Source organism: Zingiber officinale, chromosome 4B, assembly GCF_018446385.1.
Source record: "Zingiber officinale cultivar Zhangliang chromosome 4B, Zo_v1.1, whole genome shotgun sequence".
In the NCBI taxonomy this organism is placed as follows: domain Eukaryota; kingdom Viridiplantae; phylum Streptophyta; class Magnoliopsida; order Zingiberales; family Zingiberaceae; genus Zingiber; species Zingiber officinale.
The window spans coordinates 86,277,126-86,349,214 of NC_055993.1; the positions used below are offsets into that span (position 1 = coordinate 86,277,126).

The window sequence follows — 72,089 nt, forward strand, 5'->3', positions numbered from 1 at the left end:
AAAATAAAAATATTAAAATTGAATTGGTGTTGTACTAATTCGGATTGGTTTGCTACGAGAAAATGTTTCCAAAGAGGTAATGGTACCAATTTGTATTATGTCGAAAAACTTAAAACCAAAAAATGAGAAAACAGAAATTTTCACCCTCTTTGCCTGATTCGTGGTTGCACCAAATCATAGCGGTAACTGCTCTGATACCACTTGTTGGATCATGAAAAACACTAGGGGTGAATAGTGATCATCGAAAATCAAGAATTAAATTGAGTACGCAACGGAAAGATAACAATGCTAACAAACCAAGTTTTACTTGGTTCAGAGTTTTCGTCGACTCTTACTCCAAGGTTCGCACGTGAGAGTACTTTCGGTGGACAATTCACTAATAATTCATAAATCTTTTACAAGAGAAATACAATGAATGTATAATTTAAGTGTAGAAATAAACAAGTATACCAACAACTTCTTAGAAATCTGGAAGGCTGTGCTTTCAGTTGTTGGAGTCGCGTCACTCTGTCATCAGAGTTGTGTTGCTCGGTCATCGGAGCAGCGTCACTCGGCCGTCGGAGTCACGTCGTCGAGTCACAGGAACTTCTTTGGAGCAGCGCGCAAGAAGGCAATCACAGAATAACGTTATGTTCTGTGCTCTTGGTGGAAGGCTACTTATATAGGTAGTTCCGGGCGCCTGGATTCCTTTCTGGTGCCTAAACCGTGACGTCAGCCAACCAATCTGTTGGTTGCTACTCAGAATACCGTCCTAGTTCCCCTGTACAAAAATTTTGTACAAGCATAGAACTATCCTAGCTACCCATATGCTCTACTGAAGTTAAATTTGGATTGCCAACAATGCTTAACATTATTAATCCAAATTGTCCTTCAGAAGTTAAACTTGGATTGGAAACGATACTTAATATTTTTACTCCAAGTTTAACCAATGTGATCTTCCTAAGTTAAACCATATTACAGAAGTTATCAAATATCTATTTCAAAGATCGACTTCCAGGTTAAACATGGCGAGGCACTAGGCCTTCTTGGGTATGAGATCATCCATCACTTCCTAGACAAAGCCTCTCAAAGAAATCGGATATTTAACTTCTTACAGTAAATTAGGTTTAACTACAAAGACCTCAATAGAAACACATTATCGAAACATGAAATCGAAAAATAAAATCGATAACAAAAACGATAACTTAAAATCGATAACCTCTTGTGTTTGGTTTTTCAATATCTATACAAAAGATAAACTAGTTATGATGTGGAAACTAATAACTAGTTATACCTTTTGTAGCTTATAGACCTCTTGATCTTCTGTTGTATTCCTCTCCTTCTCTTGGATGTCGTGTGGGCAACGATCTTCCAAGATGAAATCCACCCAAGCTTCTTCCTTTGCTTCCAAGATCTGGCCACCAACTAACCTCCAAGGGATGCTAGACAAGAGAGCTTCCTTCTCTTCTTATTCTCCATAAAGCAACCGGCCACCAAGAGATCACCACACTAGATGCCGCCGGCCTCCAAGAAAGAAAACAAAAGGAGAAGAGAAAAGGAAGAGGGTCGGCCACCAAAGGATTGGAAGAGAGGAATAGAAGATGTGTTATCTCATGAAGCACCCCTCCATCTCTTTTATAATCCTTGGTCTTGGCAATAAAGGAAAGTTTTAAACATAATTAAAACTTCCTTATATTCCTTACCAATGACTAAAAATGAAAATTTTAAAATAAAAAATTAAAACTTCCTTTAGTGCTTGTCATGGTCGACCCTATACTTGTGCTCCAAATAAGGAAAGTTTTAAATACAAAATTAAAACTTCCTTATTTGTTTCCGGTAAGAAATTTTAATAAAAACATTTCTCTTTTAAATCCCTTATTAGTTATAAAAGGAAAATTTTATAAATTAAAATCTCTCTTTTAAAACATGTGGATGGTTACAAAAAAGGAAAGTTTTATCAAAAATTAAAATCTTCCTTTTAATTACAAATAAGGAAAGCTATCAAACTTTTCTCTTAATCCTTTGTATAAAGCTATAAAAGAAAAGATTCTAAAATTTAAAAACTCTCTTTTAAAACCATAGCTTCCACAAAAGGAAAGATTTTAAAATTTAAAATATCCTTTTATTTTAATGTGGTCGTCCACCTAGCTTGGGCTCCAAGCTTGGCCAGCCATAAACTTGGCTCCAATCTTTGGCTTGGTCGGCCTTAGCTTGGGCTCCAAGCTTGGCTAAACGGCCACATCAAGATGAGTAAGAAGTTTGGCTTTAAGTGAATATAAGACTTTATAAATAAGAGGTTACAACAGGGACCGAGAGGAGGAATTGGTTTTGGTCTCCCGATGAGCTTAAACTTCCCGTGTTCGCCCCGAACACCCAACTCAAGTTCATCAATAATAACTCATACCACTAAAGAGTTATTATTGCACTACCGCACCAATCCCATATTACAATATGTGCTCCTTCTTATCATGAGTGTGTTAGTCTCCCTATGTTTAAGATATCGAATGCCCACTAATTAAATGAGTTACTGACAACTCACTTAATTAATATCTAGCTCCAAGAGTAGTATCACTCAACCTTATTGTCATGTCGGACTAAGTCCACCTGCAGGGTTTACATGACAATCCTTACGAGCTCCTCAAAGGGACATCATCAACCTAGATTACTAGGACACAGTTTCATTCTATAATCAACAACACACCATATAAATAATATCACTTTCGAACTTATCGGGCCTATTGATTTAACGAACTAAATATCACCCTTTGATAAATTAAAGAAATAAATATTAAGTATACGTGCTTGTTATTCTATCATGATTAAGAGTACACACTTCTATAATAACAAAAGTTTTGTTCTTTTATGTAGTCAGTATAAAAAGAAACTACATCAAATGGTCCTGCTCAATACACTCATGGTATACTAGTATAATTTTATAGTCAAGATAAACTAATATCAAATTACACTACAATCACTCCAATGGCTTGTCCCATTCCATCTTGGTTGTGAGCTACTATTTATAATTTATAAGGAACTGATAACATGATCTTCTGTGTGTCATCTCATACCATGTTATCTACAATATAAATTAAATAGACAATAACACTTAGCATAAATGTAAACATTTGACCAATGTAATTCTTATTTCAAAATAAATGTTTATATAAAAAGCTAGACTTTTAGTATACATTCTAACACAATCAGCGTCCTCTGAGCTGATGAGCAAATAAGCCTTAGGCATTCCGGGCACCCGGACCAGTTCCAGGTGCATAGACCACTCCGGGTGCCCGAATCCGTTCCGAGCGCCGAACCACTTTTTCCAGCAAATCATTTTCTTGTAAGAAAAAGTTAGTTCGAGACAAATAAAAATTATATTACCTTGCAAAACAAAGTTAGCACAATATATAACAAGTAGAGTAGTAATTAGATTCTGTCTCCTCGAGACCAGAATCTAGTCAAGATCTTAACTTAGATTTTTAAAATGGATCTAAGTTGGATCGACGCCTACTGTTCTCTCAAACGGGGAATGTGTCCTCACCATGTCACTCCCCTCTAGTGACTTACCTTAATTTACTGCTTTGTCAGACATTCGGTCAGCCCGTCGGCCTGTCTGGACTTCGTGTCAGCTATCCGATCGGCCCGTTGACCTAGCTGGACTTCGTGCCAGATATTCGATCAGCCCGTCGACCTAACTGGACTTCGTACCAGCTATCCTGTCAGTCCGTCGACCTAGCTAGATTTCTTGTCAAATATCCTGTCAACCCATCAACCTATCTGGACTTCTCTTGTACACTTAGTTACATCGTTAAATCATAACAAATCTAACTTAATTTACTTTGTGATTCATCAAAACTTGAGTTAGACTGTTAGTGCAACCTGCACCAACAGAATAAACCACCAGATAGTTGTCTTCTATGTTGACAAAGTCATCAAATACTAAGTGAGAGTCGGGCCATCAGGAGCGCTTGCGAAAAGAGAGAGAGAAAGAGAGAAAGAGAGAGAGAGAGTAGAAGTTAGGGAGGGTCGGAGGGGGCCCTGACTCAACCACTCTGACACCCAAGTTAGGTCTCCGGTAAGGAAGATGGAGAAGAAGAACATTAAACAAGAAATGTAGGTGGGGATTTGTGGGCGTATGTACACATACTTTTGCCCATAGGAGCAGACTTCTTTTATATCACTATTGCAGAATGAAGACACGGTACCTCTCTGCTCCAGTTATTGATTAATGGGATGTCATACTCTTGTAGAAAAAAATATCACATCATCGTATCTACAGTCATGCCACTCATGTTATGTATTGTAGAGGACCATCCCGTGTTATGTTATCACACATCATATGCACCATGTTGTTCCACGTGTTAGCCTGGGTGGTGTCTCGCGTGTTATTGAGCAAGCTAGGTTGGTTGGGCTAGAGGATTTGACCTGTTGAGTTGAGGGGCGTCAGGTCTGCGAAGCCGAGACAGTTGAGTAGGAGGTATCAGATTGATGGAGCTGAGTCAGTTGAGCCCGGGGCGTCCAATCCGCAGGATCGAGCCGAGTGCACTAGAGGTGTTAGATTGGCGGGGTCAAGTCGAGTGAGCTGGTGGTGTCTAGTTGGCAGGATCAAACCGGGTTCACAAGAGGTGTTGGATTAGTGGCGTCAAGCCGGGTGAGTCAAGGGCATCTAGTCGGCGGAATCGAGACGGTTGAGTAGGAGCCATCAGATCAGCGTAGCCGAGCCTAGTGCGCACGAGGTGTTGGCTCGGTAGGGCCGAGACAGTTAAGTTGAGCGATTGAGTTGAAGGAACCGACATTCGTCGAGAAAACTTCTCGGTGGAGTTGGCTTTCGTCGGGAAGACTTCTCGTTAGAGGTCAACGACTCGACTGGCCAGAGATGGCTTAATAGTTGATACACTCGGTGGAATTTATGTTGACCAAGTTAAGAATGTGCTATATGAACACTAAGTTAACTCCACATCCGTGGTGATTGAACGGAACAATTTAGAGATTCCTCCATTGATTACTTTGTTTCTTATGAAATCCTCCTCTGTTATCTTCTTCACCCGCGGATCAAGTTGGTTGGTGTTCCACATTATCAAATAGTAGGACAGGATCGACACTGAATCCTTGCTTGCCAAGATGTGGGAGGAGTTTTGCTCGTACGTACTAGAATCAATTCCAAAGGCCTTGATCGTCCTTGACGGTTCGGGTCTTATCCCCATGCCGACAATGGTGGTGGCTAGGAGGAGATCGTCCTTATCTTAGGCATGGCCACTGATAGATCACGTAATGAAACGAGTGGAGTGTCCATTCCTTGACCATAGACAAAGACTATCATATTTTAGTAAAAGATGATTAATTGACTTGGGGTGGGAGGGTTCTCCGAGGGTATCCATCTGTCAGGAATGGATCTATTGTGTTATTTTAATAAGTCCGTTATGCTCTAATCAACTCGGCATCATGTGGTGACGACAAAGACTACCATAGGCTCGTATTAGAGGTTATCATGTGTTCTAGGAATATCAAATTTGGCTTAGATCGAGAGAGACTGTCCAAAAAAATTCCACTTGAATAATTTTTAGAACCACTTTACCCTTCAAGTCAATTCAATTTTCAGAGATTTAGGACGATTTAGCTAATTAGTTAAGACCACTAATCAGCAAGAAGAACGAGATTCTAACGATATAAAATTTCTTCTACAGGTTCGATATGTCATCACTTGTTATGCAGTGGATCCGGGCAGCTCTGGATCCTCCGCTTGCTGTCGGCCAGGCCCGCCACGGCGGAGGCGCCGCGGGTCGATGCCGGTCACTGCCTGATGGGGGGATACTGGTCAGCATTCCAACGGCGGGAGGATCATGCCTTGTTGCCTCATTGTCGATACCAAATAAGGTATATAAAGTTAAAAAACAAAGAGTTGTTGATTATGACTAAAAGACTTGTGAGTTCTATTAAGGATGACAGAAGACCACTAATATAAGGGAGGTCTCAAAGAGTAGAACATTAGGAATCACGAAAGAGCCGTTTTTATATCGATCATAAAAGGGATACAATCATAATACTCAACGCTAGCACACACTACAACACATTCAACTTGAGTATGTAGGTTAACATGACATTTGCTCAACCAAATTTAAGAAGTTTTACATTCAAGGCATATCGGCCATATTGCTACTCTCCGACGTCCATATTAAGCTGGATGAATGAATTGCGCATCAGTCTCCTTCCTTGGCGGCATATGTCTCGGTCGATATCGGTTTTGATAAGGAAAATCCAGGAAAGAGTCGCTGTTTTCAATTATGAGCAAACAATGAATCAACATATTTATACTAAGAATGAAAGGGGGAAAAAAGTAGAATAAATGTGTACATTTAGTCTCCTTTTCTCATTGGCTTTTCGTCGATGATTTGGCCAATTGGTTGGTTTAGAGCCTGTGAGAGATATCCAATCCTCAGTGATCTCTTTCTTGGTGAGTGACACTCTCAATTCTATCTTCTTTTTCTTCTCCTCTTCTCCATGTTCATCTTTTTGTTTGCTCCTTGATCGAAGAACTCTCTCACCGGACGAGATATCCGCCTTGAATTCCCTTGTTCTTTTCTTCCCTCCCTTCTCTTGTTTCACAACACTCTCCTCCTTAAGAGCGAAGTTGTTCGCGACGAGATGTGGATGACCATCCATGTCTAGCAGCGTCGCGTTCTAGAAATGAATGGGAAGAATTGTTACTCGACAAAGAGGGAAGAATATGAAAATCAAGTAGACTTTTCAGATGGTGAAATTGAACTTGAATAAATGAAAAATAGAGGATGCTACTTGAGGTCAAGAGATACAATGAATTACTTACTATTTGACTAATATTAATAAATATAAATTATAAAATTGTTTCCTTAAAATATTGAATAGAATGCAATAATTCCTAGCTGCCAAACTTGTTCCCTTCTAATTAGAATCCTTCCGTTACCTTCTTACTTAACAAAGTAATAATTATAAAAATATCACCTAATTAATTTTAAAAATAAAATTTAGGTTCAAATATGTCAAATTGATTACTATGCCTTTATTTTAAAAATATATACATTTATTTGTATTATTTTCAATTTCTATACTCAATTCAATTGTGTGCTTTACTTAATGAAATCATAACTAATTGTAAAACAACTATTGAAAAAAACTATCATCTTACTTTTTTTTTTTAAGAAAAACTTTTTTTATATGAATGATATTAATTTATTGAAAGTGCATACCTTTTCCTTCTATTGCTTATCTATAAACAAAAGTTAAACTTAATCTTGATGTGTCATATATTCTTCAATACCATAAACAAACAATTAATCATTTTTTTAAAATAAACATTTCTAGCGCCGTCTATTACTTATACCGATCTAAGAAGTCGGTATTATTAGTAAATATTAGAGAACAAATCGATTCAATAATGATGAATTTGTTATTAATTTAGATAACAACTAATAGCTTATCGCCTTATAACCGTTACTATCACTTTGAATAAGGAAACTATGGGGGAGAGTTGTTTTCATTCATGAACAAATCAAGAATCAAATTCTAAGACACTATATATATATATATATATATATATATATATATATATATATATGAACTTTTTTTTTAAAAGATTTCTAGTTATGTCTATTGATAAAGTCAGTAAATTTGTATAGAATATTGTATTTGATTGTATTGTTGAATCTGAATAATTAATTTACATGCACAATTGATTGTTGGTTGATGCTTGACAAATCCATTTTATGATGTAAAATCGAAGAGCTAGCACAGAGCTTGTTTCAGTGGCTGGCGTCAGATGCAGTGGATTGACTCACCCACTTGCCGGCGACAGTATCAGGCGAGCACTTCACAATGTTCTGCATCAGACTAGCATCGTCTTGGACCAGAGCAGCATCCTCTGCTTGCAGCTTACCTGAAGTCACTTTTTCGATCGCGATCAGTTCATCGAGGACTTCCTTGATGCTCGGCCTCAGGTCGCCGTCCGCCTGCAAACACCTGAATGCCAATTCGGCCACCATGGTGATCCTCATTCGAGTCACCTCGTCGTTCGGGTGCCAGAGCTCCGGGTCGACCAAATCGACCAACTCATGGTTTTGAATCTTAGCGATTGCCATGTTTGCTAAATTTATGTCACTCCTTTCTCTCCGGAGGTCGATAGGCGGCTTCGAAGATATGAGCTCAATTAGCACCACGCCGAAGCTATAGACGTCGCTCTTCCCTGAGAGTTGGTAGCACCGGTGGTACTCGGGGTCGACGTACCCCGGCGTGCCTTGCGGAGCCGTCGAGACGTGCGTGGCGTCCATCGGAAAGAGGCGGGAAAGCCCGAAGTCTGCAATTTTAACATGGAAGCTATTGTCTAGCAAAATGTTGGTGGTCTTGATGTCGCGGTGTATGATCGGAGGATCTACCGCGTGGAGATACGCGAGAGCATCCGCCGTCTCGATGGCTATCAGTAGCCGCATCGGCCAGGTGAGAATTCGCTCGGCCGCGCGACTACCGTGGAGGTGGTCGGCGACGGTGCCGTTCGGTATGAACTCATAGACGAGGAGGAGCTCGGGGCTGTGGTGCGAAGTAGAGCCGTAGAGGCTGACGAGGTTCTGGTGGTGAAGAAGGGAGAGGATCTTAACCTCGTTCACGAACTGCTCGACGCTTCTACAGTTTTTACCGTATAAGCACTTGACGGCGACGGTCCGACCATCCCGGAGCTTCCCTAATTAAATAGCAAAAAGAACCAGACAAGATTTAACCAAATTAATTAATTAAGATCGTGCTGAAGCAGAGAACTCATGATCAAACCTTTGTACACAGTGCCAAAGCCTCCGTCCCCGAGCTCTCTGGATGAGTCAAAGCGATCGGTGGCCTCCTCGAGCTCATCGTAGGAGAAGACGTGGGTCTGGAAGTGATCCATGAGCACGTCAGGATCTTTCAACGAAAGTTTGGAGGGTCTCGAGCTTCTCCCGGTTTTCAGCCATCTCCAGAAGAGGAAGATGACGGCGCAGGCGAGGGCGACGAAACCAGCCGATCCAACAGCGACTGTGTGAGGAAAATTAATCATCGTCAGTCTGAAGATTTTGAATGTTAATTAACAAAGCAAGATAAGATCTTGCCTTACCTGCTATTAATTTCCTAGTCGACCACCACTTGATCCCTCCTGCAGCATCATCGATCACAGTCATGAAATCGACTGAATTTAATGCGTTTAATTACCAGACATCGAAATTGACCAGTTCAATCTCAGATACTCACTTTGGCAGCTTCGGCGGGAGACTCCGTGAGGGCACATGCAGATGAAACCCGGCATCGGTGAGGTGGTGCCGTTATCGTACCCGCACCGGCCGCCGGTTTCGTCGCACGTCTGGCAGCTCCGAGCAGTCCAATTCGCCACCCATCCGGCGGTCAACAAGGCGGTGAAGTTACTTCCGAGGCTCACGTCAGAGTATCCCAGCACCGGCACAATCGAGAAGCTACAGTTGGTGGGCGTGCGGTTGGCGACGTACTCGCCGGCGAACAGGGCCGGGGACGCGAACCCAGGGCAAGACATGTCTTGGTACCGATTACCCGGGTTGGAGCAGTTGAGGAGGAATAAGATTCGCTTGTTGGATAGGCTGAGGGCGAAGGGGTGCGCGTCGGTGGCGTTGGTGGCGACGACGAGCCTGCAGAATTCATCGGCGCCGCCGGCCAGAGCCAAGTGGACGGACTGGTTGGAGTAGAAGATCTGTCGGACGAGGAAGTCGAAGCCGAAGAAGATCGAGAAGAGCGTGCCGGTTTCGTTGTGGCAAGTGAGGCCGAAGTAAGAAAGAGGATCGCCGCCGCAGAAACTCGGCTGGTGGCCGGAGATCCAGAAGGGGTACCGGACAGAGTGGTTGCCACATAGCTGAGGAGCGCAAGAGTCGTAGCTAGGCGTGGGAGGAGCTTGCTGCTGCAGTGTTCGTTGCAGAGAAGAAAGAAAGAAGAAGAAGAAGGAGGTAAGGAGGGAGAGGTCGTTGAGCAGCCACATGATCTAATCTTTCTTTCTTTCTCTCTCCTCAGCTAGCGAGGATCTAATCTTCTTCTTCCGCCTTGTAATTATGGAGGTCTGAGTTTGACTTTCAAAGGGACAGTGAATCGTTGACTTTTGGAATGAGGAGACGGCTAGCTGCTGGATCGCGATTTGGATCCGACCGAATTAATTTGCGAGCAATAATATGTTTAAGAAAAAGTTTAAGAATAAACATAAAATCATGGTCCATCATTTTTTTTTTTTTTTTTTTATGGGTCTCATCATTTTATAACTATTTTTTAAAAAAAATTTCCTCATCATTTTTCTTAATTTGCGTGATTTTTGCAAGGGATGGAAGAGAGAAAGTTGCGTGCTTGAGTCTTTGGTTGATGCTCTGCAATTGAACTTCATGCTTTGACGATACTGTCGTGCTGACTGGTGCGCTCTACGAGAGAACAAGTCAAACACGAGACTATGATATCCGTGCAAGAAGCAAAGTACATACTTCATTCGTATTTCCATGGAGATTACTCGCGTGGTCGAGACTAGTAGAGAGGTGTTGCCTAGAAGTACATGGAAGTAAGTGGGAAGGTATTCTACGGGCAAGAAAAAAAAAATTCAAACCCCCTAAATTAAGTAAATGGACTTTTTTTAAAAAAAAAATACGCCTTACTAAATATTTTATTTTGAGATTTTTTTTTAACTTCGGATGTTATTGTAACAGTTAGGATTAGCTGTGGTATAACATATATAGAAACTTGAATAGTTATTATAATGTCTCCTCAGATGGATCTAATGGCTAGCGTATAAAATATTATTATCATGAGGTCTGAGATTCAAATCTCGATAAAGTAATGTCTCCCTTATGTGCTAGTCATTATTCCAAAGACTAGTAGTCATCGCCGCTCGTGATTTACTTCTTCCGTGTTGGTCCTGGGACGATTATCAAGTAGTTTCTACATATTATAGTATCGGCCTAAATATTAAAATCTTAAACCTTAAATCCTAAACTCTAAATATCGAAATAGTTGATTTTTCATAATATGACAACTACCGAGTAGCTTATACATGTTGTAACAACTATCAAGTAACTTCTACACTTAGTTAAATATTAAATTTTAAAATTTTAAATCCTAACTCCTAAATTGCCAATAATATTATATCAAAATATTCTTTATCAATTTGATCAAAATTATTTCTTTCATCGAAATCACTTTAAATTAATTAAAATCATTTAAAAGTAGTTGTAGTAGCCGGTCCTAACTGTTACAATAACTTATAACTTTGAAAGTAAGAAACAATATTCTAGCAGCTAACTTAGATAAGAGTTATTTTATGAATAAAAAATCTTATGGAGTGTCTTTTGTTTTTTTTTCCTTTTTCGTTTTTTTTTGTTTTTTTTTTTGTGGAAAAAGAGACGCTTTCAATGATTTGTATAATTTGCGATTTTTCTTCTACTTTTCACACCTCTGTAACACATTATACAAAGATTCAAGACGAAGCATGTAACATAGATGTGCACATTATACAAAGATTCAAGATGAAGCATGTAACATAGATGTGAACCTAAAGTTTGAGTGTTGACCACAATTAAAATTTAAAAGAAATAGAATCGTATTCGATCATTAAATGGTTGATGTAACTGATGAAGCAGCTAGGACATTAACAGTTTTTGTTGGTGATTTGTCGATGATCTAACAATTTTTATTCATAGGCTGGCAATCAGATCATTTGCTGACCCACTGGACATTAAAAGAACAATTTTCTGGAGGGTTTTGACGGCTTAAAACGTAGAGGATGTTCTTTAGGTTCAGCCAATCTTTGTTTTACCAATTCTGGAAGGAGCATTTTGTTCCTCGCCCTTCCTCTGTAACTCGATAAAGTTACGCCCAACAACGATATGCATCTTGTGCTAAATGAGTGACCAAAGAATTCAGCTTCTGACTCCGAACAAACAATGTGTCTTCCGATAATAGAACCCGTACCGTTTCTCGATCATTTCAGCCTATGTATTTACTATATCTTTACCAATTTGTTAGGATCATTTCAGTGTATTTACCCGTAAATCTTCGGCGATAGATTGTTTGTGTCCAACAACAAATTCCTCTCATACCGTCCTATGGGGTTGGGAACAACTCTAGCACTATCGTTAGAATACCGCAAACACACAAAAAGAAGAAGAAAAACAACTTAACATGGTTCAAGATGTTCTTATATATATCTATCGAGAGAATCTAAATCCATATAATGTAAAATAACAATAAGAAAAAAAAAAAGGTAAGTGGCATCTCGATCTTCCCTAATCTTTTGCAATAATGATATAGAGAAGTCGAGAATCCCACCTACTAAAAGAATTCTCTAAAAAGTTCTTTTTCCTTCTCCTACAACTTACAAATGAACCTCAATTTTCTAGGCTCTAGAATGCTTTGGTTAAAGCATTCTTAGTCTTAGCCATCATTAAATAAAATCATCTAAACAAATCCTAAAAAAACCTACATTAAGTTCTAATCTTCATCGGTTAAGGCAAATGATAGCATAAGCTAAGCAACATGAACCAAAATGAATAAATAAAAACAGTAAAGAGATTACTTAACTAGGATTTTAGATAGTTTCTTTATTTACAAAGATAAATTTATTTTCTTCATCTGATCATAAAATATCAAAAAAAAAAAAAAAAGATAAAAAGAATAGGCTCAAGTTGTTAGAACAGTGCAATAATGGCAGTGCAAAGAACCTTTGAAGTGAAGATACTGTCAAGAACCTAATTTTTGACCTCCCTTATCTGAAACCATTCACCATCTTTCTATCCTTCTGAAGAAAAAAAAGCTGATGTATATTTATGTTACCCGACTCGAATCTGTTTCATTGCTAATTAATACGTATCGATCCAATAAGTAATCGATGACCAGTCGAAACAGGATATTGTAGATTGAATTCACTTACTTGGTCGAGAGCTTCTCTTTGGAAGATTTACATGATCATGAGTTGGGGGGAATGAAGCCTGGTCCGAAACTAATTCGTATCTACGAGCCGTCTTCAGTCTGTTGGCTTCGAACCAGACAACACTCCCCTCAACTACGACAAGTTAAATCAGTTGCCGATCGACTCAGAGAAGGAGAAGAAGAGACACGAAGAAGACATGGTAGTATTTTCCATGGTTGCTTTTATAGGTGAAGAAGAAGAAGAGGAATCCCTTCAGACCATGACTTGGAGTCCACTTTCAGTAAGGGCTTTCATACATTTTATACATAATGAGTAATTAATTAACTGGCTCGAGGCTTAACAATCTAACTAACTAACTACATAGTCTAATTAAGTCAACTCAGGTGCCAATTAAGCTAAGTCAACACTCTTCGCGATAACATAAGTGAATCTCAGCTCGGGTTCAAGTTACTTGATTTAGTCATGACCGTTCTTCGCACGAAAACCGTTTGTGGTTTTGTACCGGTACCGGTGCTAGTCGTCGGTGTTTGAGATATTGTCGGAATTCGATTTGATTAGGGTCTGACTAAGCTGTGGACTGCTACACTTTATTCTGTAGGTGAAGATTGTGCTTTTGCTTGCCACTGGGGAAAAGGAAAGATGGTGGTGTGATGAGGGGTTGCTGAAGAACCTTGAGCAAATGGGGAAGCACACGCCAAGTTGTGATTCCAAGCTTAATCATCAAGCAACACACAAGGCAGAAAAGCTTTTGTGTCATTGTGCGTGTGCGCGCGCGCGTGACTGAGAAAGGAACCAAAAGGTGTCAAAGATTGTGTCGTGTTACCTTCGGTATCGATCGCGTGTCACGGATCGTAAAGCAGGGGGCTTCGCGCACGAGACCTAGAGCTCATGAGTCTAAAAGTGGACCTCTTTGAAGCTACAACCTCTAATCGAAGGTGTCGATGGTTAGTTATCTTACGGTTGAACCGGTTCGAACGAATGAACCGGCCAAAGGGTTTTTGGATAGGAGGAGTAGACCTTGATGTGTATGCAATTTTGTGCCATTGCAGTGTGAGCATTGTGGGACAAGCTTGTGTAGTATGAGATGTGCTTCCATTTTGTAAAAGGTAAATCTGGAGCAGGTTTAGTCGTACAGTTCTTGCATGTGTAATATGCAAAGGTTATACGCTTGATCACGATGCTCATCCAATCTGCTCAAAGGAAAAGTAACAAAGGAATTGTTTTCTGAAACAACAAATTTAATAATAATAATAATAATAAACTCATCAGAAAGTCATTAGAGAAAACACTCCACTCCGCGGAACACAATCATTAACATTCCCGATTCCTCCATGAAACCTGAAATTAATTAATCAATCGATCAATTAATAAGCTTGTTGCACGTTGATATCCCTCTTTTTTACAAAATACGATTACATTCGATCTAAAAAAGTTTTTTTCTCTTTCTCTGTATTGAGAAAAAACTAATTCTACGATCAAAATAATTCTAATTTTTTTTTGATATCCAATATTCAATTTCACGATCAAACTAATTTTACGATCAAACTAATTTTAAAATTAATCGATAAATTTTTCATTGATCATTAGAAAAATAATATATCATATATAAAAGTTAAACTCTCATTTGAGATTCAAAAAACTCGTTCCACTCTTTACTATCACACTGTAACAACATTCATATTTGAATGGAGATGAATTTAGAATGATATCAGAAATCGTTACATTAAAATAATATTTGTATTATTTTCAGAATCTTCTATGTTTTCTATACAATAACATTTTATCCATATATTTAAAAAATAATATTTAACCCTTTTTGACCAAAAGTAAAAATCTTATAAAAGATAATTATACATTTTTTATAATTTTCAAGAATAATAAAGGGAAAAAGCAAATATTAAATTGATTATTATATTATTCGATAAAAATTCTGAAAAAATTTATATATACACAAACATAAACAACAAAAAAATAACAATTCTAAAAAAATAACCAACAAAAAAATTCATTCCTTCACTCTTACCAAATTAAAAAAAAAATCAAAATTTTAAATTGATAAATCAAAATCAAATAAAGATAGAACAAGATTTATTATTAAAAATCTCCTACTCATCATCAAATGATATACAATATGAAATATGAATGATTTTAATTTAGATTCTTTTTTTATTTAGTAAAGATGATGAAATAAATTTTTAACTGATTATCTTTTATAAAATTTCTCATATATGACTTTTGGTAAGCAAAGTAAAATATTATTTTTTAAATACGGATAAAAGGTTAAAGGTATTTTATTTTATTTTTACTGCAAAGATACCCACAGAAAATAAAAGTTATTCTTATTCATCCTACTGACTATTTTTATTTCTCCCCTAACAAAAAAAATAAAATAAAATAAAACAAAGTAATTTAATACAAAATTTATTTTCTAACACAAAATTTCAATAACACAGATCGAAACAAACTCGAGCAAAAATTAAAATATTAGACGAGAAATTGTAGGTGGCAAAACTCCTGGAAGCTGGGCAATTGCATAACTCCGAGCTTCGTCTGGTGTCAGATGGTTCCCAATTACAAGGAACTCCGTCCTGATGACGCTTTCTACCTCGTTTCTGTGAATCTCTTGAACAATCTGATAGTTGTAGGGGGGAAGCCATCTTTTGTAACCTGAGAACAGAGATTATTAAATTCATAAAATCATAAAAACACAATAACAGAACTTGAACTCGAAGAGAAATTTAAGGTGTTTGAAAAGAATCACCTAGCCTGGAATGTTTAAGATTAGTGAAAAGTTGCAAAAATATTAAATTAGTTGAGGCTATCGAAAGGAAGAAAAACTGGAAACATTACTAAGCATTAACAGGTAACGAATGGAGTTGGACTGTTTTATTAAGGGATTAACTTGTATAGATTACGGTAAATTACCGAACCATATAGCTAAAGTTTCTTAATACTCAAATCTTGTACCAAGTTTTAAAATTATAACGTACCTCATACCTATTTTACCCCTCTTTAATGTTCTCCAATCAAGATCGATTAGGAAAGATTTTGTGGTCCTAAACTCTAAATTCTAAAATATGATTTGTGTTCAAAAATGTTCTCAATATAGTATGTCAAATTAGGACATGAATATAATAAAAAGAACTAAACGAACACATAAGACATGTTTCTATGTCATTTCGAGCTCTTTTGATCCATCAGCCTTTTTGGCCAAAATAAGTTATGGATCTAAAGATCTCAGAATAATATGAAATCAGATTCTATGTGTCTGGTTCTCTTAATTATATTTATTCACTCGATTATATCCGAAAAATCTTATTCGTGTTAAAAAAATCATTGATTTCAATCAGGGGCGTAGTCAGGATTTACCATTAGAGGTGGCGAATTCAATAAATTTAAAAAATTAATACAACACAAAATTAAATTATCTAATTCTAAAATTCAAAAATATTTTAAAAAATATAAATTATTTAAAAACATTAGTGTAGGTCGACTTTCACAAACTAAAAGCTTAAATTTTAAATTTAAATAGTTGAAAATTAATTTAAAATCAAAATTTCATGCTTAGTCTTGGTTCTATTTGAAACAACAATCTGTCAATCCCCAAAGTTTATCTATAACTCAAAGTCGAAGAATCATCTGTGACCTCATTTCCTCGTAACATTTAACATTCTTACGTTTGAGACTTCCATTTCGATCTACATAACTATCAACTATCAACCTACTAAAATAACGCTCATAATTTTTCAATTCTCCTTTAATTAATAAATAACTTGTTTCTTGTTAACATGATTTTTTTTAAAAAAAAAACAAAGGGGAAAAAGAGTTGAGTAATTTGAATTAGTCGAACAAATTCTATTTTCTAGAATTTTAAAATAAGATGAAAATTTAATCCAATCAATGGAGTGGGAGCTTGTGGGGCTCCTTAACCCATTGACCTTGGTTTGTTGGTTCCAGACATTGTAGTGGAGAGGCGGAGAGGGATCAAAATGTGGTGGTGATGCAGCATGACAACCGGATCGACCACATGGAGTCGCTCTAGGTGGCGCACGACGGTGGGCGCATGGTATCTCTGGCGTAATGGCTAGGGGTCGATTCTCAGGAACTGACGACCTGGGGTTTACTCCGCCATGCGCCTATGGCCTGTGTACCTGCATGAACCTCCCTCCATATCCGTGGGGCCGGCACTAGGGGGGCCGCTAAGGTAGCGGATCTACCTTTTTTCTAGGTGGCGCACGAGCGACATCCTTGGGACCTGCCGATGGCCAACGAGGGTCGGATCCGGGCATGGACAGCCAGGAAGCAGCTTCGTGATTCTGGATTCCTAATCCATCACGTCGCCGTCTCTCTTTTCCTCCGTTGCTTGCAAACATCTGTCGAGGTCGTCTCCGCCCTCTATTGCGTCGTCAATGACCACCAGCTCCTGCTCTCCATGGAGACAAGCTGCTATGCTTTCCTTGATCCCTCTCATGTCAAAGTACACCGCATTTTTCCTTGCTCATTTCATATTCTTCTCAAATATTGTTGCGATTCACCAATCTTTGTCTCTCAAATCATTGCTTCCTCATTGTAAAGGGGAGTAATTCAATTTACATAAAAACCTAAGCTTTTTTTTAAAATCTGAGGGGGGGGGGGGGTGCAGTCGCACCCCCTCGTCCTCAAGTGATTACGTCCCTGCTTTCAATATATTGGGTCAAATTAATGTTTAAGGGCATGAATATAATTATGAGAATTGGACAAACACATAGGACCTGGTTCCATATCATTCTAAACTCTCTAAGTCCATTAGCCAATTTTAACCAGTTTCAAGCAAAATTAACAGATGAACTTAGAGAGCTCGGAATGACATAAAATCAAGTTCTATGTGTTCGTATAGTTCTCCTGATTATATTTATGTCCTTAAACATAATTTAACCTAATATATTGAGAGTAGTGATTTTTTAAATATAAATCAAATTTTTAGATGCATTCGTGTTTTAAAAAAATCGTTGCTCTCAATATTGTTACGTCAGTGCAAGTGCACAATTACGTCGTCAGTGATACAAAAGATATCGAATCCACAGGGACTATTGACTAGTTAATTTTGCACGACGAGCTATCTAGACAATTGAAGGTTAATTGGAAAAGAGAGAGTGAAGAAAAGAGAGAATGTAAAGAGTAGAGAAAAGAGGGAGAGTTGGGTTTGCGGATGGATAGATACTAGGATTTCGGTTTCACTATGATGCTAGTTAAGGACCCTATGCATTATTCATCTCTTTACCTCCATTCTTATGCATATGTAGAAAGTTACCGACTATCCCCTTTAGTGGACAACCGGCAGGGTAGTTAGATCAACATCCCTTGCAATTAAATAGGAATGATTCCTATCAAGTCCGATAGCAGAATATGCCTGTCACTAGCGTCCCTCGGTCATACAACATAGGAACACATGCACTACTTAATAAACATAGAGATGAGGATTACAATTGACTACGACTACCTACTTCCTTGTAGAGAATTGCTTCTCCTTTCAAGTTGATACCCTAGACGTCCGTTAGAGGGATCTGCCTGTCATTAGCGTCCCTCGATCATACGATCTAGGGTATCCCTCTACAGGATCTACAATCAATCCACATCTACATGTTTGCACCATTCACACACTTCATCAAACACATAGAAGGCACAACACAAATAGAACATGACATAACACTTCATTGAATAAGGAAATATCCAAATATATAGTTCATACATCCACAATCACATTATAATTTCCTACATCCTAGATCTAGAGATCTACTCCATAGCAAAAGAAATATAACCAAAGATGAAAGAAACAAACTACAACCCAATACAAAGAAATAGAGAGAGGAAAGTGTTTATCCTTGAAACGTGGTGTCCTTGGGGGCGTTCCCTTGCTCCAGAGATGGACAGATCGGCGAAGATGAGGCTTCTAGGGTTCCCCCAAGAGGGAGAACCCTTCTCCAAGGAATAGGGGCAAGCCCCAAGCCAAAGATCCATAAAAGGGGAGAAAAAAACCCTTTTATAGCACTTGGCACAGCCCTTGCACAGGTCGTGACATGGCCGTGTGAATCCACACAACCATGTGTTGCCTTGGCTCTAGTCTGCTGGCACGACCGTGTGATCCACACGGCCATGTCAAAGAAGCAAAGAGAAAAATGACTCTGGTCGTGTGGTGCATGCACACTACCCGTGTGGCTTCACCAGAGGAGGAGAAAGGCATGGTCGTGTGGCCTCCACACGGCCGTGTCACCCTATCATCATATCCAGAGCATGGCCGTGTAGATCCATATGGTCGTGCAATATCTCCAGAGAGCAAGCATAGGTTGGTCGTGTGACCCACACGAGCGTGCAACTATGTACCGTAAGTGTACGGTTATGTCGTCAGTAATACAAAAAAAATATCAATCCCACAAGGACTGATTATAAGCACTAGAGATGTCTCACAAAGAATTAACTAAATAATCAATCAGATAAAAGTTGTGTTGAGCAAGAAACAAGAAATAGAAATAAGAAAGTAAATGAGAACTTTGGCTTTTGCGAGTGTTCTAGAAGTTCGATTTCGTTGTGATATTCATCAATGTAAGATGGTTCACCAACTAATATCCTCAATTAACATGCATTTGTAGGAAGTTACCGGTTATCCTGCAAAAGACAACCGGCAAGGGGCTTTGATCGACATCATTAACCACTAAATAGATATGATTCCTATGAAGTCCATTAGTGGGATTGGCTGTCACTAGCGTCCCTCGGTCATACAACACAGAAACACATCTCTACTTAATGTACATAATGATGAAGATAATAATTGCATTCATCCATCCCACCTCTTTGTAGAAACTTGCTTCACCTTTCAAGATGACACCCTAGACGTTCGTTAGCGGGACTGTCACTAGCGTCCCTCGATCATACGATCTAGGGTATCCCTCTACGAGATCCACAAGCAGCACAGACATTCAATCAAACATGGTAATGAAGTCCACACACATGAATCCACACAATCAAATAGATATAAAGCATACTAACATCATCGAGATAGGGAATTGGCATATCCATGAGTTTTTACATCGAGTCACACCACAATTACTCGCTTAATCCTAGAACAATAGATCTACTCCATGGCACAAGAAATAAGATTTGAAGACATAAAGATTACAAGCATTCTAATCCCAAATCCAAGAGAAGAGAAGAGAAATGCTTATCCAATGACGACGAGTGATCTTCAAAACCAATCCTGAGCTTCCGGAGTCGATGTGGAGAAGGAGACGGCCTCGGATCACTGGATCAAGGCTGGAGATGATAGAGACTAACACCAAGATGGATCTCCCTAAAGGGAGAGCCTCCTCCCAAGAAAGGGGAAGAAACCCCCTTTTATAGAGCAGGGGCATGGGTACCACACGGTCGTGTGGCTCTCACACGGCCTCCTGCATTCTGCTCTTGACCAGGGTGACACGGTCGTGTGGAGGTCACACGGCCGTGTTCTGCTTTGTCTCTGGATGGCCTACACGGCCATGTATCTCACACGGCCTGGGCATTTTTACTCTCTGGAAATCTTGCACGATCGTGTGGGTCACACGGCCAACCTATGCTTGCTCTGTGGAGATGTTGCACGGTCGTGTGGGTCACACGGCCAACCTATGCTTGCTCTCTGAAGATATTGCATGGTCATGTGGATCTACACGACCATGCTCTGGATATACTGCTAGAGTGACACGACCGTGTGGAGGCCACACGGCCATGCCTTTCTCCCCCTTTGGTGAAGCCACACTGGTAGTGTGCACCACACGGCCAGAGTTATTTTTTTCCTTGCTTCTTTGACATGACCGTGTGGATCACATGGCCAGTATTGTTTGCCTTTAGTTGCTATCTGGATTGACCACGAATATCGCTTTCTCTCCACATTTGACTCCTGTCAACAGAAAATGTACAAAGAGCAGATCTCCAAACAAAGAGAATAATTATACTGAAAGTAAGACAAGAAGTATAAAAGTGCATAGACAAAGCATGTGTAAAGTATATGAATGTGCTTCAAAACATGCATAATAAGTGTATATAATCTATACACATCAAATATAGTGTGTCAAATTGATGTTTGAGGGCATGAATACAATCAAGAGAACTAGACGAATGCATAGGACCTGATCCCATGTCATTCCAAGCTCTCTAGGTCTATCAACCAGTTTTGATCGAAATCGGCTGATAAACCTAGAGAGCTCGGAATGTGTTCTTCTAGTTCTCCTGATTATATTCATGCTCTCAACATTAATTTAACACAATATATTAAAAGCACTAATTTTTTGAACACAAATCGATCATTTGACAAAAATAAAAAATAATCGATTGTTACATTATAGCAATCGATTCGGGACCTTACTGTGTTGATGAACAATATCCCAAATTGATTGCTACACTATAGCAATCGATTGGGGTAAATGCAAAGGGGCAAAATGGGTATGAGGTGCATGATTTAGTAATTTTGAAACTTGGGTACATGATTTGGATATTTCAAAACTTCATCTACATGGTTCAATAATTTGCCGTATAGATTAAAGAGGATTTCTAATTAGAAAATATTAATGTTTTATAGAAGGAGAGTCTTAGTGCAACGGTAAAGTTATTACTTTGTGACCAAAAGATTACGGGTTCGAATCCTGAAAATAACCTCTTGTAAAAAGTAGGATAAGGCTGCGTGTAATTGATTCTTCGCTAGGCCTCGCATGGCAGGAACTTCGTGCACCGGGCTACCCTTTACTGAATGATATAATTGACTCAGATTTTAGCAATCTAAACAAGAAACTGATATTACCATTCGCCAGCATTTAATGAAAAACTTACCCCAGGTATAAGAAGTCGCCAAAAAGTGCAACAATGGGGACAAGGAGAAGAGTAAGGTGGAAATAGAATGTGCTTATCAGCACTGCAGCACATATATTGCAAAATATATATTTTCCTGCAGCAATAGTACAGCAATGAGAATTGAAGTGAATAGAAACGAAAAAAAAGAAGCACAAGAACTTACTTGTCTATCATTAGGGGTCATTACTCCAGAGTATATAAAGATAAAAACAAACCAGGCCAAAATGCTTCCTAAAATACTAAGACGGTGCCATCTTGTAACTGAATTGCATGCCATAAGAAGACGCAAGTTGACAGTTACGACAACACAAGTGAAGGCCATTGTACTGACATCCCAAAGACTAAATATCTTTGCTGAAGAATTATGACCATTCTCACTTGCACTAGTTGTGAAATAATAGAAGATTAGAGACTGGTAGAAAGCAAAAAAATCCCATACAGCCACAACTCCCCACTTGAAATATGTATTTGTAATTCCTTCCTGGTAAAGCTGGGGATACTTCTTTGCTAGAGAAGCACTGACATCCTGCAGAGTAGCATCCACAATTAGAACTGCAACCTTAATAGAAAGAACATTCTACGTGTAGAAGAAAACTAAGACAACTACCTTGTCAAAGAGCCCAAGAATGATTACAGGAAGAGCTGTAAAATCAACATTGTATAATGACTGAAACCAATCATCATAAAATCTCTGGCAAGAGAAGCCAGTATGAAAGGTGAACCAAAATTAAGAGAAGCCAGTATGAAAGGTGAACCAAAATTGAGTCAACGTGAATGTAAGATTCTTGTAGAAAAAATAAGTAATAACCTGCATTTAGAACTTAGTAAATTACTTCTGTCGGTGATAAAATAGGCTTAGGTGCATAGGTTGAACAAGCAAAACAAAGTTACCTTGCATAATCTGATATATGACCATCTTCCATGCACCAGCAGGAGATCTTTAAGGAAGCGAAACTGGGCAATGGCAAAATCACTAGCCATTACAGCTTGCATTCCTTCCAAACCACTTATGCCAACACCAACATGAGCAGACTGAATGATACTAACATCATTTGCCCCATCACCTATACTAAGAGTTATTTTGCGAGCTCATTTCTTGACCAAGCTAGTGACCTGACAAGTCACAAGATGAATATAACACTACATTTCTGAACTAACTTAAATCAGGGGTAAAAATTCAAATTATTCAGTTTGAAAGATTATTTTATATATATATATATATCATACTAATGGAGGGGAATCATTAAACAAGAAGTAAAGGAAGCAATTCAGTCCTACAGAATCATGTAAGAACTCAAAGAAATGGAACAAATGTTGAAGGATAAATTATTATTAGAAAATAAACAATATATATAAGCTGATATGGTAATTACTGGAAAGATTTGATTATATGGACAAGGAACATGTTCAATAGAAATCCATAAGAAATTAAGCCAAGAGGCCCAAGACATTGAAAGATTCAATATATGTCAAAACTTATTTCTACTCACGAGTTAAACATGGGCCAGATGGGTAATCATTTTTTCACAAAGTTACATGTGAAGTAATCTAAAAATGTATCACAGATACAAATAAGTCTACCTAAAAAATTCTTTTAAATCATTTTATGAATACTATAAGTCCAGCTATGAAATTCTTTATAAATCATTTCGTGAATATTGTAAGAATCACCTTGTTATATGTTACCAAAGGATAATGTCTACGGAAAAATGTTTAATGTCAATAGAGTAAAACACCTAGAAAATTACCTGCGCCTTTTGAAGTGGAGAAACACGGCAGCAGACTACTGAACTACAATTCAAGCTTAGCTTGAGAAGATTGACACATAAATTTGGGTCCAGTGCATACATTAGACATTTGCCATCAATTACTAGCACCAATTTTTGTACAGCTATGTGAACGCCCTCCTGAGCTTCTTCAAGACATCGTTTGAGATCATGACTCACTGAATCTCTAATAACCTGTGAAATCTCCACGGGATCACCCTGGCAATAGAAATATAAGCTTGAGCCAAGACATGGTTCTCATAAATTTCTTAGTGATGATAAGAGAGGATCATTAATCTGGGGGAAAAAAACTGAAAGAAAGAAAGCAATATCCATCTTTGTTTGAATTTGATTTTAAAATGTCCCCATGAAATTAATTAGTGGGCAGTATTGGAACATTTGTGAGGCAAATGCGCGTAAAAGCAGCATTCCTGGTGATACCTTGGAAGGGGATGCAAAAGTAATGCTAATATTGGTGGTAGCATTAGTCATGATTGCCGGCATTGATATGGTTACTTATGGTCTAAACTCTATACTACTGCTATTGGTATTGGTGGCTATAGAAATGGTCGAGTGGTGAAATGAAGGGGGCGATTATGGTGGTGGTATAATCATGGTGATGTTCAAAATGGAAGAATACAATGCTGGTAATAATGGTCATAATAGCAATTACTGCAATGTTCATGTTTGCAGTAGTCGGGGCGTAAATCCCCGGTCCCTGTGCAACTCACCCCACCTACCACATACTCGCTCAGGATGCTGTGATTTACCTCCCTCGTGATGACCTTGGGTCGGGTGCGGCGGGGGCGTTGGGGGCGAGCGATTTCGCCTTTTGCCACATGTTTGCAATGGCCAACCAATTGCAACAAAAAAAGGGGGCAATGAAATTGTTCAAGGGGTGGGTAGAGCCAGTTGTAGTAATAAAACAAAATTTCTTTTTTTAAGAATGTGTAACAATGCTACCAGCCTAATAACAGATTATTATCCATATCACTGTAAAAAAAGTATACAAAAATAGAAACTGAAAATCCAGATGTCATGAAAAACAAATTTTATTTGAAAGGTACTAAGATAGCCATACCATTTGAACTATAAAAAAAAAAATGACTAAAACATTGAATCCAGCAATCATGTAAACCAATACATGTCCCAGGAACCATGTCTTGCACAGACTAGTAGCAACTTATAAAATTTTATTTATCGAATTATAGCATCATCTTACCTTCTCCTCAACCTCTCTAATTGCATCAGTTTCTGAAGTGATAATGAATTGTTTCATGTCATTATTGATCAGGTTGCATGCTGCAAACCATACAGAAAGGACTTAATCTTTCAACTAGAGAATACAGCAAGGAATTTATTCATGATATTGTGGATGGTCTCAATTTCATGCGACTACAGGCATGGAAGACAAATGTTTGTCATACCATATGCTATGTTTATTGCAGTTTCCAATTTATCCCCAGTCAGAACCCAAATCTTTATTCCAGCTCTGGACAAAGTTTCAATGTCTGGAACACCTTCTTGAAGCTTGTCCTCAATAGCAGTGCATCCTATCAGAATAAGATCCTTTTCTATCATCTCTGCCACCTACATTAAAGAAATTTAGATTTAAACGCTGAACAATACATAAATCAATTGAAGTGTTAAAAAATAAAAAGTGAGTTGCAAAATTACTTGAGCAAAACTTAGAAGGGTTTAGGGTTTACGGTTTAGGTGCAAGACATTATAAAATATGGTAAAGAAATTGACTTCCAATTGTGCAAACTTGATGAACATGTTTAGGTGCAAGACATTATAAAATATGGCAAAGAAATTGACTTCCAATTGTGCAAACTTGATGAACATGTCAAGTCTTGATGTCAAATACCAGCCAAGCATGATCAAGAAAAGAGATGCATATGAGTTTAGAAAATTAGATGATAACAAGATTAATAGGATACCAGCACAGGATAATTTACTAAGTCAGCAATGCAATTTAAATATAAACATTTGCATGTTAACCTATAAATTTCAGTTAAACTCAGACTAATCAATTTGACATCATCAGAGTGCCACAGGTTTTTTGACTGTTCAGATGAGGGAGGTATGTAATGAGGCCTATTGAAATTGGCCATTCAGAATTATGTGAAACTGAATCAATTCATAATCATGTTTGAAAGAAGAGAGAGTAGATAAGAAAAAATAAGAAAAGAGAGGAAGTAGTTTAAGCAAAAAAGCAATTTCTATTCTAAAATGATGTCACAGCAAGTACAAGACTCATCCTTTTTATAGAGCTAAGGACTATGGGAAAAGATAAATGCTAATTAATTTTCTAAACCTTGAAATAAATTAAATATAAATACAACAAAAAGTTCCTAAACCTTGGAAACATTTGAAGACTATGAATAACTGACTCATCCTTAAGAAAATGGATACAAATTGAAGAGTTATAATAAATATCCATAAAAGCTTTGGAATCACCATGTGAACTTTAAGTTCTCTCATTCACCCTTAGATATCTTAGGCCTTTACGTGCACATTTTTCTATAACTAGAATATGTACTTCTGAAGTGATTTATAAAGATGGATGGTTCTCCTCCGGTTGAAGCCAAGAATTCAAATTGGTTTCTGCAGGTTTGTGTATGATTGTTTTAATATGGCAGCAAAAACTGAACATGAGTGCATGAAATCTAAATTCAAGTTAAAAGAGAGACTTGCTTCTAAATTAATCCTTGCCTAACCAACTCATATAATGATAAAGATAAAATACAGATTGGCTGAGCTAGGCAGTTTCCAGGAGTATAAACACTTGGTAAGAGGGTTGAATAATATATATTACCAAATCAGTGAATTTAATCTGTTCCATTGAAGTTCCTCATCTCCCCCCACTTGATCCTGTTTAGTTTTATTGGACTCTCTAGTTTTTTTTTCCCATCTCTTCTTGCACTCATCTTCCTTTCCCTTAAAAAACAAGAAAGAGAAGTGATCCAATGTATACTCAGCTCAGACTAGCCCATTGATAGCATTTGATGTTACTTTACATGTTTATAGTTTAAAAGTGAACCGAGACAGTTTGAGGGTAAGGAGCAACTGAATGTGATGTACTTGATATTCAATAGTATAGTTGAGCTCAAGCATTTTGGAACATATTGCAAATTCCTATTTAATTTAAATGGTAATGCTAATTGGTCTGTTAGAAAAGTTACACTAAAGAAAGATGTTATAAAAGCCTTTTACAGAAGTTACATGAACCAAAAGATATTCAAACACTAACTCTTATTTTAGACAAGGATTTATGCATTAAAAGTGTACCAATAGCATATTCAAACAATTTTAAAAATAAAGAATTGCAAACAAGATAAAAGCAGGAGAGGAGGAAGAGACTGTATTAAATATAATAATATTGTGATTATGACATCCTAAAGAAATTGAAATAAATTATATAAGGTAAGTGATAAAAAACTCTGTCACCAACTAACAACAAATCTTGTCAATAATTCCAATGGTCCGGTAGTTCTTGTTTACTACAATAAGTATCAGTTTGTCCCTAGATTAGCAATCAATGTCTACCACACCAGAGATGTTGTAACATCCACAAAGTAGACTAGTCATGATATTTGCATGAACATCTACAAAATATTATTCTAATTTAAGTTGACAAAATGTACCCAATACATGTTTTACAAGAAAATTTCTCCAAGATTTTAATCCTTGATTCTAGACATGCATTTTTACCCTGAAATACAAAATTGTTTAGCAAGTCCCTTTAAGTTTTATCACTAGGATAATCAAATAATTGGGTGATATATGCTATCACTAAATAAAAATCAGAAGATGCTCATCGAGTAATATGTAGATAAGGAAAATGCAACCAGGTTTTATGTAACACGCACAAATACACAAGAGTAATATCATTAGATACCTCATTGAGTTTCTTCTGTCTCTTAGAGAAGATTTCGCTTGAACAAATTTCTCATTCCATTTTTCAAATGTATCAATTGTCAATTCTCTATAAGCAAGGCAAAGCGTCAGTAGACCTGATGAACCAAACTGTGCTCCCTGGTTAATCTTTTAATATCTTGAGAGGCATCAGCCAGTCTTTCATATATAACAGTATCGGCACCCTGTGGATAGTTCAAATGATTTCAGATACACAAGACTTCAGCCTACCATACGATAACCTAGTAAGTAGTAAGTACCAAAATTCAAGATCTTACCTTACAATAGATAACAAGCCTCCCATTCGGATAGCGGCACCCTACTGATTGGCGCTTCCTTGTACTATCATAAAGCAAACTGGCAATTTAAAGTCACATAAGACTATCAACTTTGAAGAAAAATCATCTGTAACAAGAATACACTAACCTATTAAACTCTAGGACATTTAAGATTTCATAGGATACATCCTGTATATTTCCCATCCTTTCAACATGTGATTCACATAGCATAACTGTAGTGGGAGCGCGCCTGCATAAACCAAAAATAAATTGCAATTGAACTATTTTACATGAGTTATAAATGCTCGTGGTTAGAGATGACATTTTCCAACAAGATGAAATCTTTGATTCTTTGGTATTTATCCTTTGAGGTCATCTCTGCCATCAATATCAATGCTGATTCAATTGTCCACAGTCCATGACCAACTCAAACTGAGTTCCAAACCTAGATGATCTAATCAATTTTGATGTGTAGATGCTTATAAATGCCGATAAACTAAAGATTCTTTTATAGAAATTATATCAAAATTTAAAAGTTAGAACCTCGATCAATATACATGTAAAAGAGTATTTGGGATATATTTGAAATATCAGAGAGAAATAATATATGACTTAGTCCCAAGTAGTTGAGGTAGGCTAGAAGGATCTCATCTTCATTGAACAGATAGCACACAATTTACAAGGGAATAAAAACACCAGTGTTACCTTTAAAAGAAAAACCAAAGTGCTTAGCAGCAGTTACAAGAGCAGCCTCATCTGGTGATGCAGCTTGATAAACAATTTTTTCAAGAGACTCATCACCTTCTGGGAGAACAGTATGGCATAATGCAAGACATCTGAAAAATTCCTACATATGAAATAGGATTTATTTCAAAATACTATTGTATTGCAACTAAGCCTAATGGATTGGCTAAATCCAATAAAGGAAAAAAAAACAAAGCTCATATAGTATCTAAATTTTATGTGGCTGGGATGAAAGACTCCAAAACGCCAAATGATTTATTTCAAAATACTATTGTATCTCAAATAAGTCTGATGGATAGGCTATTTTCCAATAAAGGGAAAAAAACAAATAGTATCTCCTGCATTTCTTAAATTTTATGTCACTAGGATGAAAGACTCCAAGAAGCCAAATATATCTGTATTCAAATAAATTCCTCAGCAAAATGAGACACAATCAGAGTAGTCATCAATCAAAATTTACACCAAAAATTACCAAGGATATAGCTAAAGAACCAACAGTCATGAAGATATGACAACCCAACCACTTTGGCCTAATTTCAAAGTATCATATATAAACAACCACAAAAATTGATATAAAGATGCATATGCTCTCCAAAATTCTCTCTTAATTATCTCACTAATGAATTCCTATCCTATTTATTGGGTTTTTATTCTTTTGAGTTTTGTCTATCTCATTCCCAGTTCCAAGAAAAACATCAAATTAAAAAAGGGCAAATATCAAATGAGCACCTTTTTTCCAATCAGTCAAAGGGGTACCCCTCTTTCCAAAATGTCAAAAGGTGCCTCAATCAAAGTGTTTCCCTGTCATAAATGTCCTCAACCCACTATAACCCATCGCCCATTTGCCCAAAAAAATCAGACCATGTAGTCATTTTCTTCTTAAATTTTAAATCTGAATAGATAGATGCACTTAAAAGACTATTGGAATCCACCCATTCTTTCAGTGACCAAATGAAAAATGATCATGAAACAATTTTGGTCAAATTTGTTACATGAAATCAATCTGACATGTAAAGTTTGTCTAGGCCTCATTAGGGAGGATTGAAGCTCTCTTAGAATCAGATGAGAAGTGGTGGGAATTGGATGAATTAACATCCCCTCTTCAAGAGTTGCCAACCAACACAAAAAGAGGGTGAATAGAAAAGGGAAACAAGAGAGCACAAGTGTTGATTGCTCAGAAGCACCAGACTTGGCAATGTGATCTGTGCATGTGGAGTTAGACACAGGCAACAAGAAGAAAAACATGAAATGAGGTGGGCATGCAGTTTAGGCAAAGATAGAAGCAATCAATATGGCTTCTGCAGGATAGTTATACTAATTAATCATAACAATACATCAAGAAAAAGGTTTTCCTAATAATTAGTATATGGTATTTATTAAACCATTATAAAAAGAACTACCTTATGGTATGTACAACAACAACAACAACAACCAAGCCTTTTCCCACTAGGTGGAGTCGGCTGTATGAATCCTTTTACACCATTGAGCTCTATCTCCTATTATATCATCATCTATATTTAAATAAATTTTATCTTGTTTTATTGTTGCTAACCAAGTCTTTTTTGGTCTTCCTCTTCCTCGTTTGATATGCATGTTTATCATAGTTTCACATCGCCTAACCGGAGCATTTATTGGTCGTCTAAGTACATGTCCGTACCATCTTAAACGTGTCTCTCGGAGTTTGTCCTCAATAGATGCAACTCCGACTTTCTCTCTAATGCTCTCATTCCTTATTTTGTCCATCTTCGTATGTCTACACATCCACCTTAACATCCTCATCTCTGCAACTCTCATCTTATGCTCATGTGCTCGAGTCATAGCCCAACATTCAGCTCCATATAACATAGCAGGTCTAACAGCGGTTTTATAGAACTTACCTTTAAGTTTAAGAGGTACTTTACGGTCACATAAAACACCTGACGCTCCCCTCCATTTCACCCATCCTGCTTGTATTCTATGTAAGACGTCTCTCTCAATCCCTCCATCATTTTGTAAAAATGATCCTAAATATTTAAATCTCTCGGTTAACTCGTCCTCTCCTATCTTAACAATTGTTTCATTACTTCTAATATTGTTAAATTTAAATTTCATATATTCTGTCTTTAATCTACTAAGCTTAAAATCTTTCCCTTCTAGTGTTTCCCTCCAAGATTCTAGCTTAGCATTTACTCCTTCACGTGTCTCATCTACCAAAATAATATCATCTGCAAACAACATGCACCATCGTACTCTGTCTTGAATGTACGCAGTGAGTTCGTCCATAATTAGTGTAAAAAGATAGGGACTTAGGGCTGATCCCTAATGTAACTCTATCTTTATTGGAAATGCTTCAGTTACTCCGCCTGAAGTCTTTACTTTGGTCGTTACATCCTCATACATATCCTTAATTAGTTCAATATATGTTATGCTAACACCTCTCTTTTCTAAAATTCTCCATATAATTTCTCTTGGGACTCTATCATAAGCTTTTTCTAAGTCAATGAATACCATGTGTAGATCTTGTTTTTGCTCCCGATATTTTTCAATTAATTGTCTAAGGAGATGTATAGCTCTATTGTCGACCTTCCAGGCATGAACCCAAATTGATTTTCTGTCACTGTGGTCCCCTTCCTTAATCTTTTTTCTATTACTTTTTCCCAAAGTTTCATAGTATGACTCATTAGTTTAATACCTCTATAGTTTGCACAATTTTGTATGTCTCCCTTGTTCTTATATAAGGGAACTAGAGTACTTATCCTCCATTGATCAGACATTCTTTTCGTTTTCAATATCATGTTAAATAATTTTGTAAGTCATTCAATACCTTGTTTACCTAAGCACTTCCATACCTCTATCGGAATATCATCTGGTCCAACGGCTTTTCCATTGTGCATCTCATTGAAAGTTTGTTTTACTTCTGAAGTTTGAATTCTACGATAAAAATTAAAATTTCTATGCTCATTTAACCTAATTAAATTACCTAAGTTAAGTTGGTTACCTAAACCTTCATTAAAAAGTTGATGAAAATACCTCTTCCACCGCTCTTTTATTTCTTCATCATTTACTAATACCCTATTACATTCATCTTTAATACATTTTATTTGGCTAAGATCTCTTGTTTTCCTTTCTCTCACTTTAGCTATTCTATAAATATCTCTTTCCCCTTCTTTTGTATCCAATTTTTGATATAACCGTTCAAAAGTTTCATTTTTTGCTTCACTCACTACTTTCTTAGCTTCTTTCTTGGCTATTGTATATTTTTTTAAGTTTTCCTCGTTCTTACAAATATATAATTCCTTATAAGCTATTCGTTTTTCTTTCACTTTCTCTTGTACTTTCTCATTCCACCACCAAGATTCTTTACTTAGTGGTGCATGTCCCTTTGACTCACCGAGTACACTCTTAGCTACTATTTTCAACTTTGATACCATCTTATCTCATGTTGTATTAGAGTCATCGTATATTTCACCTAATGCTTGTACTTCTACCTTCTCCTTAAATATATTTTGTTTCTCATCCTTTAACTTCCACCACTTAATTCTAGGAATTGTATATATTTTCTTTCTATTGATACTATGTTTAAGGCGTATATCCAACACTACTACCCTATGTTGGGTAGTTAAGCTTTCTCCTGGGATGACTTTGCAATCTTTACAAATCTTTCTATCCTTCTTCCTAACCATAAGAAAGTCAATTTGCGATTTATTATTCCCACTTTTGAATGTGACTAAGTGTTCTTCTCTTTTCTTAAAAAACGTATTAACTAATATAAGGTCATATGCTATCGCAAAATCTAATATAGTTTTCCCTTCTTCATTCCTCGTTCCAAACCCATAACTCCCATGTACTCTCCCATATTCCTCATTTTTCACTCCGACATGCACATTTAGATCACCTCCTATTAAAATCATTTCATTTGGTGGAATATTTTGTAATATTTCATCTAAGTCCTCCCAAAACCTTGATTTGTTAGCTTCATCTAATCCTACTTGTGGTGCATATACGCTAATTATGTTCATAGTTTCTTTCGCCACTATTATCTTAAGGGCTATAATTCTATCCCCTTTTCTAACTACTCTTACAACTTCATCCTTTAACAAATTATCCACAATGATACCCACTCCATTTCTTGCTTTACTCTTTCCAGTGTACCATAACTTAAAACCCGAGTTCTCTATCATCTTTGCCTTCTCGCCTATCCATTTTGTCTCTTGTACACACAAAATACTAATTTTTCTCCTAATCATCATATCTACTACCTCCATTGATTTACCAATGAGAGTTCCTATATTCCATGTTCCAAATCTTAGATTATTAGTTTTCCTATTATATTTGTTCTTATCTAACCTATGGTGTGAGAACTTTTGCCTATTTAACACTACACCCAAGTTCTCATGGAGATGTAGCGGTCCTTGCTGAGATGTTACAGTCGGACCTGTAACGCGAACTCTTGCATATTTATCACTACACCCGAGTTCTGGAGATGTAGCGGTCCTTGCCGAGACGTTACAGTCGGACCCTGCAACGCGTTCCTTATGGTATGTGTAGTGGGTTATTAACTAGATGGACTTAGGTAACTCCTCATGAAGAAGATAGAGGACACATCTGAATGAACTCTCAGAAGGGCTTCTCTACAATCAAATGTCAAAGAAATATTTCAGTGAAGATCACAAGATTAACCATGCATATCTCAGGATCACGCTCGTTCTTCCAAGCACCACACATGATCCTATCATCATTGAAATTGAAACCTTTTTCATAAGCAGCTGTGTCTGACTTTTGAATCTACAGCCAATAATGAAGGAAATAAGTAATATCAGGTTATCCAAAGTGAATAATTGTTGATTACTATCCCTCCAAAAAGGGATACATATACCTCATTCAATATTCTCCCTTCCCGCTGTGCTTGCCCTCTTTCAATTTCAGTAATACCTACACCATATGACACTCCACCAATTTAACACTTGAAAAACTCCATTAGATTTCTAGTTAATGTTCCTGTTTTGTCAGAGAATATGTACTCCACCTACACCAAGAAGCACTCACATTTAGAAACAAGAAAAGCACAAGAGCTGATTGAATGGATAAATAAAAAAAGTTCATCCATATAGTAACAAGGACACAAATTACAGGCAATCCCATCACCTCCATGAACTGGAATGCACCAGAAAATTTAAAAAAAAAAAAACTAAATTGGCATGGTCAACTCGTCTGTCCAGTTTGTGTTGAGCTAACTTGACCCTGTTCAGTCTTAATTTTTCAATATTTTGTGTTAGATATTCTCATGTTTTCCTATATATATGATAGTAATGTTAAATATTTTGAAACATGGATGCAGTTTAACTCATTAATAAACCATATATCTGAGTTTGGTCAGGTGTTCAAGAAGGTCAGTTAAGATATATGATAAAAGGTTTTTTTTTATTCTGAGGTTTAATTATAGGTTATTACGAGCATGGTTTTAAATTTCACTTCAATAGTGTATGGTAAATCCTACAAGTGACGAGGATAATTCTAAGATGTTGTGATATCCTCACCGGTGTTTTCTTGTGTTGTTAAGGGATGTTTTATGAAAGACGTTAATTGAGGGATTTGGGTGATTGTTGATCAGTTGATGTGATAGTATATTGTTTAGGCAAAAGGAGGCATTTGGGTGATTGTTATTGTGATAGTCAAGAGTTAAAGAAGATGGTGGTTCAGTTTTGCCAAAGTTGTTAAGATTGAGATCCTACCTAGAAAAACAAAATAAAAAAAGGGGTTAAGATGCAGGCATGTTTAAAGACAGATGGTAGTTTGTGTAGAGAAGTGGGATCAAATAGGATTGAAGGCATGAGAAATAGAGGAAAACCAAAGAACCTCAACCAACTTGATGTAATAAGATTTACATAGAGTTCAATGGATGAATAAGATCTATATGTATAATTTAGCCACAAAAGAGTTGACTTCACACCTTATATGCTGGTTTATCATTGTTGTTGCACTAGATTCTGCTTGTCTTGTTCCTTCACTCCTAATAGGTCTACTCAATCTTCAGCTTTGAAGATCCCAATCCTATAATTCCTCTACTCTCAAGAAGAAAAATAAGTGATACTCCCTAACAGTACAAATTTATCTACCAAACCATCCACAATTTCCAGATTTAAAATCTTCTAATTACAAATGAGTGCTTCTAATATCCTACTCTCATTTCTCTTCTTTTGTTATTTTTAATCCATCGAATCCTTCATAAATCAAAACCTTCTAGCCTGAGGTAACTCAATGAAAGGACTAGAATCCTGGCATTCGTTCTACGTTTCAGAATAGGAATTGTCTGACTTCATTCTGGACTAGTGATCTTCAACATGGTTAGTCAAACCATATTCATTTTCATAATAAAGCCAATTTTAAAACATGTTTGAATTCAGCTGGAAACAAATAATACTAAAAAATGTAGCATTCACATGGATAAGTAACAGCACTCAAATAATGCATGAGAATTTGAGCACAATGAGCATATCACTATGTAACTGAATAATCGTGTAAAATTATATCTACTATAGCGGAATCTTATCTAAACTCATAGACAATACATATTAGAATAATGAAAATATGTTGGTAGGATGAACAAAATAACTAGATATTGTTACCTGGCCAAGTTCCTCATTCAAATTTGATGTACGTGCTAATGCAGAGGTGTTAGTGTCAGCATGATACATACGCAAATCTTTGTTGATAAACTGAGGGCATTGAATGAATTTGATCATCTGACAGTAAAACAATCACATAAAGTTCTAGTTATACTAAATGAAACACATTGTGAATTTGAAATAACACTCACCTCAACAGAAACATAAAGAGAAATGGGTATGACGGTCGAATACAATGTTATCAGTGTGAACATAGTCAGAATTGTGACCTACAGAAGGACAAACTGCATATTCAGTCCAGGACAAATAACTGTTAAAAATTTTCACTATTAAAATTTTTCACAGTTTACCACAAATCTATTGCTAGGATTAAACACTTGTTCCACATCTCCAAAAAGTTCAAGGTTATTATTGATGAAGATTCCACTTAAACATACCAAACAATTACCGTCTTAACAGGAACAAAAAACTGAATATGTGTGCATAAATAAGAGACATCTATTTTAGAACGTATAGATACTCCAAAGACATCTATTTTAGAATCAAGAAATACAATGATTTTAAATACTATACTTTTGCATATTGCAATTTTTTCTTAATCTTAACAGGAAAGTTTAGAAAAAATTACACATGCAAAACAGCATATGTGATGAGTAAGTTGCATGAAATGTTGTTATGTTTATTCTATAAGTACACATTTACAAGATAGCATTTCACATGTGAGCTTAAAAATTATCAAATCAGCCAAAACATTACGGTTATGAGTTATTTTTGCACACCAGTTGATTGCATATGGAACTTAGTGGTACCTCAAGTTTAACATGCATTATGAAAGTACCAACTCAAGATATATCTGAAAGGTACATAGTTTTTAAATTTGTATAATTTTTCCATCATTTCCTTGACTATATCTTTACTGAGAAAGTTCCTTGAACATAATTACTTTTGCGGCATGAAGGACGTCGCTTAGAATGTTGGGTAAAACAAAGGGAAAATTTTATTTCACTTACCAGGGTTTACTCTCTTTTTCAAAAGCTCTCCAAAGTTTTAAAATTAACAAAATGCCCCCCTTGTGTTTTCAAACTCTTGTCACTTTACCCCTAACCACTAACACCATTACTTGATAGAAAAGCAATATGGCACATAAGTGACACACCCATAACACCATTAGTCCATTAGCTGGTATTAATGATTAAGGGTTAAAATGACAAAAGTTTCAAAATTCTAAGGGTAATATTTCAACAATTTCAAAACTCAAGAGAGTAATTTGATAAAGGAGCTAAACTTAAGAGGAAGAAATAAAAATTTCCCTAAAACAAATGGCATCTCTTTTCCATGGTCTTAGGTATACTATACCAATGTTCTTTCATACATTAACAAACACAAAGTTACTTGAACATAATTACTTCCACAACATGATGGTAATCACTTGAGAACGTTTGATAAAACAAAGGGAAATTTTCATTTCACCACCTAGAATTTGCTCTTTTTTCAAAAGCCCTCCAAAGTTTTAAAATCATCAAAATACCCCAAGTATTTTCAAATTCCTGTAATTCCAACCCTAACTACTAACATTGTTACTTGACAAAAAAGCGACATGGTACATAAATGGCATACCCATAGTATCATTAATGTGTTAGGTGGTGTGAATGATTATGGGGTGAAATGGCAATCGTTTGAAATTCCAAGGGTAATATTTCGATGATTATGAGACACCATTGAGCATTTGGATAAAGAAGCTCAACTTCAGAGGAGGGAATAAAATTTTATAAAACAAATGGCATCTTTTCAATAGTGTTAGGTGTGCACGATACAATGTTCACGAGCTTTCATACATTAACCAACACAAAGCACATGATCTAACTGTTATTTCAACATCATCTTCTTCATAATTCAAACAATTATGATTAAAGTATCGGATAGCATGACACGAAAATAAAGCCCCAATATATCATAAAAAACTATGTCAAGAACTTCTTGAGCATAGATTGAGCCCTAACATATCATATAGTTCCATGATGGAATAAGATTAATGTAACTGATTCCAATAGTTGGAACTCACAGATTGCTCATTTTATACGAAATATAGTAAAAATGAAATATAGATTCATAAAGAAACTTAAGTTGACCTTCCAATGGCTCCAATCAGATGAAAAACAAAACACCAAAAAGAGTAAGTACAAGTTTATCGAGTTTTCTCTCCAATGTACTTTGTTTTGAAGGGACACTCATAAAGTTCATGATAACCTGTCAAATGATTATCAGAGGCCATAACTACATCGAAGTTGTTTGAGGAATTAAAACAACCAACATGTAGATCAGGGATCTTTTAACCACAAACCTTTGTTTCATGACCAGTAAAAATAACAGCTCCGACAATGTATTGTGTGTTTCGAAGGCTGCAGCCCTATAGAGGTTTATAAACACTATAATGAAAATGAAGAAAGTCCACTAAACTAAATATCCTGTTCCACATGCTGCAAAATTCCAATAAACTAAAAATCCACAGTTGGTGCATGAGTGCATCGAATTTGGCAGATGAGCATGTGCAGGCCATGAAATTGGGAGGTGGATAGGTGAACAATTGCACTGTGTTGTAGCTTCTTGATTTACAGAATAACATGGAGGAAAATTCTTATTCACAGAATGTTAAGAGTGATACATGCAGTGGGTGCAGGGGGTGTTTATCTAGTGTGTGCAGGGTATGTTGGTAAAATTATGTGTTATATTTATCACCCAATCTCTTTTCCTTATGCCATGAATTGCCTTCCATACCCTTCTTCATTCACAACCACCCCACGCAAAACTGCAAAACAACCCCAACCTCTCTTTTTCTTCCACTTTTCCTGTGTGAGTAGAAGTCACCCCCTAGCCTCCTTTTTCACCGAGCAGTTATTTCCTACTCCCTTCCTGACAATAGCAATCCTTCCTTTCCTCACCTCCCTTTGTCCAACGACCAAGCAGAAGCACTCTTTCCAAGTCCCTTTCCTGTTTTCTGGTGTCTGTAGGCAGGGTGCATTATTGCATCTTGCTATAATTTTGGGTTTTCATGTGCAGTGTGATTGTAGAATTGGTATTTCCTTGCTATTTTCATTTTTAGTAACCCACGAGTGTGCAAGGACAATCTATTGCAACAAGGAGACACTTTTCTTCCACTTACAACAATATTTGACATTACTACGATGAATCACGTCTTCTATAAGTAGGTTCCTCTTTTATTTTGTTTGAATCGAGTAACATTTGAAGACGAGGCTATCAAAAGATTTGGAAGGTTGGTTTTGTACAGTGTACTCAAGAGTGGAGCAGGAGAATCAGATAAACTGATTTGATAAGAGATGATGTTCGATGGGCTAAACCAAACTTGTTAAGTGTGTATACTTAAACAATTGTTATAGGGCCCTACTATTTCTTGCAAGTTTTTGAGTTGAGGGCTATTCGATGAAAAAGGTCAGTGAAAATGATGATGGTGTACTGAGGATTAATCTTGGGGGTTTATTGTTTGAGTTAAAAAGGTTGAAATTAGACTATTGAGTGATGGTTGATGTGGAATTTGAGTGTAAGAAGACGGTGATTTGGAGTTGAAGTGAGGCAGTGAAAATTATTAGAGCATCCACACCAGAATCCTCATCTTAGGGTAAAAGAACTACTTTATTAAATTTAGATATTCATTTTTCACTACACAATATATCAACTTCCCTATAATTTGCCATATATATATTTTTTTTTTATTTTTCTCTTTCCTTCATATTTTTTATTATTAGATGGAGGAGAGAGACATTTTTTTATTATTAGAGGGAGGAGAGAGAAATACTATTTTAATATTTAGGGAATGGAATCCATTCCCTAAATTTAAAGAACTACTATTCATAAAATGTATATTTACGGAATGGGTAGGGTAGCTGATGCGGATGTTTTTTTTATGCAAAATGTAAAATTTAAGGTAAAAGTTTAGTTTAGGGTAATTGATGTGAATGCCCTTAGTCTTATAGCTGTACCTTGGAAGTTAAGATGTGAGGCTAGATTGGGTTGAATGTGATTGAGTGAGAATAGAGTTAAGCGTGGTGTAGAAATTCTTATGGAGAATCTAGAGTTACCTTGTTAATTCATCTGCATGTCTTTGCTCATGCTATCAGATTAGCCTCTAGCAGTTTCTTTTCTCCATGCATCATATTAACTGTTATATATGTGAATTAAGAATGCAACACATATGTTGTTTTATATGGTGATCTGTTATCCTGATATTATTCCATATGGCTTGTATATGCAGTAAGGTAGGATTATTGTTTCTCTAAGGTAAAACATAATTTAGCTTGCATTGTTAGTGTTGGTACTACACATTCAGGACGACAGATATTTGAATTTATACCTTGGTTAGGATATGTTGAACCAAAGGCATAGCATTACAAAATACTAGTTAAAAATTACTTGAAAGTGATCAATTGCTCAGTATAAGATACTTGTGAATAATGATCCTTTTGTGGATAAAGCCTTTGGCCTATAAGATGATTTGGAACATAATAAGTATACCAATTTTTCTCTCCTCAATGTAGGTTGGTCATGTCAATGAGAATGAGCTTGAGCTAGCTGTGGTAGTCACTCATATAGAGCATGCACATGGTATCATTCTCTATCACAGTATAAGAAATACAAGGGCACCGATGGGTGGGTCAAACCATGCTCATTTGCTTGCAGTCTATCATATAGCAAGTGGATGATAAATTACAGTATGATTGTTTATTTATGGTGTGAACTACAGTGCGTGTATCTAGTTTATCATTTTGCAATTACACTTTGTCTATATTCATTTTAACCATGTTGTACAACCTACTTGGTTCTACCCACTAGCTCCCCTTTTCTTGCAATTCTAAAACCATAAGAAGAAGGTTTATAGATCTATAAGTTTATTTTTGTTAGAAGAAATGCTCTAAGAACATTTCACATGATTTTGCAAGATTTTAGATTTCCTCGGTTCTTCTTATTCTATTTTGCTTCTCAATGGAAGATATATATATCTATTTTGATACTCATGTTTCACTTTACATTTGTTTCTAATTGTATAAGAACTTGATCTATGTTATTTGGCTTTTACTTGGTAGAGTCTTTATCATATGATGTGGTTGCAACCGTGATGGATTTCATGCCATACCATTGGTCATAGGGACTCACTAGGAAATGACAACAGGTATTGAGGGAACCAATATTTTCAAGAGTGTCAAACCTGTTGTTTAGGATGCACAAAGAGAGATGGAAGTACAAAAAGAGTAAATTGTCTATATTTTTGTCCTTATTAATACCTGGATGGGAAAAAGATTTTACGTGTTTTACTTTGATTTTATGTTTTCCCTTGTCATATAGTTTGGGTCTTTTGAATAAAGGTTACGTATCTGAATACCTTCAGTAAATAATAGCATCTTTTCAAGCCTTGTTGAAAAATCAATATTGTCCTTGTACCACAATGGCCAAAGCTAATGGCTAACAGGACAACTTTATCCTATTAGTATAACTTCTGAATGGCAAAAAGATTACAAAACAATAAGCAAATATGTATGGAATAGTGAGTGAGACTGAATCTAGAATATGACAAGCTTCTTTAAAATGACAAAAGTGTGATTGCAGTTTGTCTTTGTTAGTGAAACAACATATATTGCAAAAATAATAAAAGTGGGAATATAAATCTTCATTGTTACTCTAAGTATAATTTGATTCAGAGAGAGGGGTAGTGCCTGATTTTCAACAATAAGGTTTCCGGAAAAGGTGTACAGTGAATTGTTTGGTTGTTCACATTGTATTTCTCCTGTGCACAGAATGTTGGCTAGGGGTATTAGTTGGATATCATGGAAAGTTTGCATGCGGAACAGACAATCTTCATTAGTCAATCAAGCTAGCAAACAGTTGTAAGTGGAGAGGCTCTAGCATAAGAGAAATGGTTCACAGTTAAGATACCAAAAAACTTGGTAATAGTTTAGTTGCATAGTCACAGCAATTTAGAAGAGGTTAAACTTCTAAGCTAAGCAATGTAGTTAGCAAACAAATCTAAATTCTAACAAAATATAGAGGGTCGTCTAAAGCATAACCTCATTTGTGCAATTACTAACAATGGAGATCTATATTTTAGGAAAACTCATTTGTGCAATTACTATGATGATGATGATATAAGAGTTTCTTAAAAAAGGATCAAGTATGAAGATCTCTATGCAGCATGAGGTGCATACGATCCTATACAAACAGACCTAAAGAAACTAATAGGAAAATAAGTATTAGGAATCAGGTGGCTCATGCAATTAGTCATGTATTTTAAAATACCATAAACAAAAATCAGGAAATGAAATGTCATGCAATGCTCCGAGTGGATTGCCAATCTCTGGTTGTACTGGTTGGTGGGTTGAACGAAATGTTTTGCCCATGCCTAGTACGGCCGGGCATGAAATTTTAAACCATGATCAAACCTACAAGATTTTGACAAAAAAAAATCAAAAATTGAATTTTAGTGAAAAATATAAAGGGCAGCCCGGTGCACAAAACAGCCAATGTGGGGTCCCGAGGAAGGGTCGGACCACATTGGATCTATTGTACGTATTCTTACATGCATTGTAAGAGGTTGTCTTCAAGACTCAAACCTATGACCTCCAAGTCAACAGCAACTTTCCCTTTCAATTTCAGTGACAAATATATCAAAAGAAAATACTCAATTGCAACATAGAACTATGCAAGTAAATCACTTTAGGATATCCAAGAGACCATCTTAATAGCTTCAGAAACAATCTTACTAGCTGAAAGTCAAGCTGCTACTAGAGAATACATAATAATAATATAATATATATGTTTATTCCCTGTTGCATTGGCGTCCATAAGACAAAAGAGAAGAAGTCAAAAATCCCATGGTGTCATCTGGTTAGTAAGGTCCTTGTGAATCAGCTATAGGCTCATGTCTCAATGGAATAAGAACACTGATAAGAAAGTAATTATTGAACTTAATCATCAAAAATCAACCAAACCTTTGAACTCAGCAGCTTTCTCAGGAAATATGCAATACCATGTTCTTTCTAAAGCTTTTCTTATCTTCAAATTGGTTTCCCCATACAGATTTGCAGTCTAAAACAACATATCGGACGTGTAAACTATCAACTATAAGAAGAATCAGGATTCATAAATTCTGACATTCAAATTCTTGAACAAATCTTCCATGTAGGCATATCAACACTTCATGTCCTTAAAGTTAAAAAGAAACCTCAATGTAGCAGACTCCATCAGGATTTGTACTAGCTAGGAACAACAAATCAGCAGAAAAAAATTCGTCATGCTTGACCTGCTCGACATTGAACATCATTATAATATCAGCACATGCACAGACCACAACTGAAGTTCTAAAAACATCGAGGATTGATCTATCTTGAGAAGAAAATATCGATGCAAGAAATGCATACATGACAAAAAAAAAATGTTTGGAAGTAAAGCTTTAAATCTGCAAGTCCAAATTCATCAATAACAGCTACTCAGCAATTTTTTGACATTGAAATAGCCAAAAAAAAACTCTCATTTTGCTTTAAATGTCTAGAAACAAGCAAAAGAAATTTGACACTAAATTCAAAAGAGTACTAATCTGGGCATTGGATCTCCTGCGATAAGACACAATTTGGTTACAAGGAATGCAAGACAAATACATCACTAAACTTTTGTTTGCAGTGGAAATTGAAAATTCTGTGTTCGGCCCACTTCTTCAAAACATGAAATCAAACACAGGTTCGAAAACATCAAGTTAGAGAACTATGTAATCTGAAATTATTGAAGTTAGTTAGTATCAAGTGATAAAAACAAAAGTTAAACACCATAACTACATTTTAAAGAGGAGTGAATTTGTCATTTTCCAGTGTTTCCTAAGCATGCCACGTCCTCAACACTTGCAAAGCTGTCTCACACATCAACCTTAAGTGCTCCACGCCTCCACCTGCCCCACATCATCATGTATATCAAATACTAATTCACATAACATTTTGTAGGGGTTCCCATAAGCCAGCAGATGTACAAAATTTCAAGCTTAAAAAGTTGAAAGGAGTAAACTTTCTATGCACTTCCTCTATTATTAGAATCTAAAAGGTTCCGAAAAAGTAAAGAAACAAAAGATTCTGTCGAGGTCTTAGAGGCAATGCAATAAATCTTGGAAATATTCATGCAAAAAAATATTTTCTTCAAATAAAAAAAATGTCCACAATGCTAAATATCTAAAGTAACTGCTCTTCAACGAATATAAATCCAAGAATTATTAGCAACCACAAAAAAAAAAAACAGATTGTTACAAAGAGTTGTATCGAAGTTTTATATCCTACCTTAACAATGACGCCAACTTGCAGCTTACTCCAGGTAGCAGTTTCCCAATTTTCACCTTTACACATCAACTGGACTACTGTTGATTGCAATATCATTTTGAAAACGCTTCTGTATTGAAAAGCGAGTTGATTGAGAGAACAAATAAAAACTTTCATATCAAAGCTTGCTCAACACAGAGATGAGAAGAATAAAAAAAATAAGGGTAGAAGTTTTGCTAACCCAATCTTCAAAAGCCTCCTTAATAAGGGAGACCAAAAGAACTAGAGGAAGAGGTACCACATTAGTTACAGGAGAAACTGGACTGCAAAAATGACAATAAGTTTAGTGTAGTGGATACAAAAAAGCATATTTGAAGAACCAATATATTAAAAGTTGCAAAGGTTGTCCTAAAAAAAAAAAATACCTGATTGGTGTAGTAGATAAGATTGAAATCATGAGAAAATACAGATTAATAACTCGCCTAAACTGTGAGTTTAATGGAAAAATTGTTTTAGGATTTGAATAACAGATATATGAAACTAAATAGACTTCAAATGTCTGTACAAAATAAACAAATATTCTCCAATCAACAAATTTGTGAATGAAATACCTGTTCAAATAACCCCTTGGGTACAAATATCAGAATATTGTATTTCGTTGTCAATACAGAATTAACCTGAAATAATAATTTAGCCACTAAGTATATCAGTCTTAGAAAAGTAATAAGATAAAAAAAATGCCAACATATCCTGCAACAACTGTCAAATAAGGAATCAATTCAAGACAAATTTTACATAGAATATGAAATTACTAAGATCTACAGGTTAAGCTAGAAAAAATAAGCATTGAAAGAAGGAATCCAGCCTGGTATTCATATGAACACAAATGAATGTTGCAAAAGAAAACTAACTACCATATACAATAGCATAAGTGTTGTTAAGGTCTGAGGTACAAAGTTGCTTGATCAAGTATATAACAGACACTCAACAAATAACAACAAATTAGTGTGATTTTCCCATCACTATTGCTTGAGCCTTGCTACTAAAGGAGTTAACCGTGTATCTGCAAAAGGATTTCCAGAAGTAATAATAGTTTAGGATTATTAATATTGGTCTTGATATTATGATAATATATTATGTATTATTAATTTTGTTACTATTAATATTATAGAATTAGATATTATTATAGTTAACAATATGATTATTCAAAGATACATAATTTCATCCAAGGTTTAAAATTTCAAGTCGTGCCGGAGTTTTGGTTTATAACCGGGATGATACGGTATTGATATCATATTGTGCCTTGCCAATGCGGATTGGGTGCTTTTTAAAATAAAAAATATATTAATTAAAAAGTATTTTTATTAGTATTTGATTGCTATAGATATCTTTCTAATAAATCATCTCCATTTTCATTCTTAAAGAGATTTTTTCATTAGTCAATGTAACAATCTTTAGTTTTATTGTTTATTTTGTAAGCGCATGAAGGAGAAAAAGAAGCAAAAAGATATTATGGGGAAAAAAGAATTAATTGAAAAATAAAATAAAAGTGGAAAAAAATTAACGGCCTAAATCCTAAACTCAAAACCCTATAAATATCCTATAAAATTATGAAACAAAAAAATAAAATAAAAATAAAAAAAGGCCAAGCATGGCAGTGGCAAGGCGAGAACTCTGTGAAGCAGCCACAAGATCGCAATGGTTTCTCGACCTTGCGGAGGCCTCTGCAAAGGTATCGCGAGCCTGCTTTCACCGCCAGTGTCGATGTCGAATGGGTATCGGTGCTGGACCCTTGCTGGAATGGTAAAAACTGCTCATTTCGGGCGGCATGGATTGGCACCCCAATTCATGATTTCATTCGTCTTATAATTTTTTAACGTCTTTTGAAATCTCATATATGAAATAACTTTGTTTTATTTGTTTTTTTTTACTGATTTGGATTCCATCAGTCCCGAGCAATCCATTGACAGGGGTACATTTTTTAACAATTTGATCCTGATACTAATACCAATACCAACTTTGATTTGATCTTGAAAGTAATATGGATACCACTTTTGGCAATCATGCTTTGCTTATATCCCATGATTTGTAGCAAAGATCTACAGATGTGAATACAACGATTAAAATGTGACAATACCACAATCATCAAAACGAAAAAACTCTTATTTTCTTGTCAGATTCACAGGCTACCTGTTTGTCCCACTTCCATCAAGTTGCAAGATAACACTATACTTACAGAATGTTAACTAAATCAATCATGTTTTTTATCTTGTGTCATCATCAGCTTCCTCAAAGAATGCTCAAAAACATGCTAGTAAGAGCAAGCTCCTAACTGCTATTACCTTAATTCAATTTGTCAGTGACAAGAATATTTTTGTTATACTTGTAAACCTAACCCCATCCTAGGATCTTATTAAAACTGTTCTCTACTTAAAGAATTCTATTGTTCTATCTGAATAGTGAATGCTATAAATCAATCAACATATTGTCATAACTTCCTTAAGAATACTGGGAAGCTAAATTGCCTTTGTTGAATTTGCTAATCATAGGCTATCACATCTGCAGCTATAAACAGGTCAGTACATTGACAACCTAGGAATTCGAAATCAAAGCAGCATAACAGAGAATGTAGTAGATGGGACAATTCCTAGAATCTAACGTTGACACTTGGGACACTTGGGGATAGCAATCTAGAAGGCGCTAAATTTACCTTATATATATATATATATATATATCCCAAAAAGAAGCTATGAGAGACTTAGAACAATTACAATTTTTTAACTGGAATTGGATTAAACCTTTTTGCAATGACTTCCTTGCCTTAACTGTCGTATTAGGAAATTACTGTAACCTAGAATTAGGAGAAAGACTATTTAGTAAACTTCCAGGGGAATTAGGAAAAGAAATACACAAGGCCTGAACAGACATGAAAGTAGCACCCCAATATGACAATATTGGAATACGTATACAACATATTATTTTTGTACTAAAAGAAAAATGTACTTATATCCATATTCAAAAACAACTTAAAAATCAACAATATGGGTTCTGTAATCAAATCTACACCCCCGAACAGTATGGCTCAATGATACCTAAACAAAAACAAAAACATTACCGAAATACTAAAATAACTACACAACCAGCTAAAACTAAAAATGTCAGGCCAAGCAAAACATATTATGTTTGAAAAAGCAGAGAAAAGAAACCGTATTTAAATAAAGAAAAACATGTCAGAAAATACAAACCAAATAAAACTTATGCTAACACTATTACTTGTTTTGCTTGTAATGAACCAGGACATTTATCTTCTGCCTGCCCAAATAAGAAAAACCTATATACAAGAGAAGCTAAATTAGTCACCTGTACAAATTTAGATCTAGTAGAAATTCAATCAGACGTCTCAGACACATCTTCTATTTACTCTATTATCTCCGTAGATGACATGGAAGAAGCTCCCCCCTCTTCAGACTATAGCCTAGTAAATTACTTCTTACAACCTTCGTATTACACAGATTTCGACTACATATCATTAAACCTAGAACCAGAATTATGGGACGACTTTCCTCCCATAGACACAAATTTAATGCTCACACAACTAAATACAACTTTAAGTGAATCCAATTGTACACATGATTGGAAATTAAAAATAGGAACAAATAATATACCTTGCTATTTGTGTAGTTATTATCCCGCAGTTGATAAAAGAGGTACCTGTATAAATTGCAAAAAGCAGGCCTATAATCTTTGTCTCCATAACTATTTTAATGTTCTAATCCCTATAACACAGCACACTAAAAGCAGTACTAGAAATATCTTTTTAGAAACAAGAATATCAACATTAGAAACTAGAATAAATCAACTAGAAGCTCATATGGATATGATAACAAACCAAATAGAAGAACTGGTCTCATATAATTCTCCACCACCTGACAAGGGTAAAAGTTCACAACTCACAGAATCACCAAACATTGATATGGTTTTCATAAAAACCCCTAGTATTTGTAATACAAATAGAACCCTGGATGTTAGGGTAAAATGCCTAATAAATATACATGGCCATGAATTTATATTATAAGCCTTCTTAGATAGTGGAGCTACTAATTCTACTATAGATGAGACCACACTTCTGTCCATTTTACCCAAAACTTTCATCAAAACCTCATCCCAACCTTTAATTAGTACATAATTTGACGGACAGCAACTTACTAATACCCAATTTGTCACAAATATACATATAAAATTTTATAATAACTGTGGTACCTATAGCGCTCCCCAAACTCTCTCCAAATTATGGGTTAAACACTTATTACATCAGAATATCCACCATATCCTGGGACTCAATTTTCTCATAGCACCAGACAGAGCATTTTTTCTTACTAAAGATTATGTATGCTCTATTGTTCTCCACCCCAATCGTAGCACCTATTGTTTCAGACTACCCCTCGGTAATTCAGCCTCTAAAAGCTTCAGCAGAAACCAGAACTAGTCTATTGATACCCCTTGCCAGTGTACGGTCAAAGGAACATGTAAACAGACCCCTCTCATGTCATCTTGTGAACTTGCTTTTTCTAAATATCAGGAAAACTAGACTTACTTGGCTGGACAAGCCCGCTAAATGATCTTCCTTTTTGGGATATTCCTAATTATCTGCTCCTCTCCAAACAATTGCTTCAGACTATCAACACTCATCAACCAGATATCGATTCTCTCATCTCCCGCCTAGAAAAACTAGAAATTATTGGAGACAACCCAACCAAATACTGGGAGCGAGAAAATCTATTGTAAATTAGCAATTATTAAACCTGATCTCACTATTAAGGCCCAAGATTTAAGATACACAAACTGGGAAACTAAAGAATGCAAAACACATATCCAACAATTACTACACTTAGGAGCCATTCAGAGATCTACCTCCCGACATAGGAGCCCAACTTTTATAGTAAATAAAGGAGCTGAACAAAAAAGAGGTCAATCCCGAATGATATTTAACTACAAAAGGCTAAATGATAACTACCAGGAGGATGGCTACAAAATACCAGATAAAGATCAACTTTTGAATAAGATACAACATTCTAAATGGTATTAAAAGTTTGACATGAAATCAAGTTTTTGGCAGGTAAGGATGCACCCAGACTCTATAAAATGGACGGCTTTTTCCTGCCCAAAAGGCCACTTTGAATGAATTGTTATGCCTTTTGGTCTTAAAGTAGCTCCTCAAATTTTTCAACGAAAAATGGATGATATTTTTTGGAATATTTCTCATTTCACCTATGTTTACATAGATGATATTTTAGTCTTTTCCAAAACTAAACAAGAACACTATGCCCATTTACATACAATCTTTAATCTCTTTGAAAAACATGGTTTGATTATTTCACAAAAGAAAATGAAACTAGCAGTTACAAATGTTGAATTCTTAGGAGCCGAGATAGGCCAAGGAGAAATCACCTTACGACCTCATATTTCAGCTAAAATTCTTGCCTTTCCCGAAAAAATAACATTAAGAGCGTTTTTAGGACTTCTAAATTATGCAAGACCCAACCTAAAAGATATAGGAAAAATTAGTGGACATTTATACAATAAGACATCTTTGACTGGACAAAAACATTTCAACCAACAAGCTATTGCTTTAGTTCAGCAAATTAAATAATTGGTTAAAACTATTCCTAAATTAACTTTATCTCTTGACTCAGATTATTTAATTACTGAAATAGATGACTGGGAGACTGGCTGGGCGGTATCTTATATCGCAAAGCATTCAAATATGAACCTAAATCAACAAAAGTCTTATGCTGATATGCCTCTGGAGAATACCACGAAAAAGGACACTTGACATCCTTAGATTATAAAATCTCAGCTGTTATTTACTGCTTACAAGTTTTTAGATTATTTATTTGTAACAAATCAGAAATTCTTATTAGAACAGACTATGAAGTCATAGTTAAATATGGTCAACAAACGAAAATAGACAGAAAAGGCCTCAGTACAAAGAGTTGGTTAAAATTTACAGATACCATAATCAACAAGGGACTTAAGATACAATGGGAACATATAAAAGGGGTTAAAAATTCCTTAGCAGATACATTATCACAACTGCTGCATTAACTTTTTACTTTTTGAGCTTACAGGATGGACAGAACAAGGAAAGTTCGCACTTTTTCCACCAAAACCATGCGTTTTGGTACTCAGGATTTAAAGCTATTCACACAACCAGAAGATCATTTTCGATTGCTGGCAGAGACAGACTTGATCACATCCAAAATTGTCTTATTGACAATATTTGACATATCCCTACACTTTCAGGGAGCTCTGGACATAAAATTGTTGTGATTAACGCTCTTTCCAACTATTTCCTTACTACCCAGGAAAGAAATCTTTCCTGTTACGTAGTCTTTTCAAAACCTCAGGCAGGGGTATACTCTACATGGGAAGAAACCAACTTAGCCATTCAAAACTTAGAACATCCATACTTTAAGGGCTACTATTCGCTTGAAGAGCCTTTTACAGCAGCCAGAGCCCATCTAGGACCACATTTCTTTATTAGTACAACTCTGCAAACGACATCAATACAAGCTACTAGCCCTGATACAAATACTTTCACTTATGTTCAAATTGTACAACATACTCATGAACTTCATCAACAGAACACAGCATTACTCCTGTCAGACCAGAGTACCTAACTTTAGCCCAACTTAAGAAACAAAATAAGACTACAACTTTACAAAGAGCATCTAAGGTGCGCCTGGCAAGATTACCGAATACTATTCCTGAAGACATTCATACTTATGTTCGCAGTTTGGCTGAAAAATCTACTTTACAAACTTTTATCGAATTATGTGAAGCCCTAAAAGTTTTTCACAAAACACCTCCTGAAGGAATGACCATTGTATATGAAGCCGAATTCAGCCCAAAACTTAAATGCCAAAAGAAAGGACCACCTTGTCTGGAATCAGATAAATACGGATGTCAATGCCAGCTTCTCTATGCTTTAAGAAGAGCTAACATGGATTATGAATCCTACATCACTACAGCTTACAAAGGGAGACAAATTACCCCTTTTACTCTTCTAGACTATGGACTCCTACATAAATTATGGGTTCATGACCCAGATTCAGTAAAAGATTTCCCAAAGAAACTTGGTACTGTTATTTCTACTGCATTAGAAGAAGAAGAAACGTTTGTGGTATGCACATTTGACAGTACTCCTCCAGAATGGTTGAACCTAAAAATCGAGTCAACCTGACATTTAGTTAAAATTGACGTAAATGAAGTTGGAGGTTACCAAGCCGAGCTAGAAAACTATCCTACCGACCTAAACTGTGATTGGGAAGCTCCTCCCTCCTTTTCTGGCCAACTTAAACATTGAAGAGTTTCAGTCCAAGGGACGCCGACTTGAAGATCCAGATACTTATCTCCTGGTTGGAGAATCGTTTATCGAAAAAATTTATTGGCCGAAGGATATGGGTACCAGGTTCTTTCCTTTTCACTTTACTACTCAGCATACTACTCTGTTTCAACACTACCAAAAGAAGACAAAAAAAATGAGTAACAAGAGGTCAGCAAGCTTCGCCCTTTCAGCCAGAGCCTACCGAGATGCCTTAGCCAGACGCAGAGCACCAATCCAAGCCTCCAGCTCACAAGCACCATCGTTGGACTCAAGAGGAGAAGATAACATTGATAATATGGTTGACAGCTAAGACTACTATAACAGTAATCAACAGTGCCACCACTAAGACAGTACTACTTTCCACCTGTCTCACTTTTCTAGCTAAGACTACTACAACAGTACTTACAGTGTCACCACTAAGACAGTACTACTTTCCACCTGTCTCACTTTTCTAGATGCTTTCCTTCATCTCCAAGCAAGTGCTTCCTTCCTCCCGAAGTCATCTCTCCCTATAAAAGGCCCTTCTCTTCTCCCTCCTAAGGCATCCACTAGCAACTCTCTTTCCCTCTCTCTCTCTTTGCTTCCTCACACTCCCTTATTCTCAAGCTCTCTTTTGAACGCCCTTCCTCTCTTTCTGTAAGTATGTAAGATATGCCTATTTCAGTATGCAGTGTCTAAATATTTCTGTTTTAGTATGTAATTTTCTGCTTGCAAGTCTGTAAGATAGTTTTCTTCCTGAATGCGTTTTCTTCTTGAATGTATATGTTGTATGTACATATAAAATATCTGGCTAAATACAACATAATACTACTCACTTTTCTAGATGCTTTGTAGGAGTGTTGTAGCTGATTCTTCATTCATAAGGGTATATCTTTCTTCTTCCCCATCTGATAAGTGCAATGGTTGGGTTTGTCTATAAAGTGAAGTAGAAAATGATAACAACCCTTGATGATATAAGCGTTTTGGGTTTAGTGTATTTGATTATTCATTAGAGAAGGTGTCTAAGTTTTGGTAGATATCTATAAATTCTTCTAACTGATAAGTAGCCCGAGTACTTGTAGATTTTTTTGGATATCATAGAGAGATTATTTGGAGGTCTTAGTGTATGTGATGATCCAGAAAAACTTTCAACTTGTGTTTTTGTTTGCAGAGCCATTAGAAGGTGAATCTTGTATTTTTAGAAACTTATAAGTGGTAGGTGGGTGTTTCGTAATAGTTTTTCCTAGGAAAAGTTTATCAAGATCTTTATTTATATTTTCTAATGTTTGCTTAAGATCTTGTGTCTGGGTATTTTTATGTATGTGGTTTTCCAAAGTAAGAATTTGGTTTTCTAAGACTGTAAATCTATAATGTAGAGAAGTAAGTAGTGCTTGAATTGTGTTGTTCTGTTGTACTAGAATTTGATCTCCTTAGTTAACTAAGGCAGAATTGCTATAGCCATTTGAATTTTGCAAATTGTTGGGAATAATCTAATGTTGCCTTAGAGTGGGAATTGGAAATTGTAGCTTGTTCATAAAAGGTCCGAATAGGGTCTTAAGGCTCTTATACCAATTTTTTATTTTATTTTATTTATTTATTTTTAACTTGATCTTCTAGGTCTTCTAGTGAGTCTCACCTGCAAAAGAGCTACAAGAGAACCAAATGCCCCAGCTATGTAAGATGATGGCTACTTAATGGCCTTCCTGAGTAAGCACAGGTCTTATTTTAGTTTACTTATTTTTCTACAGTAACTGTTTACCTTTGAGTTACATAGAAAAGGACTAAAGAAGATCTAGAAAAGAAGTAATATTATGTTGTATTTAGCCAGATATTTAATATGTACATACAAAATATACATTCAAGAAGAAAACGCATTCAGGAAGAAAACTATCTTACAGACTAGCAAGCAGAAAATTACATACTGAAACAAAAATATTTAGACACTACATACTGAAATAGGCATATCTTACATACTTACAGAAAGAGAGGAAGGGTGTTCAAAAGAGAGCTTGAGAATAAGGGAGTGTGAGGAAGCAAAGAGAGAGAGGGAAAGAGAGTTGCTGGTGGATGCCTTAGGAGGCAGAAGAGAAGGGCCTTTTATAGGGAGAGATGACTTCGGGAGGAAGAAAGCACTTGCTTGGAGATGAAGGAAAGCATCTAGAAAAGTGAGACAGGTGGAAAGTAGTGTTGTCTTAGTGGTGACACTGTAAATACTGTTGTAGTAGTCTTAGCTAGAAAAGTGAGACAGGTGGAAAGCAGTACTGTCTTAGTGGTGGCACTGTTGATTACTGTTATAGTAGTCTTAGCTGTCAATCATATTATCAATGTTATCTTCTCCTCTTGAGTCCAACGATGGTGCTTGTGAGCTGGAGGCTTGGATTGGTGCTCTGCGTCTGGCTAAGGCAGCTCGGTAGGCTCTGGCTGAAAGGGCGGAGCTTGCTGACCTCTTGTTACTCATTCTTTTTGTCTTCTTCTGGTAGTGTTGAAACAGAGTAGTATGCTGAGTAGTAAAGTGAAAAGGAAAGAACCTGGTACCCATTTCCTTCGGCCAATAAATTTTTTCAGTAAACGATTCTCCAACCAGGAGATAAGTATTTGGATCTTCAAGTCGGCGTCCCTTGAACTGAAACTCTCCAATGTTTAAGTTGGCCAAAAAAGGAGGGAGGAGCTTCCCAATCACAGTTCGGGTCGGTATGATAGTTTTCTAGCTCGGCTCGGTAACCTCCAACTTCATTTACGTCAATTTTAACTAAATGTCGAGCTGACTCGATTTTTAGGTTCAACCATTCTGGAGGAGTACTGTCAAATGTGCATACCACAAACGTTTCTTCTTCTTCCAATGCAGTAGAAATAACAGTACCAAGTTTCTTTGGCAAATCTTTTACTAAATCTGGGTGATTAACCCATAATTTATGTAGGAGTCCATAGTCTAGAAGAGTAAAAGGGGTAATTTGTCTCCCTTTGTAAGCTGTAGTGATGTAGGATTCATAATCCATGTTAGCTCTTCTAAAAGCATAGAGAAGCTGGCATTGACATCCGTATTTATCTGATTCCAGACAAGGTGGTCCTTTCTTTTGGCATTTAAATTTTGGGCTGAATTCGGCTTCATATACAATGGTCATTCCTTCAAGAGGTGTTTTGTGAAAAGCTTTTAGGACTTCACATAATTCGATAAAAGTTTGTAAAGTAGATTTTTCAACCAAACTGCGAACATAAGTATGAATGTCTTCAGGAATAATATTCGGTAATCATGCCAAGCGCGCCTCAGATGCTCTTTGTAAAGTTGTAGTCTTATTTTGTTCCTTAAGTTGGGCTAAAGTTAGGTACTCTGGTCTGATAGGAGTAATGATGTGTTCTGTTGATGAAGTTCATGAGTATGTTGTACAATTTGAACATAAGTGAAAGTATTTGTATCAGGGCTAGTAGCTTGTATTGATGTCGTTTGCAGAGTTGTACTAATAAAGAAATGTGGCCCTAGATGGGCTTTGGCTGCTGTAAAAGCCTCTTCAAGCGAATAGTAGCCCTTAAAGTATGGATGTTCTAAGTTTTGAATGGCTAAGTTGGTTTCTTCCCATGTAGAGTATACCCCTGCTTGAGGTTCTAAAAAGACTACGTAACATTTCCTGCTGGGTAGTAAGGAAATAGTTGGAAAGAGCGTTAATCACAACAATTTTATGTCTAGAGCTCCCTGAAAGTGTAGGGATATGTCAAATATTGTCAATAAGACAATTTTGGATGTGATCAAGTCTGTCTCTACCAGCAAATCGAAAATGATCTTCTGGTTGTGTGAATAGCTTTAAATCCTGAGTACCAAAACGCATGGTTTTGGTGGAAAAAGTGTGAACTTTCCTTGGTCTATCCATCCTGTAAGCTCAAAAAGTAAAAAAGTTAATGCAGCAGTCGTGATAATGTATCTGCTAAGGAATAATTAACCCCTTTTATATGTTCCCATTGTATCTTAAGTCCCTTGTTGATTATGGTATCTGTAAATTTTAACCAACGCTTTGTACTGAGGCCTTTTCTGACTGTTATATTTATTGACCATATTTAACTATGACTTCACAGTCTGTTCTAATAAGAATTTCTTATTTGTTACAAATAAATAATCTAAAAACTTGTAAGCAGTAAATAACAACTGAGATTTTATAATCAAAGGATGTCAAGTGTCCTTTTTCGTGGTATTCTCCAGAGGCATATCGACATAAGACTTTTGTTGATTTAGGTTCATATTTGAATGCTTAGCGATATAAGATACCGCCCAGCCAGTCTCCCAGTCATCTGTTTCAATAATTAAATAATCTGAGTCAAGAGGTAAAGTTAATTTAGGAATAGTTTTAACCAATTGTTTAATTTGCTAGACTAAAACAATATCTTGTTGGTTGAAATATTTTTGTCCAGTCAAAGATGTCTTATTGTATAAAGGTCCACTAATTTTTCCTATATCTTTTAGGTAGGGTCTTGCATAATTTAGAAGTCATAAAAATGCTCTTAATGTCATTTTGTCTGGAAAGACAAGAATTTTAGCTGAAATATGAGGTCGTAAGGTGATTTGTCCTTAGCCTATCTCGGTTCCTAAGAATTCAACATGTGTAACTGCTAGTTTTATTTTTTTTGTGAAATAATCAAACCATGTTTTTCAAAGAGATTAAAGATTGTATGTAAATTGGCATAGTGTTCTTGTTTAGTTTTGGAAGAGACTAAAATATCATCTACGTAAACACAGGTGAAATGAGAAACATTCCTAAAAATATCATCCATTTTTCGTTGAAAATTTTGAGGAGCTACTTTAAGGCCAAAAGGCATAACAAGTCATTCAAAGTGGCCTTCTGGGCAGAAAAAAAGTCGTTCATTCTATAGAGTCTGAGTGCATCCTTACCTGCCAAAAACCTGATTTCATGTCAAACTTTGAATACCATTTAGAATGTTGTATCTTATTCAAAAGTTGGTCTTTATCTGGTATTTTGTAGCCATCCTCCTGGTAGTTATCATTTAGCCTTTTGTAGTTAAATACCATTCGGGATTGACCTCTTTTTTGTTCAGCTCCTTTATTTACTATAAAAGTTGGGCTCCTATGTCGGGAGGTAGATCTCTGAATGGCTCCTAAGTGTAGTAATTGTTGGATATATGTTTTGCATTCTTTAGTTTCCCAGTTTGTGTATCTTAAATCGTGGGCCTTAATAGTGAGATCAGGGTTAATAATTGCTAATTTACAATAGATTTTATCTCGCTCCCAGTATTTGGTTGGGTTGTCTCCAGTAATTTCTAGTTCTTCTACGCAAGAGATGAGAGAGTCGATATCTGGTTGATGAGTGTTGATAGTCTGAAGCAATTGTTTGGGGAGGAGCAGATCATTAGTAAATATCCCAAAAAGAAAGATCATTTAGCGGGCTTGTCCAGCCAATTAAGTCTAGTTTTCCTGATATTTAGAAAAAGCAAGTTCACAAGATGACATGAGAGAGGTCTGTTTGCATGTTCCTTTGACCATACACTGGCAAGGGGTGTCAATAGACTGGGTTCTGGTTTCTACTGAAGCTTTTAGAGGTTGAACTACCGAGGGGTAGTCTGAAACAATAGGTGCTACGATTAGGGTGGAGAAAAATAGAGCATACATAATCTTTAGTAAGAAAAAATGCTCTGTCTGGTACTATGAGAAAATTGAGTCTCAGGATAAGGTGGATATTCTGATGTAATAAGTGTTTAACCCATAATTTGGAGAGAGTTTGGGGAGCGCTATAGGTACCACAGTTATTATAAAATTTTATATGTATATTTGTGACAAATTGGGTATTAGTAAGTTGCTGTCCGTCAAATTATGTACTAATTAAAGGTTGGGATGAGGTTTTGATGAAAGTTTTGGGTAAAATGGACAGAAGTGTGGTCTCATCTATAGTAGAATTAGTAACTCCACTATCTAAGAAGGCTTATAATGTAAATTCATGACCATGTATATTTATTAGGCATTTTACCCTAATATCCAGGGTTCTATTTGTATTACAAATACTAGGGGATTTTATGAAAACCATATCAATGTGTGGTAATTCTGTCAGTTGTGAACTTTTACCCTTGTCAGGTGGTGGAAAATTTTATGAGATCAGTTCTTCTATTTGGTTTGTTATCATATCCATATGAGCTTCTAGTTGATTTATTCTAGTTTCTAATGTTGATACTCTTGTTTCTAAAAGGATATTTCTTGTATTGCTTTTAGTGGGCTGTGTTATAGGGATTAGAACATTAAAATAGTTATGGAGACAAAGATTAGCCTGCTTTTTGCAATTTATACAGGTACCTCTTTTATCAACTGGATAATAACTACATAAATAGCAAGGTATATTATCTGCTCCTGTTTTTAATTTCCAATCATGTGTACAATTGGATTCGCTTAAAGTTGTATTTAGTTGTGTGAGCATTAAATTTGTGTCCATGGGAGAAAAGTCGTCCCATAATTCTGGTTCTAGGTTTAATGATATGTAGTCAAAATTTGTATAATACGAAGGTTGTAAGAAGGAATTTACTAGGCTATAGTCTGAAGAGTGGGGAACTTCTTCCATGTCATCTACGGAGATAATAAAGTAAATAGAAGATGTGTCTGAGATGTCTGATTAAATTTCTACTAGATCTAAATTTGTACAGGTGACTAATTTAGCTTCTCTTGTATATAGGTTTTTCTTATTTGGGCAGGCAGAAGATAAATGTCCTGGTTCATTACAAGCAAAACAAGTAATAGTGTTAGCATAAGTTTTCTTTGATTTGTATTTTCTGACATATTTTTTTTATTTAAATACGATTTCTTTTCTCTGCTTTTTCGAACATAATATGTTTTGCTTGGCCTGACATTTTTAGTTTTAGCTGGTTGTGTAGTTGTTTTAGTATTTCGATAATATTTTTGTTTTTGTTTAGGTATCATTGAGCCATATTGTTCGAGGGTGTAGATTTGACTACAGAGCCCATATTGTTGGTTTTTAAGTTGTTTTGAATATGGATATAAGTACATTTTTCTTTTGGTACAGAAATAATGTGTTGTATACGTATTTCAATATTGTTGTATTGGGGTGCTACTTTCATGTCTGTCCAGGCCTTCTGTATTTCTTTTCCTAATTCTCCTAGAAGTTTACTAAATAGTCTTTCTCCTAATTCTAGGTTACAGTAATTTCCTGATACGACAGTTAAGGCAAGGAAGTCATTACAAAAAGGTTTAATCCAATTCCAATTAAAAAGTTGTAATTGTTCTAAATCTCTCATAGCTTCTTTTTGTCTAATATCTAAACCTTTATTGGCATCTCTTGCTGTAAAAAGTCTGTGGATAGTATAACAAAAATTAAGTATATTATTTCCTGTGAAGCAATCCTAGCTATTTCTTCAGAATTAGTAGTTTTATAGGATTCTCATGTTGCTCTAGATACATCACCTAAATAGTTTTCTCCTACTCTTATCATAGCATCACCAGATTCTATGTCTAGTTCATGTTTTGCCTAGTAGTTTCTTTTAACAGAGACTATCTACTGTTGTAAGTAAGTGTCATACATTTGTGGGGCATCACATTCACCTATATTAAGTAAGACTGAATTCTTACCAAAATATGTAATTTCTGGTGGTCTTCTTTTCCCTATAGTTCTTAACAAAGGATTATTATTGATATAAGGGTGAATTTGTGTTCTTGGAGGATGTCCTCCATAATCCATAGTTCTCATGAAACTTTCTGAGTATCTTACCCGTAAAGGTTGTGGTGTATTGGTAGCACTAGATTCTGCAGGATTCATTAAAACAATGTTGGAAAAAAAATCTTTCTTTTTAGCTATAATATTATGGTCTTCATCAAAGTATAACATCCAATCTTCATCTAGCTTATGATGTAGTATGTCAAAAGTTTCTAATTCTGTAAGATCTTCTTGTGTAAAATAATTAGCTATTTCAAATGGAAGGTAGACGTATTCATTTAAATCATCATAAAATAAAAAGTTGTCTTTCTCTTTCTGTGAGTGTGTACTGATTTCTATATTCATTAGATTTAAAACAAGTTGGTTGTCTTCCTAGCTGTCTTCTTGAGAAGTTGAGGGCTTGTAATTATGAAATCTTACTATTGATTTGTGTCTTTATAGATTATGGATTCTCTTGGTTGTAGTGTTTGTGGTGTAATGTTTAAATCTAGGTTAAGATTCCAATCTAATCCAGCAAGTAGGTCAGACGAAAAGTCTTTAGGTTTGATGAAATATATTCCCCTTGTTGTAAGGATTTCTATTATGTTATTAATTTGTATTTTGAAACTGTTGTTGGTGCTAGTCATTGTCTTTCCTAGAAAAATTATGTCTATTTGGATATTATATTTTTGAAAATCTCCATATCCCCTGGCTTGAACAGAAATTTTAATATGCTCAATAAAATCTGGAATAGTCGTATTAAAATTGGGACAAAAATACGTGATTCTTATATTACTATTCATATCTACTTCTATAAGTCCAATAGTCGCTTTGTCATTATCAGAGAACCTTGAGTCATATAGTACTAAAAAGACTTTAGCTCCTATACTTTTCTGATAAGCCCTCTTAGGCCAAACACAATAAGTCCTAAGTGGATATAATTATATTTTCTTTGTAGGAGTGCTCTAGCTGATTCTTCATTCATAAGGGTAAATCTTTCTTCTCCCCCATCTGGTAAGTGTAATGGTTGGGTTCTATGATGTCTATAAAGTGAAGTAGAAAAGGATAACAACCCTTGATAATATAAGCGTTTTGGGTTTAGTGTATTTAATTGTTCATTAGAGAAGGTGTCTAAGTTTTGGTCGATATCTATAAGTGCTTCTAATTGATAGGTAGCCTAAGTACTTGTAGATTTTCTGGATATCATAGAGAGATTCTTAGGAGGTCTTAGCATATGTGATGATCCAGAAAAACTTTCAACTTGTAGGTCAAGCCACTTTCAGGAAGACTATGAGCACTCGTAGCTGCCTTAGATGTAGAAATCACATCGTTAAACAGTCACTAGATGGTGCACGCTTGAATCCATTTATACATGTTTGGAATTTTTTTTTCATGTAGCTTCTTCCTGTACACCATTGAGGATGCTAACTGACAAATACTTAAGAATGAATTGAGAGAGGTGTATTGAAATACCATAGATATAGTGTGATCACAGATCTAAGTTCTGACGGAATCAGAGTAATTCAGTTCAGATAACAATAACTCAAGCATCTTGACTTCCAGTATCCAAGAGAAGATAATAAAATCATTACTACGCATCACAAATATCATTGCAGCGATTGTATTCTCTAGTAATACATTCCTTTTTTTCCCACGAAAAGATGAGAATTCGAAAATGATGTGTTTGTCAAAAGCAGAAGTGACAACAGCACAACAACAGTATTAACCTTGAATCTAACCAGGAGGTTTGCCTCCCGGTAATTGCAGACGATGGTTCGATGGCTGAGGGGGCGGGGCTGCACGGGGCCGAGCCGCACCGTCTGGGAAGATGCCTGCCGGAGTTGTGCGGCCTCTGGACTCCTTGACGCGTTTGACTCACCCAGCCGCGCCGTCCGTACCCTCTCCCACCCTTTGCTGTCCATCCTCGCTCAGCCACCTCAAGAGATCAAGCCCTAAGCTTCTCTTCCCCGACCCCGTTACTGTCCTAAATCCACTTTCCCTCCCCTCCTCGATCAACATGCTGCAGGTTGATTGAAGAAATGTATCCGAAAGAAGATTTCAATAAGCACTCGAGTTTACTTCTCGGATCTCATTCCATCACCGAACCAATAAGAGGAGGATCGACGTTTGAGGATTCCGAATACGGAGCGGCGGCTATCTCCACTTCGTCACAAATCGCGGTGTAGGGGCGGACAGGTCGCCCGGGGTCGATTATAATGCCACGAGTCCAAAGGCCGTTGGCGTCATTTCTCGTTATAAAAAGGGCCAAGTCGAAGGAGTTGAGATCCTCTGTCCCCAAAATGGGGTGTCCCCATGTCCCCTCGCCGATCGGACGATCATGATGGCCTCGTGATGTGCACTGCATCTTTGAGATATGATTTAACCCGTCCGATCGGCGAGGGGACATGGGGACACCCTAGTTTGGGGACAGGGGATCTCAACTCAAGTCAAAGAGCCGATAACAGATTACAGAACGGGAGAGAAAAGAGAGCGTTCCGTTTCCCGGGACGATACTTAGAATGCGTGAATGATTTCAGACGGCGATCGCGCTTTTTATTTCTTGGACTTTGGCACTAGCTAACGTCTGGTTTGGTGAGTATTCAGATTAATTCAACCTACAAATTAATTAAATTAATTAAAAATTAATTTAATGTTATTTAAATTAAAATTTTATTAAAATCAAATTAACAGAATTAAATTAAAAATTAATTATTTCACTTAATACTAATTAACTGAATTTATTTTAAAAAAATACAAAATATATATAAAATTAATACTAAATTAATTGAATGTTCACCCCTAGCTAAGACAACCGTTGTCATAAATGACACGAGTATATTTATCTCGTTGGAAATGCTTTGGGAGTGGCTGCGACTATGGTTTGAATCGGTTCGATAAATCGAAGTTGAGGGTTTGATAGTTTGGAATTGATGATTCAAAAGGATATATATATCTGAAATTGACAGGATGAACTTCCTCATCCCTTCATTATAACTTAAGAATTGAAGTATAAAGCGATTGAAATTTTGAATATGGGTGGAAATGATGAAATTGTTACAGTTATAAGGGTACAAATAAAATTTCATATTAAAAATACATAGAAAATATCATAAACTTATAAAAAAAAAAAGATATCATCACTTGTTCGAGGTCTTTTAGATAAAGTCTAAAAATAAAATGTTCAAGGTCTTCTAGATAAAATCTAAAAATAGAATTATAAGAGTTTAAATTTAAAGTGGATAATATCATATCATTATCATTACAGAAATATTTAAATTCGTCCCGTTCTAATCATTAATATCATAGTTCAAATTATCAAAAGATTTAAAAATGGATAATATCATCCTAATAAAAATGAATTATTTATTTATAAAAATTTAAAGAATAACCTACATTAAATCGTAATCATTAATAAAAAATACAAACAATTAAGTAATTTGAACCATTAAAAACAAAACCCTCCCTACTTGTACATAGATGAGAGAGTTGAAATTTTTTAACTCTTACTTTTCTTTTAGATCAATAGTGGAAAAAAAACCTATATTGATTTGTTACTAAATAATTAACTAACAATTAAGGATATCAATTTGTTATAGCCTAGGTGGATAGAAGACTTTCATCCAAGAGAATTATTCAAGTTGTGGCCACACTATTCTTTTTAATAATTTTTTATCAATAAAAAAAAACATGGTCAACACAGAAGAGATAAATCATGGGTAGTTATTAATCTTTGGAATAGTGACTAGCGCATGAGGAAGACATTTACCCCAAAACTCATGATGGCAACACCTCAGATAACATTATACAAATATTATATTTTTATTAGTTGCTAAAAGGGCTCGAACCCATCACCTTAGGCAACATGGTATTAATGTGCTAGCCACTAAGACAATGCAATGGCAATAAAAAAAATTCTCCTGTGCAACAATCAAGTTCCGCACTTAGCTCAGCCTACCAACAAATACACCACAAAGGCACAAAGAAATCCCAAGGTAAAGGCATTTCAAAGCCACAAGAAAGTCACAACAAGCAATACCAACAATTACAGGAAAACTCCCAACATTTATTAGTCTCAATAAAGGAATACAAGTAGAACAATATAGAATTACTTACAAATTGCTCAAGATCCACCCATACAAATTCTTTATGATTTGCTCACACTTCTTCACAATCCGTCTTCACAAATTCCCCACGAATTTGTTCACAATGCCCACTCTTGTACACTCATGCACTCCTCTTGGCCTCTTTTGCCAATGACACATGTTGCCTATTTATCATGCATAGGCGGTGATTACAAAGGAGGTTATATGGTGGTTGCACCAACCACTTGTGTCACGTAGATAAAACTACCTTAACTTACAAAATTATTTTGTCCACATGTCTTGGCTACATTGGCACCATGTCAAGTGGCAGCCTGCACCCTTGCCTTGCCCCATCATCATGCTACATTAGTCCATGTCAAGTGTCAACATGCATTGGTTTTGCTTCGCCGCATAGCTCTACTACATTGGTCCACGCCAAGTGTCAATCTGCACACACGGACAAGTTCATCTGTCCGCCCAATGGCTCCACTTTTTTAGCACCACAGATAGGTCCATATGTCCGCCTTTGGCACCATCGACATGTTCATCTGTCCACCAAGTGTTTCGCTTCTTTGGCACCACGGACAAGTCCATTTGTCTGCCCTTAGCACCACTTACAAGTCCATCTGTTCGCCCAGTGTTTGATTCATGGCTCCACTTCTTTAGCCCCACGCCAAAGTATGTATGCACGCTAAGTGCTCGGCCCACGACTTTATTTCTTTGACACCACAACAAGTCCATCTGTTCGCTCTCTCGACGCCACAGACAAGTCCGTCTATTCGCCTTTGTTGCTGCTTGGCATGCCCATCACACATGTCATGCTCGCATGATCACCAAGTCTACATCTGCATGCTTGGTACATTGGAGAATACCCCGCGTACTATTACAAGTCTCCACAGTTTGGCATGCCTTGGCACACATCATGCTCGAGAGATTACCAAGTCTGCATTGTGCATGACTTGGGCTTGGGCAACACCCTACGCAATGTCGTATCCGCTTTGGCATGCCTTGTGCACAAGCCATGCCAAGATTATTGCCAAGTCTTTCTTCTATAAGACTTGGGCTTGGACAGCCCCACGCCGCCGCTCTGCTGCTTGACATGTCTTTCACACATGTCATGCTTGCTAGTTTGCCAAGTCTTTGCCTTCTGCATGACTTAGGCTTTGACAGCCCCATGCTACTGCTCCGCTGGCTGCTTGACATGTCTTGCGCACATGCCACGCCTGCTTCTTTGCCAAGTCTTTGCCTTCTGCATGACTTGGGCTTGGACAACCCCGCACCGCCCGAATGCTTCGCTGCTTAACATGTCATGTGCCCCACCCACATGCTCAATAGGCTGGATCAAAGGAGAAACGAGTAAATCCTTGTGTCCAACCATGCCACTAGGCTAATAAACCACCCCAACTAGAAGAATTCGACGTCCTTGTCAAACGTTCTGGTATGCAAGCCTCTGTTGGAACCCCAAGGTTGGTTTTGGTGTGATCAACAAGTTAAGTTAGGTTCTGTTGTTTTCTTACCTTGTGTCTAAGTGTGCAGGAGCTTAGGAGCACAAGTACTCGAGCGGAAGACGCAGCTAGCGAGAAGGACGGCACGCGGTGCGTCCGAGGGACGAGGCGCTGCGGAAGAGTACACCGACGGACGAGAAGGAAGTGCGCGCGATGGTTCCGAGGTACGAAAGCCTGAGCGGAAGATTGCTCGGGGAGCAAGAGACGCAGTTAGCGCGAAGGTCGGCACGGGGTGCGATCGAGGGACGAAGTCTGCGGATGAGTACGCACGCGGCAATTCCGAGGGACGAGAAGCCGGAGGGAAGCACGCTCAAGAAGACCGGAAGATGGGTTCGGGTGAGCCCTATTCCGGATGTCAGAGATCACCCAATCAAGCGGATCCGGAGCAGAAGACCCGGACCGAGACGGGGACTTAACGGAGAACTGGTCCCGGACAAAAAGTCAACTGCAGTTGACTTTTTGCTCCGGGGCGCCCGGACCCTAATTTTGACCAAGATCGCGATTTACGCGATCTGAACGTTGGGGGATAAAATTTTATCCCCCCCCCAAGGCGCCCGGAACCCTTCCAGGCGCCCCGACCAAGGCTATAAATATAGCCTTGGTCCAGAAGCTCTTCATCAGTTCAGAAATTGTAAACAACACTTGTGTGCTTCCACTGTTTAGATTAGCTTCTGTCTTTTTGTGCTTACACTGCTGTAAACGAGGCTTCTCCGCCTGAAGGAGCTCTTAGTGCGATCTTCATCCTTGGATTAACAACCTCCCCGGTTGTAACCAAGTCAAATTCGGTGCCTCGTTTTTATGCTTTATTTTCTGTTTAATCTATTTTTTATGTGTTAGCTTAATCGTACGAGAAAGGGTTGTGTTTGATTTTTCAGGGCTATTCAACCCCCCCTTCTACCCGGCCGCATCGGTCAAACTAGTGGTATCAGAGCCGAGGCACTTCAGGAGGACTAACCGCCGAACGAAGCAACAAGATGGCCGGATCCAACATCCACGCACCAAAATTCGAAGGGGACTTCGCTAGCTGGAAAAAGTGAATGGAGGTATTTCTTGAAACAGATTATGATTTATTACTAACAATGGAATTTGGCTATGAAGCACCAGAGGGCAAAGCAAGAAATCAATGGTCAAAGAAGGAGCAGGCTGACCACGTGGCAAACAAGAAAGCAGAATTTCATCTGCTAAGTGTACTTCCAACACAAGAAGTCAATCGAGTCGGCACCTACAACTCGGCAAAGGAGCTTTGGGAGAAATTCCTTGAGTTACACGAAGGAACATCCGAAGCCAAACTTGCAAGACGGGATCTACTTCGTAACCAGCTTACAAACCTCCGATTTGAAGAAGGTGAAACAATTGCACATCTACACTCGAGGATTCAGGAACTCATCACCAGACTTACGAATCTCGGAGAAGAGGTAAGTAACCGAGATTCGCTAAGGTATGCCCTAAATTCCTTTCCTAGAAACTCAAAATGGGCATCACTAGTAGATGCCTTTTACATTTCAAAAGATCTAGAAAAAATTTCATTAGACGAATTCTTTTCAACTTTTGAAGTGCATGAGTCAAGATGTGCAGGTCCGAAGGAGCCCAAGAATAATGTCGCCTTTAAAGCTTCGAGAGACGAACCTGAGTCATCTCTCGGCGACGAGGAAATGGTAATGATGGTAAGACGATTTAAAATATTTGTAAATCTAGGAAATCTAACCATCCGCAGGGAAGAAAGAAAAGAACCATCCGCTGCTACCATTGCGATGAAGAAGGGCACGTCAAGGACAATTGCCCTAAACTGAAGAACAACGGGAAGGACAAGGGTAAGAAGCCTATCCAAAATCGCAAGGCCCTAAAAGAGACGTGGGACGATACGTCGTCGGAATCAGAAGTCAAGGAGTTCTCCGGGCTCGCGTTAATGGCGAGTCATCAAGACGACGACTGCGAATCAAGCTCTTCCGAAATGAGCATCGAAAGCATCAATGAAGGGGGAGCCACGTCCGAAGAGAGCAGCAGTTCAGGGGGAGAAACCGACAACGAGATCGACAAGGTAAGTGAGGTACGATCTCTTCCTCCTAATAAAATGTTTAAATTCATTAAAATTTTAACAAAAGATTGCTGCAGATTAGAAAATGAAAATAAAGACTTAAAAGCAATATTAGCTACATCTTGTCCGTTAGAAATGCTAGATAAATCAAATTTAGAAAATGAAAAATTAAAATTAGAAATTCAAAATTTAAAAATTCAAGTAGAAAATTTGAAAAACTCTGCTTGCTCATCTAAAACCAATTTTAGAAGGTTCAATAATTTAAATTGGTATTATAGATATCACCAGGGACAAATTAAAAATATCTCTAGAAAATATGTCCCTAAAAACTTTTTAGTTAATCCAGTAGGTTGGAACCTATATTGGGTTCCTAAATCATGCTTAAATTAATTTTAAAAGTAAAATTAGCGCTTTAAGTGAGAAAATTAAATAAAGAATTTCTTTATGAGGCTTTGTCTAAGGAAGTGGTTGTTGCTCTAATAACCAAGAAGGCCTAGTGCCTCGCCACGACCTGGAAGCCAAAATATTGAAATAAATGTTTAATTAACTTACTAATGAAGCATTAATACAAGAATTAATTAGTGCTTGAAAAAGGTTATTCAAAACATTTTATTTCAATTTACCTACTTAGAATTTTTTTTTTTTTGATTTTATTTATATACTTAGAAAAATTTTCTAACTTTCTTAAAAACTTAGATTTTTTTTGAAATACTTTTTCTAAGTCTTTAACCCTTAGATTTTTTCTTGGAACCCCATTTTTTTGTGATCAAAGGGGGAGAAGAATAAGTATAAGTCTAGGGGGAGGTAGCCTAAAACTATTTTTTTCTATCCTTGTGCACTAAATTGTAAATTTAGTTAGTTTATTTTTTATCTAGTTAACCCTAGCTTAACTTGGGTTGATCACACCAAAAAGGGGGAGATTGTTGGAACCCCAAGGTTGGTTTTGGTGTGATCAACAAGTTAAGTTAGGTTCTGTTGTTTTCTTACCTTGTGTCTAAGTGTGCAGGAGCTTAGGAGCACAGGTACTCGAGCGGAAGACGCAGCTAGCGAGAAGGACGGCACGCGGTGCGTCCGAGGGACGAGGCGTTACGGAAGAGTACACCGGCGGACGAGAAGGAAGTGCGCGCGATGGTTCCGAGGTACGAAAGCCTGAGCGGAAGATTGCTCTGGGAGCAAGAGACGCAGCTAGCGCGAAGGGCGGCACGGGGTGCGATCGAGGGACGAAGTCTGCGGATGAGTACGCTGGAAGGACGTGACATCTTTGAGGGACGAAAGTCGGAGCAGAAGCACGCTCGAGAAGGCCGGAAGATAGGTTCGGGTGAGCCCTATTCCAGATAGTCGAGATCACCCAAATCAGCGGATCCGGAGCTGAAGACCCGGATTCAAGCGAGCAAAACCGGAGCGGAAGTCCTGGACCAAAAAGTCAACCGGATGTTGACTTTTAGCTCCGGGCGTCCGGAACCAATCTGGCGCCCGGACCTGAAATTTTACCAAATCGCGATTTGACATGATCCGATACGATGGGGATAAAATTCTATTCACATCCAAGCGCCCGGAACCCTTCCAGGCGCCCGACCAAGGCTATAAATATAGCCTTGGTCCAGAAGCTCTTCATCAGTTCAGAAATTGTAAACAACACTTGTGTGCTTCCACTGTTTAGATTAGCTTCTGTCTTTTTGTGCTTACACTGCTGTAAACGAGGCTTCTCCGCCTGAAGGAGCTCTTAGTGCGATCTTCATCCTTGGATTAACAACCTCCCCGGTTGTAACCAAGTCAAATTCGGTGCCTCGTTTTTATGCTTTATTTTCTGTTTAATCTATTTTTTATGTGTTAGCTTAATCGTACGAGAAAGGGTTGTGTTTGATTTTTCAGGGCTATTCAACCCCCCCTTCTACCCGGCCGCATCGGTCAAACAGCCTCCTGCTCTAGCATAGTCCCCATGACCTTGCTAATAGATTCTTCGTAAACCTCCACATTTCCTTCATTTTCGTTAGCATCATAACGAACAATTGAATTCAACAACTGTAAAGGATTTACAAGAGAAGCAACTTCCTATTCTTGGCCTTCATTATTTTCTTGTGCCAAGAAAACACTTAACTTCTCTTGCTTGGGACATTCCCTCGCCAAGTGAGGCCCATTGCATAGGAAATAACCTTGGCTCTTCGAGCTGTTCTTTCCTTGTGCTGCAGAATGATTCTTCTTGCCATTCCATCGATTATTAGCCAAATCCTTCTTCCATTCCGCCTCCTTCCCTTTATGATTCTTCATGAATTTAAAAGACGTAGAAGCTTCCAAACTCTCCTTGTTGGAGTAAAAATTGGCAAAGGCATCAGCAGCAGCAATAGCACCAAGAAGATCCCTCACATTTTGCCTTCGAAGTTAGATTTGTGCCCACGGTTGCAAACCATACATAAAGTTATAAAGTTTGTCCTCCTCGAGCATATTGGTAATATCTAACATCAAAGAAGTAAATTCTTTGACATAGTCTCTCATAGAGCGCTTCTATTGGAGACATTTCAGCCCATCTTATACAATCCACGAGACATTGCCTGGAAGAAATTATGCTTTCAACTCCTTTAACCGAGCCCAAGTGTCAATTTTTTCCCACCCAGCATCAGCATCATCCATCATGCGAGTGTTGGGTCGTGAGGAATCGATAGAGGGGGGTGAATATCGAAAAACGTTCGAAACAAGTAAGCGCAGCGGAAAAGTATAACAGAAGGACAATGCTAACACAGGTTCTTTTTACTTGGTTTGGAGCTTGCGTCGACTCCTACTCCAAGGCCCGTACTCGTTGAGTACTTTCGTTGGGCAATCCACTAGCAATTCGAATAATGTATTACAATTATTGAGTACAGAAAAGCTAGAAGTAGAATACTGACAAATGTAACACAATAAGAAAAGAATGGAGCTTGTCAGAGCAGAGTCGCAGCGTTGCAGGAGCGCAAGAGAGCAGATCGTCAATTCAGAGTTGTTGTTGAAGCTCCACCCTTGCCCCTTCTTTTATATGAAGCTTAGGGCGCCCCGGATCCCCTCCAGGCGCCCTGGTGGGACGTGTGTTAGTTAGAGCCCTAGAGCCAATCATTTGATGATTGTAAGGACTCATTGTATCATATTCTTGTATATATATTAAGGCATTTGGTTTTTGGTTATTATGCTTATTTGTATTAGTGCCAGATAAAATAAGTATAGTAACGTCCTTGAGTAGAAGGTTCTTACCTATATCAATCGATTGGTTGAATCGATAGTGAGATGATATAGGGAACACTACTCTAAATCATTCCTAGTCGAGTATTAACATTCAGGGATGATGTTAATACAATAAGACTAGCATGTAGGTCAGCTCGATGACTTGATCTCACAAGTCATGGATATAGAGATATCAAGCTGACACATGGGTATGCATTAGAGAATGTATACTGAATGACCCGCCATGAGAAAGTATCATGGATCGTTATATGAGTGTCATATACTTTCTCATGTGGCTATTAGTATGACTATTAATCCTTTGACCTGAAGTCACCATGGATCCCTACATAAGGAGTTATGTACTTTAGTTTCGTCAAACGTCACCCGTAACTGGGTGGACTATAAAGGCGATTACTGGGTATATAACGAATTATGCAGAGGGATGTGAGTGATGTAGATGGGATCTATCCCTCCCATATGACGGGAGCGACATCAATATTCTTGATAGAGTGAGACCACTAAGTGCATGGCCATGCCCAAATGAGTCAACATGAGATGTTGAGCTCATTTGATCGAGTGAGTCTACTTGGAGTTCAAGATTTAGATTGATTAGAGGATGACACGGTCTATGCCTCACATTGATCAATCTAGATGTCTAGGATAGAAGGACAATGTCACATATTGTGAGGAGTCACAATTAGTAGTCACAAGGTGATGTTGGATCTCAACATTCTTGTAACTTGGATAGTAATGATGTATTGCTAGATACCGCTCATTACTTATGCTTCTAAATGAGTTTAGGGGCATTGCCAACGTTACAAGAACCTATTGGGTCACACACAAAGAACATGTGGATGGAGATTAGGTTCATATGATGAACCAATTGGATTAGGTTCATTTGATGCACCAAAGATTGGATTCAAATTAGACTTATTGAGTTAGACTCAATTAGATTCAATTGTTGAATGAGTCTAATTTAAATTTGATTTATTGAGTCAATTTATATTAATGAATTGAGATTCATTAAATTGAAATTGACTTGAATCAAAGGTTGGATTTAACTCAACAAGGAAGAAAATTGGTCAATTTTGACTTGACCAAATGGATGTTGAAACATCAAGTTTGACTTGATGCATTGCCACATCATGTAGGTTGACTCATCCTACATGGCATGACACATCCTTGCCACATCATCACCACCTCATAATGGTGTGCCACCTCATGGAGGTTACACACCCATTCCTTTTAATGTGGTCGACCACATTAAATGAGGGGCAATTGATTTGCATTCATTCTTGCTTCTTCTTCCTTGGATGCTTGCTTCTCTTGGTGGTTGTCGTGACTTCCATGGTGGTGTGAAGGTGTTGAGTTTCATCCAAGAAAAGATAAGAGAGTGTGAAGGACACAAGAAGAGGATACTACTAGTTGAGTATGTGAGAGTCTTCTTGTTTTCTCTCTTTTCTCCCTTTTTCAATCCCATCCGAGAGCTCTAGAAAGTGCTAGCACACTTGGGGCTCTCTTCTCCATCCTTGAGTGCTAGAGAGCACTCCTTGTTCGTGTGGATATCACTAGAGAAGTATCTACCTTGATACTTTGGAGATCCGACACGTACCTTGGACGAGCGGGAATTTTGCGAGGGCACGCTTCAAAGGTAAAAGCTCTCAACACATAGATCTAGGAGTAGATCTAAAGTTTTGAAACTCGTACTCGTATTTTTGTTCGGTTTTTCCTTGCACGGATCTACGGCTTTGGGTGATTCGGGGTTTCCGCGACGCGAAAAAGCGATTTTCGTGGCCCGAAAAACCCAACAACGTGGCAGGTCCAACCAGTGAGCTCCACGTGGCAACGACGCGTTTGGATAAAATTCGCCTCCCGGGTGCCCGGATCCCTTCCGAGCGTCGGGACCTCTGGGCGCTCGGACCACCTTTTTCCAGGGAGCACTTTTCCTGCAAAACAAGGTTAGTCCGAGGTAAATACATAAATTATAACCTGCAAAACAGAGTGTTAGTTCAGTTTAAAGTTTAGCAAAAAGAGTATGACTTAGATTTCGTCTTTTCGAGACCGGAATCTAGTCACGATCTCGACTTAGATATCCGAAATGGATCTAAGCCGGATCGACGCATAATGTTCCCTTCCCGGGAACGCATCCTCACAGTCACTCCCTTCCAGTGACTTACCTTTACTCACCTGCCAGACGTCCGGTCAGCCCTTCGACCCGTCTGGACTTCTCGCCAAGCATCTGGTCAGCCCGTTGACCCGCTTGGACTTCTCGCCAAGCGTCCAGTCAGCCCGTCGACTCGCTTGGACTTCGTGTCAGCTATCTGGTCAGCCCGTCGACCTAGCTGGACTTCTCTGCACACTCGATCAGAGTGTTAGATCACGACAAACCTAACTTAACCTGATTTGTCATTCATCAAAACCTGAGTTAGACCGTTAGTGCTAACCGCACCAACAATCTGCCCCTTTTTGATGGAATGACAACCTGGTTAAGTTAGTGAAAAATATGCGAGTAAAAAGAGTTTAAACATTTTGCTCTAGCATGAGGTTTAGGTTGGTTTTGAACTTTGACATTTTGTTTTTCTAACTTAACCACCTATCCCTCCTCCCCCTTTGGCATTCATCAAACAAGGATATAATTTAAACATTTAAAAATACAAAACACATAAAAAATGTAAGGAATGATGTCTAGTTATCTCGGGGGAGTTAAAAAAAAATTTAAGACTTGTTTAGTTTTAGCTTTTGGAAAATAGCTAAGTTTTGAAAGAGTGGCCAATTTTTTAAGGATCATTTACAAAATTAATTTAATTTTCAAAAATGACTTTGCAAACTCAAAAGAGAATTTTCTAATCAAAGATTTAAAAAGCTAATTTTCTAATATAAGTGTATAAGTTTCAGATTTTAGGATCAAGGTAA

General features: G+C 37.0%; 1 protein-coding gene and 1 pseudogene across 1 annotated transcript; both read right to left on the reverse strand.

The window, feature by feature from the left end:
* Nucleotides 1-7,668: 7,668 nt before the first annotated feature.
* Nucleotides 7,669-10,218, reverse strand: LOC121975398 (LEAF RUST 10 DISEASE-RESISTANCE LOCUS RECEPTOR-LIKE PROTEIN KINASE-like 1.2). Its single transcript, XM_042527020.1, has 4 exons — nucleotides 9,220-10,218; nucleotides 9,086-9,124; nucleotides 8,770-9,006; nucleotides 7,669-8,683 (listed from the first exon to the last, which is right to left on the reverse strand). The coding sequence occupies exons 1-4, from the start codon at nucleotides 9,968-9,970 to the stop codon at nucleotides 7,752-7,754; spliced, it is 1,959 nt and encodes a 652-aa protein (XP_042382954.1). The 5' UTR covers nucleotides 9,971-10,218; the 3' UTR covers nucleotides 7,669-7,751.
* Nucleotides 10,219-15,217: 4,999 nt separating this feature from the next.
* Nucleotides 15,218-60,588, reverse strand: LOC121978363 (annotated as a pseudogene).
* Nucleotides 60,589-72,089: the final 11,501 nt, after the last annotated feature.

Excerpts from the sequence above, each read along its gene's own strand:
- LOC121975398 (XM_042527020.1), bottom strand. The coding sequence starts at position 9,970 with ATGTGGCTGCTCAACGACCTCTCCCTCCTTACCTCCTTCTTCTTCTTC. Across the intron at positions 9,125-9,219 it reads CTCCCGCCGAAGCTGCCAAA|GAGGGATCAAGTGGTGGTCG; the intron begins GTGAGTATCTGA and ends ATGATGCTGCAG. Across the intron at positions 9,007-9,085 it reads GACTAGGAAATTAATAGCAG|TCGCTGTTGGATCGGCTGGT; the intron begins GTAAGGCAAGAT and ends TTCCTCACACAG.